Here is a 59833-nt window from a genome sequence, read left to right as displayed (position 1 = left end):
GGGGCAGAGAACTTCACCCAGGAGTTGCAGAAGCTGGTCAGTTAGACCAGCAAGGACCCACCCATGGGATTCAAGTTTTCCCTGAAAGGATGACAAAGAGTGGGATGACTGTGAGCTGATAGCCTATACTGCCCTCCCACCTCAATTTGGGCTCAGGGCTCTGGTGACAGGCAGCAACAAAGAAGCCATGGGTGTCTTGACTTGTAGGCAGAATCTGAGGATTGATTGAGGAACCGACAGCAGTGAGTTGATCCTAAGGTGGAAAGACGAGCTCACATTTAGTGAATACTTACTTACATGCCAGTGACTGTGCTAAGTGACGTACATGAACTTTTTCACATCCCACACCCATTTTACAGATGGAGAAACGGAGGCTTAGTGACGTTAAATAAGTTGCCCACGGTTACTAAAGCATGGTGGAGTCAGGCTTCAAAGCCTGGCCACCAGACTATTGTGAGCTCAAGCCTTACATTTTTCTGTCTCTCAAGAAGTTGAGTCCAGGAGACGTGTCTGGAGTCCAGCCACAAGCTTGCGCTCACTGAAGCGGAGCCCCAACAAGGGTGCCTGGGGATTTAAAAGATACCAAAACAGGAATTGGGGGCCGGAAGCCAAGCAGCAGCTCTGTTATCAGCACAAGGCGATGCCCTGGCTTCAGCAGTGGCTGCGGAAAGGGCAGGAACTGGTTTGAGATGGAGCGTAAGCAGTTAGGTGATGCCCTCTGTGGGCGTGGAGCTTGAATCCAGACTTGGCCAAGGTGGCACCTTGTATGCCGAGCTGGGATGGAAATTCCTGGGGCTCTCCCTTTTTTTCCTCATAGGGCTAGCTCTGGCCCACGTAAGGATGCACTCCAGGACAGAAATGGATTGTCTCCGGCTTAGCTGGGCTCAAGCGTTGGGAGGCAGGACCTGCTGTTCTTCGCTACTGCATGCTGAGAAGTACCCGGAACAGAGCCTGCCCCTGGTGTGTGCTGGTGAATGAATATAAAACGCCAAGCCTGAGCTCCTCTCTCCCCAACCACCTTGATAAAATCTAGGAGTATTGTCTCAGATACGCTCCCCAGAGCCCAGAAATTCCAAGCTATACCATGTTTAGACACTGCGGACTCTGAAACGCCCATCTTCCTTCAAGTCCAAGGAACAGCTGGGTCATCTCTTTCTCAATGGACAGAAGGTCCCTTGCCAAATATGTAGGAGGAGGTGATCCTGAGCCAATAATGCTACCCCACACTTACTCTCCTGAACAAGAAGAATGCATTTGTATTGACAGATCTATAGTCTCTCCACAAATAGTAACAATAATGATTATGTATTCCTCTGTGCTTTTCAGATTCCGAAGGGCTTTCATATCCATGGTCTCATAGAACTTCATAACCGTGTGTGTGTTGGGAAGGCTTGTAGAGTGGGATTGGCAATGAGGCAAAGGGCAAGGAACAGATAGTTATTTTTTGCAAAGACCGGAAATGAGTACAGAGAGGATTTAGATTTCTTCAAGATCACGTAACTAGTAAGAGGTGGGGCAAGGGCCTGAATCCAAAGGCCTTCTGGCCCTTAGTACAAAGGGGAATGAAGCATGACCTTGAAGGCAAGAGGTTCAGAAAATGGTCACAAACCTGGTTCCTCCAATGTACCATGGTGACAATGAGGGATTGAATAGGAGTAGGGCTTCCCCAGGGGGGTAGATCACGGATGAGAGCATGGGGAAAGGATCTCTATTTTGGTGTCATCCTGGCCATGGTCAGGCAAGAGGCCAGATGACATGATTTTTGCTTCTTAAGTGGGTCTTGGGGAGGATCTACAAGTCATGCATTGAATATCACTCCCCTCTAGCCACTGGGGAGCCTGGCACTTGGGAAAATCACAGAATGGGCACTCAGCGTCCCTCATCTTTGCTTGATTGCTATTTTATAAAAATTATTTAAGAAATTAGTAGAAATTAATTAGTAGTTAAAATTACTTGCCAGACAAGTAGGAAAAAAAAAACAATAGAAGAGATTTTTTTATTGACTGAAGGCCTACAGGGGAATGTAAAGATAACTAACTACAGTCCTTACTTTCAAGGAGCTCATCGTTCAGTAGTGGTGGAAGAGATAAGGAGAATGAACTTCATAATCACAGAACTTCTGCTTCTGACGATGACAGAGTAGTATGGGATTTGCTCTCCCACAGTAAATGAAAAAATGTAGACAAAATATTTAAGGAGCTGCTTTAGACACTGAATGTAGGCAATAGAACTAAAATCACTGAGAGAAGGGAAACACATGAGGTGAGCCTTACACCTGCCCAGATTTCTGCTTGGGGGAACTTTCTGGATGGCACTGCAAGAAAGTGGAGTCTAAGAAGTGCATGCCGATGTCATAGAGCTGAAGAGCACAGCTTCAAGTTGAAGGCTGTTGAGGGCACTGTAATTTGTGGGGAAGGCTATTAGAGTGGAAGGAACAGAAGTCTGCATGGGGTTCCCCAGGGTCTCTGGATGAGAACTGCACAGGCCCATGAAGAGACTCCTTAAGCCTTAGCAGGGAGCAGCTGGGAGCCTAACAGAAAACACTAGAAGTTGCATGTGGCTTAGATAGATGGAGTTTCAGCTCAGTAGAGTGCAGAGACCTCACTGAACAACTCGGGTACTTAGAATCCAGGAAGTCCACACAGCTTAGGAGTAAGGACCATGTTCTAGGGGTGCCTGGGTGGCTCAGTAGGTTAAGCACCTGCCTTGGGCTCAGGTCATGATTCCAGGGTCCTGGGATCGAGCCCCACGTTGGGCTCCCTGCTCAGTGGAGAGAATGCTTCTCTCTCTGCTCTTCCCTCTGCCCATCCCCTTCCTCCCTCTCTGCCTCTTAAAGAAATAAAATCTTTTTTTTTTTTTTGAAAAAGGAGCATGTTCTGCATTAAAAAATAAAAAAGACTAGTCCTGAAAAGGAATAAAACCACAATCGGTTAGATCAAGATCATCTGGCAGTAATTTAAGTGCCTAATGGAACAACACTTCCCTCTCCAAGGGAAGACAACATAAACTCTAAAATGAATAATCTGCAATGTGTACTATGCAATCTAATACTACTATACATGTGAAGAAGCAGGAAATTGGGACCCACGGTTTTAAAAAAAGCAATCAAGATAAACAGTCCCTGAGATGAGTCAGAACGAACAGACAGGCATTTTAAAACCGTGGTTGCAAACACGCTTAAGGACATAAAGGAAAATATACACATAGTAATTGAAGATATGGGGAATATAATGAGAGAAACCGAAACTATAAAGGAGAAGTGAACGAGAATTCTAGAACTTAAAGAAATACAATGTCTGAAAAATTCCCTGGATAGGCTTAGCCCCATATGTAAAATAAAGAACTGTAGATTATTCATTTGAGACTTTAAGAGAGATCAATAGACTAATCTGAAAAACAAAAACAAAAAAAAGGATTAAGAAATGGGGCGCCTGGGTTGCTCAGTCAGTTAAGTGTGTGACTTGGGCTCAGGTCATGATCTTGGGCTCCTGGAATCCAGCCCTTTGACAGGCTCTGTGATCAGTAGGAAGTCTGCTTCTCCCTCTTCTTCTGCCCCTCCCCTCACTCATGTCTGTGTGTGCGCGCGAGCATGCGCGTGCACTCTCAAATAAATAAATGAAATCTTAAAAAAAAAATAGTGTCTCAGTAGTCTGTGGGATAATATCTAACTACTTATAATAGCTTATATAATACACTATATATTATACATACTTGTATAGTACTTATCATAACTTATATAATTATTGTAAGTGTTTAGATAATATCTAAAATATGTGTATTGGAGTTTCAGAAGGTAAGGAGAGAGAGAATGGGCAGAAAAAATATTTGAAGGAATAATGGCTCGAAAGTTCCTATACTTGGTGAAATACAGGCCACTTAGGTATTCAAGACACTCATCAACCCCAAGCAGGATAAATACCAAGAGAAAGCCTCTTTAACTTAGAGTCAAGCTAGTAAAAATAAATAAATAAAATAAAATAAAATAAAATAAAATCCCAAAAACAAAGATAAAGAGAAAACTCAAAAGCAGGTAGAGACAAACCTGAGACAGTTTGAGCAACAGAAAAATGGTAGTATTGCATTGTAGCTCGCGGAATAAAGTAAATATCTGTGAGTTCATACTGATAAAAGTAAATAATTGAAATTTTAAAATGAGAGGGAAGGGGCAGCTCTTCTTTATTGTGCAATGCCAATTAGTAGTGGCAGAAGAAAAAAAGGAAGTTAGAAATCACTATTAATTAACACCATATAACTAATTGCCGTCAAGAACCATTAATAGACAACATATTGTCACCATGTACCGCCCAGGAGCATATCATTACTGTGGTGTTCTGTCTAGAATGCCTCAATTCAATCATGAGAAAACCTCAGGCAAACCCAAACAGGGGACATACTACAAAATAACTGGCCTAAAAATTGACACAAAAGTGTCAAGGCGAGGAGAGAAACAGACTGAGAAAAGTGTCGGAGATTAAGGAGACATGATCACAACACGATAAGGGATCCTCTGATGGGCCACTAAATTCTACAACTGAAACCAATTTTACCATATAGGCTAACTAACTAGAATTTAAATAAAAACTTGAAATAACAACAACAACAACAACAAAATCATTTGCCAAAAAAAAAAAGGACAATAAGGAATCCTCAATTGGATCCTGGACTGGTAAAAGGACACAGGCAGGAAGATTGGCAAAATTCAAATATTGTAACTGGATTAGTTAATAATATTGTATCGATGTTAATTTCCTGTGTCTGATAATTATGACTTGGTGATATAAAATGTTATTCAGGGAAACTGGGTGAAGGATAAAAGAGAAGTCTTCAGTATTTTGCAAGTTCTCTATAAGTGTAAATGATTTTAAAACAAACAAACAAATAAACAAACAAACAACAAAACCAGAAGGAAAAGACAAAGGACCAAGAATGTAAATAATGGCTGACGTATCATCAGAAACAGTGGAGGCCAGACAACAGTGGAGCACCATTTTTAAAGTCTAAGAAGAGCCACCCCCCATTGCTGTCAACATAGAAATCTATATTTAAGAAATATTACCGGGCTCTCTGCTCAGCAGGGAGCCTGCCTCCCTTCTCTCTCTGCCTTCCTCTCTCTCTGCCTGCCTCTCGGCCTACTTGTGATCTCTCTCTGTCAAATAAATAAATAAATAAATAAGAAAGAAATATTACAAACGAGGGGGAAACAAATGGAAGTTGAGCATATTTGCTGCTAGGAGACCTTCCCTGCAAGATTTGCTAATGGAAGTTCTTTAAGCAGAAGGGGCTGGGAAGGTGGATAATAGGTTTGTTGAGCTGGGGTTGGTGCCAGCAGACCTAGGCTGAGCAGATACGTAGGTAACTAGGAAATTGGTTATAATCATGGAATTGAGCAAATATGTGAATATCGAGGCAGAGATGGGACCATGCTGTGTGATCTGGATTTTGTGCCAGGGCAAGGACCAGACTGTGGACACGGCTTCCAACCCAGGGGCCCTTCATCAGCTGGGGGAAGTATGTGGATCTGGAGTCTCAAAGCCGGGGTCAGAAAGCCCAGCTGCCCTTTGTGGGCTGGCTCCTCCTCTGTCCCCTTGCAACCTGCTAGCGACTCTTCCGCTAATGGGTTCTGCTCCTTGGGTGCATCTAGTGTTTAGGGAGTCTGAGAAGGAAGCACCCATCTCTGTAGAAGGTGGGGCAGGAGAAAGGGGCCTTCAGAGAAGTTGACATGGAAGAGATTCCATCTGGGATGTTTGGAAAGGTAAGTGTAATTTTCCAGGTGGAAACTTTAGGACGATCTGTCAGACAAAAAGTCCTGGAGTGTTTGGGAATGCGAAGTACATTCCTGCGCTAGAGTGGGGGACGAGGCTGGAAAGCTGAGTCTGGGCCAGTTTTCAGGCATCTTGGTTGTCTCCAGAGAAGGCTTGGGGAAATCCAGGAGCTGGAGAGACTTCCATGCTCTTTCATCCGTGGAAAGTCTTGTTTTTATGGCCATTTGAGCATCGGGGTACCACGGACGGTCTGACCACTGGTGGTCTCCTGCTCGCAGCCCCAGCATTTTGCCTCTTTGAGCCGCCTGAGACTTCTGGTCTGGAGAAGACCCAGACCCAGAGGAAGGATTGGGGGACAGGCAGAGAGTGGGAGGAAGACCTTGGAGGAAAATACGATAAACCTGCAAAGCCTGTGAGTTTGCGTTTGGAGGCAGTGCCCTGCCTCCTCCTGTCTTACTGACCGTTTCCTGAAACGTTTACCAGTTACTATGGCCCTTTATGGACATCCTTGCTTACACAAGCTTGAGATGTCTCAAGAGGCTTTCCGGAAAACCAAAATAACCCAAAGAATAACTCGGAGAATACTAAAGGACTGAACCCATGCTTTGGCACCAGCTGTAAGCATTCGAATGGTTTTGTCAAATAAACAACGTGTTTCAAACTCAAGGTACAGAGGGAAAGTGCCCTATCGTTCAGGTGAAAGAGAAAGACATCTGGGCGTCTCCAGGAGGTGGCTGTGGGTCAGGAGAGGGGCCCCAGGTTCCCGGTTTCTCTAAGCATACCAAGTGTCCGGGCGCGCCCACGACCCCCCCCCCCCTAGGGTGCCAGCCTCGCCGGGACTGCGGGTCCAGGCGGATCCCGGCGGGCGGAGGTGGGGCGGGAGGCAGGGTTGGGGGGAAGAGGCGCCGCGGCTTCCCACCGCCCCCTCCCAGGCGCGGGGTCCAGAGGAGCGCGGGAGGGCAGGCAGCGCGAGTCGGCGGCCCGCCCCGTGACGTCCCACCCGCGGCGTCCCCTCCCCCCTCCCGCTGCGGGAAAAGTGGCCGCGGGCGCCGCGGCTCACTGTGGGGCGGGCGGGCGCGGCGGCGGCGGACGAGATGCGGGCGCGGCCGCTGTGGGCCGCGGTGCTGGTGCTGGGGGCGCTGGCGGGCGGCGGCGGCGGAGGTGAGTGAGGATCCCGCGCGGCGGGGACGCGGCTCCCCGGAGATCCGCGCCGCGCATCCTGCCGCAGCCCGAGCTGGCGGACTGGGAGCCGGGCAAGCGGCGGGCCGGCCCCGCGCGTCTGCGCTCCGAGTGCGCGGGGCCGGGCGGGGGCCGCCGGAGCCCGGAGCCGAGGACCTTCCCGGCCCCGCGGTGACAGGGGTGAGAGGCCACCTCGGGGCGGGTGCTCCGGTACGCCGAAGCCCTTGGCCGAGTGAGGTGCCCACCCCGGGGCGGCCTGGGGCGTGCGGTGGGGCGGGCACATCTCCCGGGCGGCGCGCCTCGCAGGTGGTCTGGGGCTTGCGGGTCCGGCTGGCCGCGGTGGGCACGGCGAGCTGCGGCTTCCCGGGGCTGGTCCCGCTGTGTCCGCGCGCAGCCGGAGGGACGTGGGTGTAGCTGCTCCGGTGAGAGTGTGCGCGCGCGGGTGTGCCGGCTTCTCGAAATTAGTCTCGCTTTGTGTTACTTTCTCCCAAGTTTTTCTTTTCCTAGTCTTTCTGCGTGGTGGCTCCCCGCGGGAGCGGGTCTGTGCAGGGTGAGGGCTCTGTCTCCTACAGTGTCCCCGGGTGGCAGTGCTGCCTCTGCTTCCGGCACAGACCCCACAACCGAAAAACCTCCAGTGTATGCCACACGGAGGGTCCCTGGAACTGGCTTGGATCCCTCGCTTTGTCTCTCCTGCTGCTGCACGCACTATGCCCTATGCCGAGACTGTTGGCACTCGGCCTCGTTGGTACTGAGGAGCCGGTAGAAGGCAGAGGCGATTACAGCGCAGGGATGCTGCCCGCGGTCCTTCAGAGCCCTGGTGAACTTCCCAGAGAGAACTCTGGCTCCCCTTCCTCTGGGGCGTTCCTCTGCAGAGGACGCACAAGTGTGCACACACATACTTTTAATGAAAAGATTAGTACTCATTGTGAGACAATTTAAATCGTGCAGTAGGTATTAAAAAAGTAAGATATACTGATAAGTCCCTATGCAAGAGAGCTATTCAGAAATACTTTGATGACTGCCTTCAAGATCTTGTGTGTGTGTGTGTGTGTGTGTGTGTGAGTGTGTGTCTAAGAGATTCTACAGGGCAAGGCAACAATGTTTTTAAGATACACTTTAATGAGATATGATTGATAAACCAAAAAAATGTATATTGTTAATGTATATGACTTGATGAGCTTGGGGATACATAAACACCCATGAAACCATTACCACAATCTACGAGTGATTTTTTTTTGGTGGAGTTACAGATCATATATATAGGGGTCTAAGTTGTTTTTGCTGACGCTTTCCATGTGATAGATGCTCAAGCAAGTCAGCAGATGTCTTCAGCCTACAGTGAGCAGCCTGATGGCCAGAGTGCGGAAATGCAGATCTCCAGCACTGAGCCCTAGGAGGAGTTAGAGACGCCTTTCAAAAGCTGCCTGATGGGGGCACCTGGGTGGCTCAGTGGGTTAAGCCGCTGCCTTCGGCTCAGGTCATGATCTCGGGGTCCTGGGATCGAGTCACGAATCGGGCTCTCTGCTCAGCAGGGAGCCTGCTTCCTCCTCTCTCTCTCTCTGCCTGCCTCTATGCCTACTTGTGATCTCTCTCTGTCAAATAAATAAATAAAATCTTAGAAAAAAAAAAAGCTGCCTGATGTCTGTGAGGGCTGTGGAGCTGTCTGCTCCAGATGCCTGCCTCCATGAACTTAAAACTTGTTGCTTTCCTTTTCACCTCTACAGCTTTCTGAATTTCTGAATGATTTCCGAATCTAATCATTGTATTTTCGTATAGTCTTAGAAGAAAACAAAGTAACATAAGCTAGAGCCTAGCTTGGTATATGTTTCAATATTAGTGAAGATGAAGAGTTTTCTTGCTATTTTGGTGTCTCTCCCTCCACTGCTCACTCCTAGTATTTTTTGTGGATCTGACACAGAGTTGTAATATTCCACATAGGATCCCACTGCACTGACATACATTAGTTTGCAATATCCTTTGGGGGATCTGTACACAGATTCATCGTTACGATTGGGATGATTCCAGCTGTAGTGATGGGTTGTACTGAGTTAGTCTCAGACTCCTTCTGAGAATCAGGTGGGACTATTGTTTCAGAGCTTGGGCTCTAGAGTCAACCTCCAGAGTAAGAAGCCCCCAGTAAGAACAGTTTCGATTATATTTGAATCCCCTCCTTCAGGGTTGGTGGCTGGGTTGCAGGTGTTGTCAGATTGCTGGGGAAGCAGGTGGTAGGATGAAAGTAGAGCAGAGGTTATTGGTGCACACAGTGTTGAAGGACACAGAGACAGCTGGTTGCTGGCACAGAGAGGTTGTTGCAGAATAGGAGAGTCTGGGATGGGCAGAAGAGGGGTTGTTTGAGAGTAGAATTGAGTTTTGGAATTTATGTACAAAGACGATCTTTTTAGCTTCACCCAAGAGGTATTGAGGTTTGTGACTTCCACCTGTAAGTCTGTATTCTAACCTGAGACCTAAGGGATAACAAGTTTTGTTTGCTGTCACTGTCTAAGTTGATTAGTTCTGAGCTGAAGGGCTAATTTCTCCTCCTGAAAACTCCAGATGAAGTTTTCTGCCTGGAGAGACATGGCAGGAAGGCCTGTTGACTGGGGAAAGGGATAGTTACAATTTAAAGCCAACCAGCTGTGGGTTTAGTTCTTGATTTTGCCTCTTATTGGCTGTGTGGCCTTAGGCAAGTTATTTAATCTCTTGGGACCTCAGTTTCCTCATCTGTAAAGTGGAGAAAACAATACTTTGATGACTGTGCTAATTAAATAAGATAAAGGCACAAAATAAGTATCCAGTGAGTGACACTTTTTATTGCCATTATTCTTATCCATGGTATCTACCATGTATTGGAGACAAGAGCTATTATTGCTTCACAAGTGAGTACAACCTGGGCTCGCAGAATTTGACCAATGGGGTACCTTTCCCCACACCTACGTGATAATCCCCCACTGGTGGTTTAGCATATCTCTGTCACCTTCACCCTGCAAGAACCCACAGAAGAGACCCAGGAGGAAGAGGCTCATACATTTGCTTTATCAACTAGAAAACCCTAAGTTCTGTCTCCACGGAAAGAGGAAAGTAAAAGACATTTCACAAGATTTCAGGTTCCGTGAGGAGAAGGACATGTCTATTTTGTTCAGTGCTCTAGGCCCAGGGGCTGGGACATTGGCAGACAAAAATAAATACCTAGGGAACGCTATGAGAGGGCATCTAGAGGTGATGTGCCTCACTGTCAGAAACCCAGAACTTGGATATCTGCATTCATTCACAGGGGATCCAGCAAGGGCTCCATCTGGGCATTCTGGAGAATTTTAGAATACAGCTAAGACCATGAATTCTTTGTGCATTTGGATCTCCACACTATGATGCCTTAGACCTCTGTTTTCAGGAGATGTGAATCGTCTGCTTTTTTCTCCCTCTCCTGGGAGAAGACACACAGGAGAGAAATATTCTTTATGCATCTTAAAACAGTGAGTGGTAGAGGTCTCCTGGGGACAGCATCAGATGGGGCCAGGGGCAACAATGAGGAGGGGGAGAATGGATATGGCTCTGGAATTTCCTAATAGAAATTCCTCCTCTGCAACTCCCCACCCCATTCAGGATCTCTGGTTATCATCCCCTCCCAGCCCTACGAATCCTTCTGCCTCTGTTGGCAGAAATAGCCAGGAAGCATGCCCACAGGAACCACAACTCATGAATCAGCAGACAGATAATTAACTGGGGGAGTGACTGAGCAGCTTCAGGGATAAACCATTTGGCCTGACCCAGCCCCCTCTGCTGCCCACAGAGCTGGCCTGCTTCTTCACCCCAAGGCCTCCCCTCCTTTCCCCTGAACTCGACCCTTCCGAAGGTAAAGATCATTGTACCTGAAGGATTTCATTGTCATGAATGGCAATGCAGGTGGGAGCTGAAAAATGATACAAGGCTTCCTTTCCAGTTTTCAGTCACTTTGTCACAAAAAGACTGGTCTCTCCCTAGCATTTCTTAGTTGAGTTGGTGAAGACATTCCAACATTCAAGGAGAGAATGAGGTGAACTTTTTTTTTATATGTATAAGTCAAATGCTGGAGAGTAAAATGGCTGGTTCCCCTTTAATTCTGTTCTCCCATCATGTTCACCGTTAATCAGATGGGATGTTCTATTCAGACTTTTCTCCTTGTATAGATAATAATCCTCATGTATGTCTCTATTCCTTTACCTAAACTTGTGTTGTTGCTGTTATTATTATTTTAACTTAAAAAGCCACTTCCATGCAGGGCAAAAAACCAAACCTCAGGTGTGAAAAGGGCTGCAGGTTGGGAACTGAGAAACGTGTATTCGATGCCCACCTGTGCAGGCTTTTTCATCATTTGGCTGGGTGACTTTGCACAAGCCATCTGCCCCCTGGGCCTTAGGCCCTTGGTGTCTCAGGGGCTGCAAAGTGGAAGAAGATGGCGGGAGAGTCTTGGCTTTGTATCTGCTCCTCTCCACCTCCAAGTGGAGAGAAGTTTTTCTTTTAACTAATTCATAACATGGAACTCCATGTAAGGATTTCTTTGCAGAGGGCAGGCAGAAAGGAGGTCTACAGTTAAAAATAGCCTTGAAAAACTTCACACCAGAAGAGAGTTCCAGAAGTTTGGCAGAAGGCATATCCAATAGCCACTTCAAAAGTCCCTGTAGACGACCATAATCTCTTTGCTAACTGGGATTCTTGGATCGAGAAACCTGGGCCTATGAGATCCACCTGTGGTTTCAAATCCTGGCTTGAGCCACCACACGAGGTCAACTCCTCTAGTTTAAACCTTTTGCTGCCTCAGCCAGTGGTGGCCAGGTTTGGCCAGGTGTTCGGGATGGAGGGGAACATGGTGTCTCGGTTCTCGGACTTCTCTAGCTTGAGAACATACCATCCCATACTCTCACCTGGGTGATTCCTGAAGGGAGTGGGCCCACGTTTATTCTGGAATTCACACCAACCTTTGGATTCAAAGAGTCTACAAGATATTGACGTTTCAGGTGTGCCTTATTGTAGGAAGCCTGGCGTGCTCTTGGGAGCCTGCATTTAGATGAACGCCAGGGCAGAAATTGAGACAGGACCGAGGACATTTAAAATTAACTTTAATTTTCTTTTAGCTTGTAAATGTAATTCATATTGCTGTGCTAAAAAAAATAAAAGTCAAGCAGCGTAGAAATAGAATAATGCAGAAAGTACCAAGTCCCTTGTAGTCTTGTCCTTAAAGATAAATGCTCTTGACCGTTACTCTAGTTTTTTTCCTGTATATATATCTCACCAGAGACATTTACCCTTACTGTTATTTCTCAAGTAGGATCATCCCAACAGGGTCATTGTCACTCAATAATATAGCCTAGCATCTTTTTATGTCGGTTTATATCTTTCCATTATTTATCCTAAGAGTTACAATCCTAGCCAGCAGGCACACGGCTATATGGGTGTAGCAAAACTGACTTACCTGATTCTCTGTTGGCGGACAGTGGGATCATTCCCAACTATTTGCTACTACAAACAAAGCTGAACAGCAGGGGCTGGCCTCATTCATTGTTTGCACCTTTTTTGCTCATGTGTTTCTACAGGCTCGGTTTCTTGCACTGAAGCTGCTGGGTCAAAGGACATGACTATTTTACATTTAAATTTTGATAGGTCTTGCCAAATTATCTTCCAAAATGGTGAGATCAATTTGCCTTCCTACCAAGATGGGGTTGGGGTGGTGGTGACGAGGACCGGTGGCATCACTGTTGCCTGCTGTCCATGCCCACGAGACATCAACTAGAGGAGGAAAAGTAGCCGAACTGGAGTGCTGGATGCCAAGGAGGTCACCAACAGGGCACTGCTGGGCCGGGCCCAAACTGAGCTTGGTACAGGCTTGCTTCTTCTCTCTACTGAGTGAGTCAGATGGGAGGTGGGGCCTGTGCTGATAAAATTTTCCAGAGCCGGAGATGCAGCATTTGAATCAGGTTCTCAGCTAAGCTATTAGGAAGAAATGGATATTCGTGCATTGAGCGGGGAGGGGGGGTGTTTTGGGCCCTGGGATACTGGGCCTCCCAGAGCATTAGTCACCTGTGATAGATTCTGGCTGGAATATATCCTTCCAGGGCGGGCAGCACCATATACATCTTCTAACCCAGCACTGCTGGCTTAACAGAGAAGCAGGAAGGGGGGAACCCTAAGAGATGAAGTGACTTGCCCAAGGTCATATAGCTAGTTTTGGAGCATTGGTAGGATCTAGCCCTGGGGGTTCTTGCCTCCTGGCTTGTGATTTCTTCAGCATATCCTATTATAGGCAGAGTCTGACCCTGAGGCAGGGCTGCAGTGGGGGTGGGGATGCATTCCTAATGCAGAAAGCAGTTAGAGCAAAGGTAAGGAGGATGGAAGCCTGCGTTTATGGTATTTAGGGAGCCATCAATGAAGTTGGTTCTTCCAGGGAAATAATCTCATTTAATCCTAACAACCCATGAGGCAAGGATTATGTGCATTTTGGGGACCATGGGGGAAGGAAGGAGCAGTGTGGGGTTTCCTGTGCTTGGCTGATGTGGCTGTGTTAGGCCTGTTAAATACTAGGGAGCAGTTATGAGTCCTTGAATAGAGAATGAAAGAGTCACTGGACCTCAGGGCTCCAGGGAGATGACAGGACCTGCCCGAGGTTCCGCAGCCAGTGGAAGGGCAGACGAGGCTTTGGATTTGAGATCTCCTGCCTGTGGGTCTGCATGTCTTGTCTACCACGTCCACTGTTAACACAAGAATCATGTTCATGGATTTACCACCACCGCTACCCCTCGGTGTTGCTCAGGGCCTGGGTGTCCATTGTATACACAACCACATGAAAGACAGGACTCTGTCCAAGGCAGGCCTTCTGTGGTGTTCTGCACATGGCTACCGAATTAACCCAGTCGGAGGTGATCACCAGGCGGATTCTGGCTTCATTTACAAGGGCGGAAGAGTCAGGAAAAGGGTATGGCCAGTGATCAAAACATCTGAACTTTGACCAAGGGGATCCACTTGTTGGGGGCCAAGTCCATCCTGTCTTTCTGCCATGCCCCACATGCCATCCATCAGTAAAGTCCTAGAACATAGCTAGGGCCTGACCACACTATTAACCCCACTACGTTCCCACCCCAAATCCGGATGATTGTAATAGCTTCCTAATTGGTCTCTTTTCACCTTGTTCCCCTTATGTCTGCTTTTCGCTGAGTGGCCAGGATGATCCTTGCTCACCTCTGCTCAGACTCCCCTTGTGGCTTTCTATCGCGTGGAGAATGAAAGTCATGCTCCCTACCTTGGTTAAAGCTTCCTAGCGTTCTGGTCCCCAACCAGAACTACTCCAACCCTCCATTCTGCCTCTTTCCTTCTCCCTCTGTCTTCCTGCTATTTTTTTAATGGGCTGAGGTCCATCTAGCACTTGTCATGGATTCTTTCTGGAATGCTCGTCCCCCAGATCTTCCCATGACACACTCCTTCATATCATTTTGAAAGGTCAACTCAGAAAAGCCTTTTTTTCTTAAAAAAAAGTTTTTTTTTAAATTTGAGAATAGTTGACACATACTACATCAGTTTCATGTGTACATACTGATTCAGCCGTCTCTATACATTGTGCTGTGTCCACAAGTGTATCTACCATCTGTCACCATAAGGTGCTATTACAATACCATCGATATTCCCCATGTTCTACCTTTTATGCCCATGACCTACTCATTCCGTAACTGGAAGCCTGTATCTCCCACTCCCCTTGACCCATTTTGCCCATTCACTTACCTCCTTCCCTCTGGCAAACATCAGTTTGTTCTCTATATTTACAAGTCTGATTCTTTTTTTGTTTGTTTGTTCATTAATTTGTTTTGTTTTTTAGGTTCCACATAGAAATGCAATCATATGGTATTTGTCCTTCTTGGTCACTTAGCGTAATCCACTCTACGTCCATCCACATTGTCACAAAAATTGGCAAGATCCCACCCTTGTTTATGGGTGTGCAATATTCCTGTGTGTGTGTGTGTGTGTGTGTGTGTGTTACATCTTTATCCACTTGTCTATTGATGGACACTTAGATTGCTTTCATATCTTGGCTGTTGTAAGTAATGTTGCAATAAACATAGGGGTGCATATATCTTTTGGAATTAGTGTTTTTGCTTTCTTTGGGTAAATACCCAGTAGTGGAATTTTTGGATCATACGGCATCTTTATTTTTTATTTTTTGAAGAACCTCCTTACTGTTTTCCACAGTGGCTGTACCAGTTTACACTCCCAACAACAGTGCACGAGGGTTCCCTTTTCTCCACAACCTCGCCAACGCTTTTTATTCCTCATCTTTTTGATTTTAGCCAATCTGACAGATGTGAGATGATCCTTCATTGTGGTTTTGACTTGCATGTCCCTGATGAGGAGTGACGTTGAGCATCTTTTCATGTGTCCAACGGCCATCTGTATGTCTTGTTTGGAAAAATGTCTATTCAGGTCCAGAGAGGCCTTTCTTGACTGCCTTCTCTAGAAGGGACTCTTTCTTCTCATCGATGCTATTCTTTTTTTTTTTTTTTTCAAAGATTCTATCTATTTATTCGACAGAGAGAAATCACAAATAGGACAAGTAGGCAGAGAGGCAGGCAGAGAGAGAGGAAGGGAAGCAGGCTTCCCGCCGAGCAGAGAGCCCGACGCAGGACCCGATCCCAGAACCCTGAGACCATGACCCGAGCCGAAGGCAGCGGATCAACCCACTGAGCCACCCAGGCGCCCCTCATCGATGCTATTCTTTTGCTCTATTTTCTTTTTCTTTCTTTTTTAAAGATTTTATTTATTTATTTGACAGACAGATCACAAGTAGGAAGAGAGACAGGCGGTTGCGGGGGGGGGCGGGGAGCAGTCTCCCTGCTGAGCAGAGAACCTGACGTGGGGCTCGATCCCAGGACCCTGAGATCATGACTTGAGCCAAAGGCAGAGTTTAACCCACTGAACCACCCAGGTGCCCTCTATTTTCTTTTTAAAAAGCATTTGCCACTGTTTGAAATTGTACTTTGTGGTGTATGTTTTATTTTCATTTTTGCACTAAAATTTAAGCTCCACAACAGTGGGGGGCTTGTTTCATTTCAGCATCATACCTCCAGTGCCTAGGAGAGTGCCAGGAACAGTTAGGTGCTCAATGAATATTTGTTGAGTAAATGAATGAATGAATGAATGCCAACATCACTGTTGTATGTTAATAGAAAAGTATAAGGCCAAAGGACCCACTTTCCCATTATCTGTAGATGGATTAACCATAGCAGTTTTCAATCCTGGATGACTTTTTTTCAATCATGCAAAGTATTTCAGGGCAACATTCCTCCAAATCATGTCATATATGCCATGGGAATGTGTACCCATTTTGGATTAGCTTCTTAGGGCTGCTAGAACTGTGTGGCTTAAAGCAATGAAATTTGTTCTCTCTGGAGGCTAGAAATCTGGTCAGAGTGTCAGCAGGGCCGTGCTTTCTCTGAGACTCTGGAGAGAATCCTTTCTTGCCGCTTCCTGTCTCTTGGTGGCAGCTAATACTCTGGCATTCCTTGCCTTCCAGTAGGGTTACTCCGATCTCTGCCTTTGTCATCACGTGACATTTTCTCTGTGTGTCTGTCGTCACATGGTATTTTCCCCTTCCAAGGGCATCAGTCATATTGGGTTAGGGCCTCTCCTACTGACCTTATCTTGATTACCTCTATAAAGACCTTTTGTTTCCGAATAAGGTCATAGTCATCAGTACAGGGAGTTAGGACTTCAGCATATCTTTTTTGGGGCACAGAATTCAACCCATAACACATTTTAATATTGGTAGAAGCAAATCATACATCGATGTCTTCTGGTGTTACATACTATATCTAACCATGTCGTGCTTAAAGCAATTAAAAAAAAAATCTCTGAAATTAGGGTGCATCCTAACATCCGTTGTCTGAGGTATAGTGAAATGTGGTCATTTGGATTGCCTGCCATTTTGAGTAATGCTTACTGGAGATTTATGCTCAGAGGTGTGTTACCTTGAACTCCACTTCTCCCGTGTCCTTCCCCTTCCTTAGATTACTGAGCTGCTGCTACATATAATGAAGGAACAAAAATAAAATAATTTTTCACAGCAGCCTGCCCTGCAGGAACCACTTGTAAATCCATACGGCAGTGAGCATGAGATGTTTTGTTCCTGGATGACTCACTCAGCCAGGTGACTGCAGTGGAAGATCAGGCACGTTCTGAGTCACCCGGTGTCCCTGTGGACCTAATTGGGAAGTGACCAGTTAAAGGTCAGCGGGAGGGCTGGGGACCCAGGCCAGAACGGCTCTCTGGCAAAGAGGAAGGTAGTCCGTAGTATAAGCAGTATGCCTCAACCTCCCCTCCCACTAAACACCTCTTCACTTGACTTAACGCGCTGTTGAAATTCCATGGCCTCACTCGGGTGGCCTGTTCCTGCTTTCTGACATCCTGTCTCATTGGACAGCCCGTCCTCAAAATAGCTCTCATTGACGCATTATGACTTCCACTTGTTCCAACTCCCTTCCTTGTTCCCCCTTTTTTTCCCCTCCATTTGTCCCATCCTTTGTCTTTCTTCTGGTTCTGTGAATTGGCCTGATGGGCCAAACCACAGCCTTTCCTTCTGCTGTCCAGGCAAACTTGTTTGCGGTCTCGTCTAGCTTTTCTAATGGGCCTCCTCTTCCCGGCCCATCCTCCTAGGTTGGATTTTGGAACTCTGATCTTCCTGACTCCATTTAAAAGGTAGATCTGGGGAGGTGCCTGGGTGGCTCAGTGGGTTAAAGCCTCTGCCTCGGGCTCAGGTCATGATCCCAGGGTCCTGGGATCGGCCCGCATCGGCTCTCTGCTCAGCAGGGAGCCTATTTCCCCTCTCTCTCTAACTACCTCTCTGCCTACTTGTGATTTCTGCCTGTCAAATAAATAAATAAAATCTTAAAAAAAAAAAAGGTAGATATGACAGCTGATCATTTCACCGTCATCTGGGGCTTTCCAGCTCCGGCTCCCACCGCGGCCCTGTTCAGCGCATGCTCAGCCGTGTGTATCATGACCAGCACAATGGGGTGGCTTCAGAGAAAAATGGAGAAGAAAGGAAAACATTCACCTGCCTCCAACAGCAAGCGGGGGACTCAGGATAAAAAGAGGGAGGGCAAACAGAGTAGCAACGAGAGCTTCTGGAGAAGCATTAGCCACCTGAAGTGAGCCCTTCCTGTGTGCCCGCCCTTTGTGCCTGGAGTTTTGACAGGGGTCTGTTCATTGGATCCCTCCAGCCACCCTGTAAGGACCAGGGCCAATCCACTTGGTTTCCTGGCTCTGGCTAGCCTGTCAGAGGAAATGGGTTGTGGGGGTTGCTAATGGTTTTCAGGGACAAAAGTTCTGATGATGGGTGGTTCAGTTGGTTAAGCAGCTGCCTTCGGCTCAGGTCATGATCCCAGCGTGCTGGGATCGAGTCCCACATCAGGCTCCTTGCTCGGCGGGGAGCCTGCTTCTCCCTCTGCCTCTGCTGCCACTCGGCCTGCCTGTGCTAGCGCTCTCTCTCTCTCCTCTCTCTCTCTGGCAAATAAATAAATAAAATCTTAAAAAAAAAAAAGTTCTGATGAGGATCGTCCCTTCTCCAGCATGGCTGAGTCTGGGCCCCTGAGGCTGAGCAGGAACACAATCTTATGAATGACTGGAAACAGAGGCCCAAACTCCTTCCACATGTTCAGCAGGGAGGGGTGGCCTCCGAGCCCCAGCTCATTGAATCGGCATGGCCCAGGCGTGGAGACTTCTGATGAGTCAGTCCCTTTTAGCCACTGTAATCCAGGGAACCTGCCCTTGGAAGCAGGTCTTGGTAGGGGGTATCTTGGTTGGAGCGGGAGGGATGGCTGGTTCTCACGAAATCAACCTGTGATTCACTGAGAGAGGAGGTGAAGGGAACTGGCTGGCATGACTCCCCAGACATGACTCCCTAAAGAACATATCCCAGCAGCCTGTCTCATCCTCTGGGATCAGGGGCTGCCCATTCACTGAGCGGGGGCCGGCTGTTATTTATTTCCCATCTGGCAAGCTTTTCTATTGTGGCTACGAGTCAAGAACTCATAGGCAAATAGATGCTGATTTGAGAATGAATGGATGGAAAAATGGAGAGCCTGGGAACAAGTTTGCAGAGATAATTCGATGTGTCCATACCTCCCATGGTCCTCTCTTCTAACTCTGCCTTACCTCTCCTTCTGCTTCTTCAACACCCCCCACCCCACTTGCCTGCCACTGCCCCAGTGAAAATGGATCAGGCATTTCTGTCCAGAATTACCCCCCTGGGTGCCAATTCCCATGAAGACTTCAAGGAGGGAGGTAGAGACCTAGAATAGTTCAGGCTCTGCTCCTCTCAGAGCTCTTTCAGTAAGGCAGTCAGGGGTTGCTGTGCTCACATCTGGCTGGGAAAAGAGCCACTGGGAGCGGAGACATGGCCAGGCTGCCCTTGCAGGGGGGACCTCCTGGGTGCGTTGTGGGCTCTGAACCCTGAGGGCTTCTGAAGCCAGCATCTCTCGGAAGACTGGCTGCCTTTCTTCCATGTTAGATAGACAGTGCCTGGCTGAGGGCTGCCCCAACTCAGAGGTGGCCATAGAACCTTAGAGCCAGGCGGAAGACCGCTGCCATAATTCCCACCTCACAGTCCGCACACCCACTGGGTGAGGGTGTAGTCACGTCAGAGACTGGGGCTCAGGGGTTACTCATGGGCTGGTAGCAGCACCCCACTGGCAGAACTGTGGAGTTGGGAAGGGCCTTTGAAATGAGACAGACTCAAGCTCGGAGGAAGCCTAGGGCTTCCAGGATTCCACATATGATTCTGGTGTTTTTAGGAGAACAATGAAAGTTTAAATTGTCAGAGGAACTGTTTCAACCCATTTATTTGCATGTTTTATATTGGAATTCCATGGATAATATGGAGACATGAGCTTGGTTGCTTAAAAAAGCAAAACAAAACTGATCTAGTCCAATGCCTTTTCATTTGCTCCAATGTATATTCATGGAGCATCTACTTTGAGCAAGGACTTGGGGTGGCCCAGGCTGGGCAGGGTAGGGCAGGCTTCAAGGGGCTTAAAATCTATTGGGTGGCAGTGTTGTTACGACAGATAGACGAATGATTATAATATGTTAGGAAGAGTCAAGCAAAGAAACAGGCTGAGGGGAGTGAAATGGCTCGCCTAAGGCCACATTGGTAAGGGTGACTCAATGAGGACCACGGTCTATTGATTGGCTGCCTACGCTGTCTGTTAGATCCCTCTGTCCTCTAATGAGGCCCTGAGATGGACAGCATTAAAATCTAATGTTTAAAGAGTGAAAAGTATGATTATCATACAAATGTAACATGAATTTGTGTCAAAGTATTTATTCAACTTAATTAATGAGGGAAGCAGTAAGATGTTAAGATTAGTTTCATAGAAAATTCAGGGAAGGAAGGGGACCCTGGCTGGCTCAGTCAGTAGAGAGTGTGACTCTTGATCTTGGGGTTGGGAGCTCAAGCCCCACACTGGGTGGAGAGATTACTTAAAAAAAAATCTTTAGAAAATTCAGGGAAGGGAAATTTATAGTTGTTCAGTCAAAGGAATGTTGAAATCAATTATCTGACAGTTTTGAAATTGGTTAATGTTCTACAAAGCAATGAACCCTAACCTTCAGAAGGTTACCTTTGCTATCAAATTATTTGCATTGTGGTTGGACTAGAATCGTATACACTGTTCTCATCAAGAATCATTTCCATTGTTACTGGTTTTCTACAAGTTAACCTCTACCCTTATAGAGTTATAAAATACGCTAATCAGTAGAAGTCAAACAAAGATATACACCCCTAGAAAATCAGGTACTTCAAGAGTATGGTGGGTCTACTTGTCAATATCCTGCATTATATTGAAAGGACACGGGTATTTCCTTTGCCCATTTCCAAATTTTTGATACTTTTTCTTGACAATAGTGTGTGTGTGTATACACACACATTTTCTGGGTGTGTTTTGTCTAGATGTTGGGAGGGAGTTCAGTCACGCTATAGTAAAATAGACTGAGACATTCAACTTGATGAGAAGTTTTTGGGGCACTGGAAAAACACCCCATTGATTAGGCTGATTTGTTGGTCTTACCAGCTGGGGGACAAAGGGACCACTTTAGAAAATTGGATGAATGGCCTGGATCATGAAGGGGAATGTTTCTTCCTCAGTCTGTTCCTTATATTGAAAAAGACCTTTCTGGGGTCATGGCAGAAAGAGGAGGTTTACCTGCCTGAACCCAGGAAGCCTGAGAGCTTCTGTCCAAGCAAGTGCCCAGGGTTTGCTTCTTGGGTAAGCTTCTCTTAGGGTTATTTTGGTGTCCGCCTTTGTCTCTACTCCTGTCCCCCAGCCTTTTCTCCATCCTTTGAAGACTGTTCACATTTGAATGGCATCTAGCAGTGCACCAAGGGCACAAGTCCTATGAGGTCAATATTACCCTTTCACAAAGGTTAATCGAGTTGCTCAAGGTCATGACGCAGCTAGTAAAAAGAGGACTCAGAATTCAAATACTGGCTTTTTTTTTTTTTAAATATGGGCCTTTCAACTCCAATCCATGTTCTTCCGGTTTATCTCACTCAGCCTTTTATGACATTTCTGGAGTTCTCCCTGGACCATTCTACATCTTGACCCAAAGATAAATGTATTGGGAATCTTGAGCAGGTTTCAGAAGATTTGCCTTGTCCTTGCCGGCCATTGGAACATTCCTCGCCCCTACCCGCCACCATATTTAGGCTGTGTGTTCATGTTAGTACATCAGGGCTTTGGATCCCTATGTAGGGGCTGTGAAGCGATCACTAGAATAGTTGGAAAGAGGGCACTTTGCATTGTCCTGGGCTTCAGATTTTCTTAGGCATGACGTAGGTGTCAAACCAGTAATTAATTAAAGCCATTCCATCAGTTATGACCTGACACATGGGGTCCAGGGCTCAGTCCTGCCCCAGCACTTGTTATCACAGGGACCTCATCAGTGAGGGTGGTGATGAGTTTCTTCTGACCTTTCTCATTCTTTCTTCCTTACCATACAGCCTATGGTTGGTGAATGTCTGTGTATGGTTAGACCTGCTGTGTGCATCTGAGGCTATAAATCTGGGTGTTTGGGGAAGTTGGGAAGGATCGAGCAGGCCAGTTATCCTGTCAGGCCAAGCTGGGTGCTAATGTCTTTGTCTCTGTTGCAGTGTCCAACATCTGTACCACACGAGGCGTCCGCTCCTGCCAGCAGTGCCTGGCTGTGAGTCCTGTGTGTGCCTGGTGCTCAGATGAGGTAAGGAGAATACATTTAATTTCTCCCCCAGGCTCAGCTGCTTTTGTGCAGAAATGGACCCAGAGGGGCATTTCTTGTCTCTTGTCCCTTCTGAGCAAAGATAGGGTGAAGCCTTCCCATTGATGGATTTCAAAGGGAGCTGTTATGGGGTTGTTGCTGGGAATGCTGTCCAGATTCTTCTGTGTGGCCCCCTAACATGAGCCAATTTGGTTATGTTCTTGGTCTCACCGTAGCCATTGTCTCTCTGTACCACACTTCACTTACTTTTTGTTGGGGTGGAGCAACCCAGGGAAGCAGGGCTTAAGGTATCAAAAAGAGAGTTAGCAGAGGGTTCTTGGTATAGAAGGGATGCTGGCTTACAAACATCCCTGAACTGTTATTTTTTTTTAAAAAGATTTTATTTATTTATTTGACAGAGATCACAAGCAGGCAGAGAGGCAGGCAGAGAGTGAGGGGAAAGCAGGCTCCCCGCCAAGCAGAGAGCCCGATGTGGGACTCGATCCCAGGACCCTGGGATCATGACCTGAACCGAAGGCAGAGGCTTTAACCCACTGAGCCACCCAGGCACCCCCATCCCTGAACTTTTAAAAGGCAAATAAAAGAGAAATCTTGCATTTCGCGGGTGGGGTGCGGGGGTGCAATGTTCAGTCAGAGGATCTCTTCCCTTTTCTTCTGTGAAGTTTAGGTCCCCACAACTTTACCTCTTCCTCTCTCTTTCTTTTATTTTCCTCCTTCCTTCCCTCTCTTAGGTGTCAGTGAGAGAAGGTGCTGGACCAATTTGGTGAGGGTAGAAGGGTGACCGGAAGGGGTTAGATGTGTCTAGGCAGAAAGTTTGTTGTGTCTGGGGCCCTGGGGAATGAGTGTGTCTGAGGGAATGGCTGTTTGTGGCTGAGTTGGGAATTTGGAGCTGTGGTGAGGGCCCCTGGGGGCGGGGGCAGTGAGTGTGGCTGGAGAGATTCCAGTGATTACAGAGTCTGAGGCTGAGTCATTGGCCGGGCCCCCAGCAGGTGATTACCTGAACTCCTGTCCCAGGCTGCTCCTGGGCTACCTGAGGTGTCCTCTGGGCCACAACAGCAAGATTCTGTCCTCTGCAGTTTTAGGACTGCTCCAATCCAGCCTCCTCATTCTCTTTGCTTCTCTTCCCAATCTGCTGAGTTTCCTAAAAAGGCAACCACCCTGGCAGGCTGGTGGGGGTGTTGGTGGGGGGGGGTAGGGAGTGGGAGCTGGGAGGCTGTGTTTATCCCTAGGCAGGAGGATTGCCAGAACTGCGGAGGCCAGCCCAACACACTACATTGCCTCTATACAGTTCAGCACGGGAACTCCTTCCAGAGGCAGCTGCCCAACATCTGGGCCACACTGACTTCATTTAGCAAATGAAACGTTCCCTGGGGCTAGGAGTGAGGGGTGGGGAGGGGGTGGGTGAATCTTTCCCCTCCACCCCCAAATGTTCTCCACCCCTCTGGGCTGAGCTGGTGGCTCAAGTGTGAAGCGGCCTCCTCCCTTCTCAGTTGCCATATCCTCCTTCCCTTGGTTGCCATCATAATATTGTTAAGCTGCTTTTGTAAGGAAGTTGGAATTCTGTAACTGCATCCTCGAAGGAGGGAGAATATCTTGGATGGGATGGCCTGAAGCTGGCTGGAGCAGATGGGTAACCAGGAAGGAAGCCCTAATGTCACTCCAAGGATGCTGTCTGTTCCTTTTCTCTCCTTTTCAACCCAGAGAGAGAGAAAAGTCAGGCGAGTGTGGCTGAGAGGAGTTTGGGGAAAAAGAAAACATACTCTTGGAGTGTCTGTCACCCCTTTTGATCAGCACAGGGACCAGCCCTGTAGCTGAGGTGTGTGGAGGCCCAACCACACAAAGCCCATTGTTCATCTGACCAGATTTGGGAAAGACAAGTGTAGAATATTTATGGATGACCAAGGCAAATTCTGTCCCCTGGGGCAGACCAGGGGAGGACAGGAAGAGAAGGTGCAGGGTAGCATCAGAGCACAAGGTAGGACCTGCCTGGGAATGGTGGGGAGGGGGTCGGGTGAATCAGGGAGGAAATGAGTACACCATGGACCAAAGAAAACTGATGACTAGAAGTAGAAGTAGAAGGTCCAATATGTCTGGGAGTATGGAGTATAAACAGGAAAGTGGGGGAAGCCAAGGGTTTAGTGAAGGACTACAACTATCTCTGGGAAAGGAGGAGGAGGGAAGGAGAGATAGTGGAGGAGCCTATGGGGGCAAAGTGTGTCAGCCAGCCTCCTCTGGGGAGGAGTGGGAAGTGGGAATCCCGGGCTGCAAACTGAACATGACCGCTTTGTGTGTGTGTGTGTGTGTGTGTGTGTATGTTTTCCTGAGGGCTTCCCCTGCACAGGCCAAGTTTAACTGCTGAAAGTGTCTTGGCCGTTGACTTAAAAAACCAGAAGTGAACCGGCTGGGCCATTTTGAATGTGACTTGTTGAATAACTGACCCTAGAGGGCTCTCTGCTTTTGCCTTCCCTACGGTGGCGGTGGCGGTGCAGGCAGGGTTGGCAGTGCCTGGAAAAACAACTGGTTGGGCTCAGCTTTCCCTTGGTCCTAGAGGACAGCAGCTCTGGGTGTGTATAGCAAGGGCTTGGCCCGGTAAGAGGAAAACATAGCCAAAGTGGATGAGTGCAGTTTTGGGCCCATCTGCATAGGGTGTGTTCTTGGGGGAGGGGGGTTGCATAGTGATATGGGTGGGGGTGGTGTGCTGCCTCTGGGCTGGGAAAGTAGCAAAGAGGCCAAGATCACACAGAAGATTCAACTCATGGTCTCACTGGCCCCCATGTTGGAATCGAGAACCCTCCAAACTTGCCTGGTTCTAAGAACCACCTGGGGTGCTGGTTAAATAGACCTTCTGCGTTGGAATGGGTTGTTATGATAGTAAATTTGGCAAACACCGCTGATCAAAAGGGCTAATCATGGGGTCATGGTGGAAGTGAGGTTAAGGCAGCCAGATGAAACACATGACACCCAGTTAAATTTGAATTAAACAAGTAATTTTTGATATAAGTATGTCCCAAATGTTTACTAAATTCAGTGCCTCTAATATGAAGGGAAATGCTGGGAATTCTTACATAGTCCTGAGAACACATCAGAAGGCGGGCCAGCTCACACTCAGCCTGACAGCCAACGATAAGCGAAGAAAGGGGTTTGGGTCTAGCCAAGTAGTAGACTCCAATATGAGTCACTTATTTCTTCTCTGCATCTGTGGGGGATAGGTGTGAGGCCATTATTTAGTTACTTCTTTAGGCAACATAATTTTGTTCTCACTTCTTTGCTGCTTTTTCTTTCTATTTTTCTTATCCAGAGTTTAAATGTTCATCTTGAGAGTTTTGCTCAACTTGTTATTGTAAAAATAAAAATATATCATTGAAAGTGCCCCCCTCCCCATAAACAAGGGGGTATGGATACCAATAACCATAAATCGAACTGCTTTTCTTTTCCTTTCCTTCTCTTTGTCCCTTCCACACTTCTCTGTATGCTCTAGTGATTTCTATCCTCACTGGCTGTCCCATCAAGAAAAAAATGTTAATTGATTTTGGTTGGAGGCATTTGATAGCTCTCTGGGTGGAAAAACTAAGTAGCCAGCCCTATTCTGCCTTGTCCTCTGAGAAAAGAGAAATGGAATAATAGTGATTCTAATGGTCATAGTAGAAAAGAGGCATCTTTTATATGCATTTATTTGTTTATATCCTATCAAAAGGATTTGAGTGTATTTGACTTGTATCCAGATTTTTCATATTTTGAAAGCATTTCATGTTCACAGTCTTCTTTGACCCCCCGACCAAACCTGTGAAATAGGTAGGGTAATGAATTTTTCATGCTTTACTTTCCCAGTATCCAAAATGGGATGAATGGAGAATGGGACTAATAGCATGCATCATTCTCCCAGGAGAGGCAGGGGATTCAGCTCACACCATGCGTGGGCTGGACCTCCTCCGTACTCAGGAGCCTCCCTGGATCTTGGTTATTTCTGCCCTTTCTTGTGTCACATCCGGTTTTACTGGGAACTGGGACTTGAACATTCCTCCTCCCTCCTTCCCGTTGTTTCTCTGAGTAACCTAGAGACAGTTCTTTACCTTCCCAGTCTGGGTTATTAAGGAAGGGAATGTTGCCTAAGTGTGCTGAGGTCACTGCCTTGGTATCCTTCTGGGACAGAAGGCTCTCAGGGAGAGCGTGACTGCAGAGCAGGCCTGTTATGTTCCTGACCTCTGATGTCAGTGGCCATAGAGGAGGGAGGGAAACAATTTTGTTTGTTAGTATTTATATTTCTGAGAAATTCATAACAAACCATAAGGACTGTCAGCAGGGCTTAGCACTTCAAACTTTTTTGTAATAAGTACTGTCATGTTGGAAAGCAGGGAGTCAGGAAACCCCCTCGGAACATTTTCTCCCTTGGCGGAGGCAGCTTAAAAGATACACAATGGCCTTGCTGCTCTCATTCAGCTTCCTGGCCTCCCCTTCCCTCTCTCCTTCAGCCTCTGTCTTAGTCCTGGAAAGGATCGGCTCCTCTGTGTTTCTTGGTCTATCCAATCATTGCCTTTTTTGGGAGGTTTTCTCCCTGGGGCTTTGTGGGCAGCTGGAATTAGAGATAAGGTAGGGAGTGCTGTGAGCGGGACACTGCTTCCTGAGGCAGAAGGGTTGGGAGAGCCATGCAGGTCAGCAAGAGGAGTTCTGGTGCAGAAACTCTTGAGGACCCACAAGTTCTCCCCCTGCCTTTCTTTGGCCAGGGCTGGGAGCAGAGAGGGCATTTTCATCTCTCTTGGAGACACGGAAATCGGTGATATCCCCACTAGACTCTTTTGAACTGAGAAGTTTAACCCTTAGGCACTGTTTCCCACGGCTGACGCCGTTTATCCACATCCCACTCATGAAGCTGAGTGGGAAAGAAGGAAACTGCTGGCTTCCAGAAACTTCTTTCCCCAGGGCAAGGAGAGTCCTCATCCTGTTTGTCTTAGTCTATTCGGGCTGCTATAACAAAAATATCATAGACTGGGTGGTTTGAGGACAAATGTTCATTTTCCACAGTTCTAGAGGCTGAGCAGTCCAAGATCAAGGAAGCAGCAAATTTGGTGTCATAGTGGTGGTCTTTTTGCTATGACGTGGCAGAAGGGACTGAGGAGCTCTCTGGGATTCTGGGATCTCTTTTCTTTTCTTTCTTTCTTTCTATCTTTCTTCCTTTCTTTTTTTAGATTTTATTTATTTATTTGACAGAGAGACACATCACAAGTAGGCAGAGAGGCAGGCAGAGAAAGGGGGAAAGCAGGCTCCCTGATGAGCAGAGAGCTTGATGCGGGGCTGGATCTAGGACCAGAGATCCTGACCCAAGCTGAAGGCAGAGGCTTAACCCACTGAGCCACCCAGGCGCCCCTGGGATCTCTTTTCTAAGGGCACCAATCCCATCATGAGGGCTCCACCTCAAGACCTAATCACCTCCCAATGTCCTACCTCCTACTCTCTGGGGGGTTGGGGTTTAACAGTCTATAGCACTGTTGGTCTTCCTGTTCCCACCCCCCTGGGGAAGACTTTCAGCCCATTAGACAAGGGCTGAGCGCGAGAGGGAGAGCGAATTTGAGTATCAGGAGGGTTTTAAGGCTAAGAGTCCTGAGTTTATGAGCATAGGTGGTTCCTTGTGGCCACATCCCACCCCTGGAAATATGGCTACCAGGCACCTGCAGGGGCTAAGGTGGCAGAACATGACCTGTCCTTCCCACACCTTCCACAGCCCTATCTTGCCTTCTCTTCCCTACCTGGGCATTCTCAGGTGTGGTCTTTCTGGGACCATCGCTTGCATACTTCTGCTTCTCTGCCTCCATTCTCACTCTACGCAGCATGTAATACAAACTGTCATTTTGCGAAGATCATTTCAGTCCCACAATCCAGTTAACCCCTCCCTTCTGCCATTCTTAGCGCTGGAACTTTGGGCAGGTGACTTAACTTCTCCAAGCCTTAGATTTCTTTCTTGTAAGATGGGCTTGCTCATTTGTGAAGCCTCCAAGCCTCAAGTTCTTCTGCTTGTAAAATCGGAATAATCGTAGTTCCAGCGTGAGAAAACCATTAGTGGGAGGTTTGCCGGATCCTCCCCAAAGTGCTTTCCACAGAGGCTGACATGCAGTGAGTTCTCAGTAAATGTTAACACCAGTTTGGGGGCATCTGCTTGGCTCAGCTCATGATCCTGGGGTCCTGGAATCAAATCCTTCATCGGGCTCCTTGCTCAGCAGGGAGCTGCTTCTCCCTCTGTCTGCTTCTCCCTCTGCTCGCTGCTCCCCCTGCCCACTCCTCCCCCTGCTCGCTGCTCCCCCTGCTCGCGCTGTCTCTCAATCATATTCTCATTCTTTGATAAATAATATCTTAAAAAAAAAACCCACCAGTTTTCCTGGGATATGGGTATGGGTTTTTTGACTGACTTCTGGAAACGGTTGTGAAAGGGAGTGAGTAGGGGTGGAGGTGACGAGTGAGAGCCTGAAGGCCCAAATATTGTGAAAGAAGCCCAGGGAAGAGTTTTCCAGCTTTCTGGCCAGTCCCCCCAACCTGGCAAGGAAGGAGCCTCATGGACTAGCGCCCACACAGAGCTGGCTCAAGGTGTTGGACATCAGAGTGGGGAGGGGCTGAAAATGTCATGTCGCCTAACCCCCTTACCCAACAGGTGAGAGAGCCTTCAGAGGGCTGAAGTAACAAGTCTGAAGGCACAAGGCTAGCTAGTGGTAGACCCAGGGTGGAGCCTGTTTCCGGATTTTTTTCAGTGCAGTGTGGCCCCCCTCCCACCCCCCGACTCAGGACTCAGGTGTGGACACACACAGAGCTCCAGAGAGCCGTGGAATATACACCAGTGTGTCCAGAAGTGTGCTCCATTTGCCCTGTGTCCACAGCGAGAGAGGAAGCTTAAAGCGGAGAGATGGGCTAGGCTCTGGTCAGTGCGTGGCATCATGGGATTTGCCCAAGCTTGTGGGGTTTATTCATAACTAACTTATCAAGAAGCTATTTCTAGAGTGTCTCCTAACAACAGCTTTTATTTATTGAGCACTTATCCTGCAGCAGGCACTATAATATGGGCTTTATGTACGTTGTCTTGGGGTGCCTGGGTGGCATTGCCGGCTGAGTGGCCGACTCTTGATTTTGGCTCAGGTCATGGTCTCAGGGTCCTGGGATGGAGCCCTGAGCTGCCCTCGGTGGGGAATCTGCGGGAGGCTCTTTCCCTCTGCTCCCCCCCATGCACTCTCTCTCAAATAATAAATTGATAGATATGCATTGTCTTATTTAGTCCTTTGAGTGGGGGCTTTTATTGTCTTCCCGTTAGAACTGAGGAAGTGAGGCATGGAGAGCTTCGGTGACGTGACAGAGATGTAGTCTCTGCCAGTCTTCTCCTGTGCTCTTAGCCCCATCTCTGCTGCCCCTGTCCTTGTTTCCCCCTCCCACCTTTGTGGTGTCTCCTGGGGTGGGGGCTGGGAAAAGAGAAGGGACAGCCCCTACCCTTGGGGATCTCACACCCTGGCCAGTGTCTTAACACAGTGGCTTCCAATCTATTTGACCCTGACCTAGGGAAAGAAATGCATTTATATCATTGTGTATTATACCCAACTGCCAATATATAAACATTTACGAAATAATATTCACTTTTACTATTTATATGTGTTGATACTTTCTATTCTATTCAATTGCATCTTATTGAATAAATTGGTGGCTGAGATCCTCTACACTGATTTTGGGGACCCACATGTGGGTTGCCTTTCAGTTTGAGAACTGCTGATCTAATAGGTAGCTTGCAATACTGGCCCTCTTCCTAGCTACCAATCCACAAACAGGTATTTGCCCAACCTTTCTGGTGCCTCAATTTCTCCCTTCTGTACGATGGGTTATCTTAGGATGGATCACCTGAGTTCATTTCTGCCGGTTTAGCTCCAGAGGGCTGGGTAAGCTCGAGGCTATTGGGAGTCAGCCAAGCCTGCAGGAAGGAGGAAGAGAGCCCATAGTTTGGACCACAGGGCTTTATGTCGGGCTCCTATCTTACAGGCCCTGCCTCTGGGCACTCCCCGCTGTAACCTGAAGGAGAATCTGCTGAAAGATAACTGTGCCCTGGAGTCCATCGAGTTCCCCATCAGTGAGGTCCACATCCTGGAGGCCAGGCCGCTCAGTGACAAGGGCTCTGGAGACAGCTCCCAGATTACTCAAGTCAGCCCTCAGAGGATTGCTCTCCGGCTACGGCCAGGTAGGGAGAGGGCTCTTTTCAGGGAGAGACCTTGGGCAGATGGGCACAGGGCACAAGGTGGAGGCTTGAACTTTGGGGACGTAGCTTGCAATGGAAATGGTATGGGAAGAGAAGGATGGGTGTTGGGTGTGGTGTGAGCCAGAGAATGTAGAAAAATGGAAGGTGTTGGAACCCCAAATCAGAAGATCTGAGTTTGAATTTTAACTATCCCATAGATTAGCCATTTGACCTTGGTCAAGCTACTTAATCCTTCTAACATAGTAGGAACTCAATAAAATGTTTATTTCTTCTTTCCCCCAATGGCTGTTTTACCTAATTGATAGCTTTGTGTTGAGGACTGAATGAGATAGAAGATGAGAAAGTAATATGATGTTGTAAACCTCCTTTCTGGGTGGGATTGGGGCAGAGGCACTGGGGCAGAGAATACAGGGACAGGAGACTGTCAGGGGAGGAAGGATTAGGCTATGAGACAAGCATTTTAAAGCACTGATTTTAGACTTTTCTATTGTTTCAAGAAGATTTAACCAAGTCCCTTCTTTCTGCAAGGGCTCTGTTGGGAGCTCTGGGATTCAGAGAAGGCTGGACAGAGTTCCTGCCTTTTACAGCATCTGAAGTGTAATCACTATGAGCCTTGATACCTGGAGGGTTAGACAGATGGGCATTTAGAAAGGGTAGAGAATTGTAGAACAGAAAAATAAAAGAGAGAGAGATTAAAAAAATCAGAGGATCAAGTGATTGGAAGAGGAGCAGAATTGCAAAGGGTGAGAAGAAGGGTCAAGGGCTTTCAAGTTTGATTTGATCAAGAAGCTACTTAATCTCAGCTATATCCAAACCCACGTATGAAGTCTTAGAGGGAGAAAAAGGAGAAAAACTAACATCCCCTTGGCTTCCAGATGATTCAAAGAATTTCTCCATCCAAGTCCGGCAAGTGGAGGATTACCCTGTGGACATCTACTACTTGATGGACCTGTCTTTCTCCATGAAGGATGATCTGTCAAGCATCCAGAACCTAGGCACCAAGCTGGCCTCCCAGATGCACAAGCTCACCAGTAACTTGCGGATTGGCTTTGGGGCTTTCGTGGACAAGCCCGTGTCACCATACATGTTCATCTCTCCACCAGAGGCTCTCAAAAACCCCTGCTATGAGTAAGTTCCTCCTGTAGAAGCTGGGCCAGCATCGCTCTGCTTTGTCCCAGGCTGGTCCAAGTCCTGCTTCCTGTTTCTAGCTCTAGGATCACTTTGTTGCTGCCATCTGGCCAAATCATATCTCCTTCCTACCTTGGGCTTCCTGTCTGGCAAGTGAGCTGACCTGTGGGTCTGGAGTGCTGTGTCAATAGAATCCAAGACAGTTTGGAGTGTTAGAAACTACCAAAACCTCTGTGACCCTTGGTACCCCCAGGATTAGGCAGATGGGCATTTAGAAAGGGTGTAGAATTTCCAGAAAGAAAACTAGTCACCTTCTTGTCTTGGTCACAAAGAAGTAGGAGATAAGAGAGAATGGGAGGGAAGTGATATAAAAAGTAGAAATATATGGAAAAGTAAATAAAGGAATTATGAGTTCAGAAGGATTGAGTCCCTTGTCCTCCTCATTATCAAGAGTGTGAGTCTTACAGAGTTAAAATGAGAGGAATTATGTCCGGGGGGAGGGAAATAAAAAAGAGTAGAAATGTTATTTATTGACCCTTCTAATAGATTCAGAAGTTGTTAAGTGTGCCTCTGTTGACACTTTGGCTTATGAGTGAATGAATGGCTTATTATTTAATTGGTGGGGACTATAAAAATCCACAGAGTATAATAACTTAAAATGATGGCTATTGAGCCTGACAATATAAAATTTACTTTTTAGTTTTCAGAATTATATGATGTACCCTTTTAACCCATCTGGGTTGTAAATTTTCCCCAGTACAGCTGTCAGCCATCAATTACACAAGCTACTGGGCTGGGGACAGAAAGGCTCCCGTCCGGCACAGATCTATCAATTTGTTGATGGTTCATGGACATTAAGTTCTTGATGAACTTACGGTTGTGTTAATATTATTTTAGAGAAGTGTTAAGCCCAAGGTGACAGCAACGACTAGAGCCTCACTATGGTATAAGGGCTTTACATAAATTAGCTCCTTTAAGCCTCACACAGCTCTTAGGAGATAGGATTAATCATGTCATCATTTTTATAGAGAAGCTTGTCTACAGTCCCATGACTAGGAACTGGGACTTGAACCCAGATAGTCTGGTTCCACAACTCAATGTCTTACCTTCTAGGCTAGCTGGAGGGAAAGCCAATGTGATGGCTCAGTTGGTGGGAGGGGCTTGGGGTCTGAACTGTCTGGTTAATTGCGGTTGTATAGGATTGGCCTGGGCAGTGTGCTCGCCGTGTTTGCCTCCCCCTCTGTCCCTCTCCCTCCCCATGTGACCTTTTCCATCAGGATATCTGCTTAAGTTATCTTCCTTCTTCCCCAGCATGAAGACCACCTGTTTGCCTATGTTTGGCTACAAACATGTGTTGACGCTAACTGACCAGGTGACCCGCTTCAATGAGGAGGTGAAGAAGCAGAGTGTGTCGCGGAACCGAGATGCCCCAGAGGGTGGCTTTGATGCCATCATGCAGGCTACAGTCTGTGATGTGAGTTTGGAGGGCACAGAGCACCTGGTGTGGTTGGCACAGATTAAAATGGGGGAAGGAAGTGGTTCAACTGTGGGGATATGGATGTGAAAGAAGAAGAACCAAGCTGAGTTTTGTACAGCATGCGCAAGAAGTTTCTCCTGATAGGCAACCTTTGTTTGTATCAACCCCTGGCCAGAGCTGACATGTTTTTGAACCTCAGTGATGCCGGATGTTTTCTGGGGAGAGCATCATCCTGCCTTCTCTAGGAGTGTATCAGAGTCAAGGCTGGGTGGACTTAACCTGAGCAAAGTGGGCAGATGTTCACATGGGAGTTTGTTAGCCCTGCCCAGCTCTGCCGGTGCAGGTGGGTTTCTAGACAGGCCATGTGGTTATCATTGGAAAAGTTATATTTGGAGTTGAAGTAGGCATCTTTCAGCTGCTTGAACTAATCAGCTGAGTCTTCTTTCCTAAGAGAACAGAAACCCTCAAACTGGAAAAGCTCCATCTTGTGTTCCTGGGGGACTTGTGTTCTAGATGACTTACTCAGCCCTTCAGGAGTGGAAGTCCTTGGGTGTTTGCCATCTACCAATGACATGGCTAAAGTTGCTTTCTCTCTTTTGCTTTTTTTTTTTTAACAGGAGAAGATTGGCTGGAGGAATGATGCATCCCACTTGCTGGTGTTTACCACTGATGCCAAGACCCATATAGCGTTGGATGGAAGGCTGGCAGGCATTGTCCAGCCCAACGATGGGGAGTGTCACATTGGCGGTGACAACCACTACTCTGCCTCCACTACCATGGTGAGATTCTTGGTACCACCTGTGGTCCCAATTCACTGTGGTCAGGTCTGCCCTAACCCAGGCAGAGCCTTTGTGTGACTATGAAAATGGCAGCCCTTCCCCGGGGCAGGGCGTGGGCCTTGTTTCAGGCTATCCTCCCACTGCCTCCCACAGCAACTGGACATCCTCATCCAGGGGACAGATGGCACAGCCATTGTAAGTGGTCCTGCCTGGGGTCACTGCTGCCACCACCTCCACTGCCTCCAGCACCACCAGCAGCATCATGGCATCCAGAATGGACCTGAAGGCAGGCCTTCCTATCTTCTGTGTCCAGATCATCCTTTTCTTGGAATGCTATGCTCACTTGGGGTTGTTGGCAGAAGACTGAGGAAAAAGGGACACAGATCATCAAAAGAATGGAGATCTTTTCCCGTGGGGAAAGGTTGAGGGGGTCTGAGTCACCTAGCTTGAAACAAAGAAGTTTAGCTGATACCTGAGAAGGCTTCTGAAAGGTTATTTTCTATGGCCTTAGAGGGTCAAATAAGAGGAAGGGAGTTTAATTGCTCTAAACCATCAAGAAATGTAAGACCTTCAGAGTACTGATACCCTGGGTATCTGGGGGTAGGTGTGAACTCTTCATCTCTTAAAGACAATACAGCAGCTCCTTGTCTAGGTGGCTTCATGATACACCTGTATCATGGGTATCATGGGTATCAAAGGGAGGGGTCTGAGCTGGATGATCCTGCAAGGCCTAGGGATCCCAGAGACATGGTCACGATTCACCAGTATCCCATTGTGACTTGAGTTCCTTGGTGTCAGCCATGTCCAAGTCGGGCACTGCCAGGCATTGGATGAGTCCGTAGTAAGCATTGACACCTACTCTAGGCATGGCAGCTTCCCAGGGGCTGAAGGAGATAAAGGGACAATGGAAGGTCCCCCCCCCTTTTTGGTTTAGTTGAGGAGATGTGCTACCAAGAATACAAGACGCGTGATTAGTGCTAAAGGAGTAGCACCATCTATAAGGGCTTTAGAGATTCAGAGGAGGAAAGCTCATCGTGACCTGGGATGGCCAAGGAAGGCCTCCCAGAGAAGGCGGGACCTGAGCTGGGTCCTAAGGAAGGAGAAGGACTACCAAAAAGAAGACCACTCCATGGGGAACAAAGAGTGGGCTGCCTCAGTGGTAAGTACAAGAGGGAGAGACGTGAGTGCTGATTGGCAAGGAAGGCTGAGACCACCACGAGGAAGCACACGCCAGGCCGAGGCATTTGAAGTGGCTACAGAACGAGGAAACTTCACAATGAAGCCTGACACATGTAGGACGGAGAGCAAGGGGTAGGAAGACTCCAAGTTCCGCTTTGCTGCTCCCTCCTTACTTCCTGCCCCTCACCCACCCCTCTCCTCTGGTCCCCAGCATCACCTTGCGATGCCACGCTTTGGATCTTGGCTTTGTTTTGTAGTTGTATGTACCTGTCGTCCTCACCAGACCAGGAGCTCCCTGGCGGCAGAGACTATAATATATCTGTCATTCAATAAACGGTTTTTTTTTTTTTTTTTAAGATTTTATTTATTTATTTGACAGAGAGAAATCACAAGTAGATGGAGAGGCAGGCAGAGAGAGAGAAGCAGGCTTCCTGCTGAGCAGAGAGCCCGATGCGGGCCTCGATCCCAGGACCCTGAGATCATGACCTGAGCCGAAGGCAGCGGCTTAACCCACTGAGCCACCCAGGCGCCCCAATAAACGTTTGTTAAATGAGTTGATGGAAAACAAAATGGGGCCTGACAATACCTGGCTCATGGAACCTGCTTCTTGGTGTGAACACACTGAAGTCTAGCGGCAAGAAAGAGATTCTTGGTTTTGACATCACCAGCCTCTGCCTCTTCATCTGTCCCTGGGGTTCACAGCTGGGTTTGTGTTGCTCCTTGCTCCCTTGGCTCAAAATGATCTTGGGGTGGAAATGTGTAAGCACCACCACTGTGTGGGCCACGGCCCAAATCAGCCAAGGTCTAAGGTGTAGGATCCAGGGATGTATGTGAATAGAGGTGAATTCTTAACCGACCTCCATGTCCTCCCTTCTTCCAGGATTATCCCTCTCTGGGGCTGATGACCGAGAAGCTATCCCAGAAAAACATCAATTTGATCTTTGCAGTAACTGCCAATGTAGTCAATCTCTACCAGGTGACTATGCCCCCAGGGCTGCCCAGAGCGTGGATTGTGATGATGGGTAGAGCTGTGTTGGGGACCCAGCATGCCCTACCATGAGCCCTTGTCCCCAGCCTGGAAAGACCCTCCTCCAGCTTATTCCCAGGAGCTAGTGATTCCTTCTTATTGCTTCTCTCCCCCAACTTTGGAACCTAGCAGAACAGGTGTGCTGGTGTTTGCAAAACCAGAGGGGAGTCATTTAGTGGGGGTGAGGGGTATGAGAAGTTCCTTGTTTTTTTCTTATTTATTAAAATTAATTAATTAATTAATTTATAAAATTTTATATATTTTATTTTATTTTATTCAGGGCTGAAAAACTGCTAGATTTATTACTGGCAGTAACAAGTAAAATAACCCTTTGTTCCCTCAATCTTCATTTCAAGACCCTCAGTCTGATTTGGGGAGGCCTTTGGAAACCACCCTCTTCATTCAGTCAGCCTTGCACACCCTTTGTCTTCCTAGAACTACAGCGAGCTCATCCCAGGGACCACAGTGGGGATTCTGTCTACCGACTCCAGCAATGTCCTTCAGCTCATTGTTGATGCTTATGGCGTAAGTGTCTTGCACTGGGAATAGGCCTGCTAGGAGTCTACCTTCCCAGGAGGGTTCAGATTTGGGAGTCCTGGATGCTAGCCCACCATGCAGCCTTCCTGGCCTTCCTCTTATTTTTCTTTCTTTCTTTTTTTTTTTTTTTAAATATTTTATTTATTTATTTGACAGAGAGAGAGAGAGAGAGAGAGATCGAGATCACAAGTAGGCAGAGAGGCAGGCAGAGAGAGGAAGGGAAACAGGCTCCCTGATGAGCAGAGAACCCGATGTGGGGCTCGATCCCAGAACCCTGGGATCATGACCTGAGCCCAAGGCAGAGGCTTTAACCCACTGAGCCACCCAGGAGCCCCATTCACCTTATTTTTCTAGAGGCTCACAGCTGGCCGGCCCTGGGAGGAATGCGGCCTTCTGAGAGAGAAATGGCTCCGAAAGAAATGCCAAGAAGTGTTAGGGGTGATGCGTGAAGAGCTTAGAGGAAGTGGAAGGGAAGGGGAGGGTGAGGCGGGTGGTGAGGCAGGAGCAGAGTCCTGAAATCAGAGGAAGGCCAGGGTGAGGGACAGGACTCCAACAGCAAGGAGGAGAGGAAGCTGAGCCCTGGGGAAGGTGAGGTTGGTTAAAAATTTGGTAAAAATGGCCACTCTCCAAGGGGACCAGTACTGGCACTCCCTTTTAGCACATCCTTGAGGCTTGCAGGAGGGTGGAACTGATTTAGATTTTACCGAGAGTCACCCAGGTACCCGTGCAGAGAGAGAGAGAGGGAGAGAGAGAGAGAGAAGCAGGTCTTGGGCAGGAAATGTAGTAAGAAACACGCTCCTAGGGATGCTCTCCTCTGGCAGCTTCTAGGCGGGCCTCAGCATCTGGTACTGCCGGGGTGAGTCCGGGGCCCCCGAGAGAATTTGTTTGGGATGGAAATAGTTCCTCTCAGCTCATCTCCTTACCTTCTTTTGCTCCTTCCTGCTTAGAAAATCCGCTCTAAAGTAGAGTTGGAAGTGCGTGACCTCCCTGAGGAGTTGTCTCTGTCCTTCAACGCCACCTGTCTCAACAACGAGGTCATCCCAGGCCTCAAGTCTTGTGTCGGACTCAAGATTGGAGACACGGTGAGGTGGGCTGAGCTGGGCAAGGCCTGTACCCCCTGAGCGTCTGTGGGCACCCCTCCCCTTCCTTCCTGGCACCTTCTTCCTGAAGGTCATGAAAGGTTAGATATTGTGGAACGGCCAGCCTTTTCCTTTGAGGCTCCTCTTGTCTAAACTTCTCTGTTAGGTAACCTTCGCCATCAGGATTTTTTAAAAATGTGCATTTACATGACCTCTGTTTGCATATGCATAGTTGTTTGCAAATGACAATATTTCTTGCATTCAGCCCCAACCAGTCTCCAACCTCCCGAAGGTAATGTCTTTCTTCCCTCTACAATGTGAGATGGCAGAGTCATCTATAAGTATTTACTGTGCACTGACTTCATGCCAGGCATCATTCTAGCTGCTGGAGATTCAACAGCAAACGGAACCGGCAAAAAAGACCAAACACCCGCTCTCATAGGCTTACAGAATGCAAATGTTCTTTCTGCTCCTCCAGTCCCTCTGTGGCCTCTGGGGCTTTCTTTCCTAAGTGGTTGGTTCTCTTCTGCTTCTGCCTAAAGGGGAGGGGCTGGTGAAGAGGGGGGGAAGCGGAAAAGGGGGGTTAGCTATTATATCTAGACCATTTATATCTACAGCATGTATATACCGATCTCTATCCACCTGTCCATATGTCTGTCTATCTATATTCTAGAACAGGTGCACATACCCTATGCAAGAAATATTGGCCAGAGAGGTATATGATGGAACAAGTGGTGAAATGTTCTATGGAAATTAAATCTGTGGTTGGTCACTGTGTGGTATTGTGTGGTGCAAAATATGCTTTGTGTGTCTTGCTACAAAGACATATGACATTGTGTACTCAGTTCAGCTGGCTTAGTTGGCCAGAGCAGAAGGTTTATAAGATCACACGTTCTGTTCTGCACGAGCTGGCTTATTTCTTTTTCTTTTTTTTTTTTTTTAAAGATTTTATTTATTTATTTGAGAGAGAGACAGTGAGAGAGAACATGAGTGAGGAGAAGGCCAGAGGGAGAAGCAGACTCCCCATGGAGCTGGGAGCCCGATGTGGGACTTGATGTGGGACTCGATCCCGGGACTCCAGGATCATGACCCAAGCCGAAGGCAGTCGTCCAACCAACTGAGCCACCCAGGCGCCGGAGCTGGCTTATTTCATATGTGGAATTAAAAAACCCCAGCATAGCCCATGCCTATAAATTACGTCTGTGCACCCAGCCAGATATAACTGGACCACTGTCCCCAGGCTCTCCTTTTTGCTTTGCAGATCTGGGTCGTGGGGAGGCTGAAGAACTCCAAGTTGCTGGGGACTAGCGCCCCCCCCCCCCCGCAAGTTTGGTATTCCCGGGGTAGGGCAGGACAGCACCGGGCCCAGCTTCTTTCCCTCTGGGACTGGAGTGTTAACAGGGTCCACCCGAGTCTGACTGCGGTCCTACTGTCCTCCCAGGTGAGCTTCAGCATTGAGGCCAAGGTGCGCGGCTGCCCCCAGGAGAAGGAGAAGTCCTTCACCATCAAGCCTGTGGGCTTCAAAGACAGCCTCACGGTCCAGGTCACCTTTGACTGTGACTGTGCATGCCAGGCCCACGCCGAGCCTTCCAGCCCCCGCTGCAACAATGGCAACGGGACCTTTGAGTGCGGGGTGTGCCTCTGCGGGCCCGGCTGGCTGGGGTCCCAGTGCGAGTGCTCGGAGGAGGACTACCGGCCCTCCCAGCAGGACGAGTGCAGCCCCCAGGAGGGCCAGCCCGCCTGCAGCCAGCGCGGCGAATGCCTGTGTGGCCAGTGCGTCTGCCACAGCAGTGACTTCGGCAAGATCACGGGCAAGTACTGCGAGTGTGATGACTTCTCCTGCGTCCGCTACAAGGGGGAGATGTGCTCAGGTGAGTAGAACTACCCGCGATCCCGTCCCCATCCACACTCGCTCGTCTGTGGCCTCTGGAGACTTTAGCCCCAAGGCCCGGCAGGCAGAGCTGAGTGGATGGTGTGGATGGTGTCCCACTCCCACGGCGGAAAACAGAAGGAGGTTCTCTTTAATCCCTCTCAGCCCCCCAAGTCCTTGCTCCTGGGGTGCACACAGAGGCAGAAGTGAGCTTGGGCTCCGAGGGACTTCCCTCCTAGCATGGCACGGGGCAGGGTGGGGAAGCTCGAAGGTGAAGACAGTTTTCTTCTTTTCTTTCATCTGCCCTTCTGCTAATACTTTAAGTCACGGGTTCCTCTTAATCATTTCAAGTTAGGGACCAACCCCTTTTTCAGGTAAAAAAAAAAAAAAATCACCGACTGATGGTAATTAGATTTTTAGTAGCTACAGGTTTGGAAAATATATATCAGAATATCTAGTAAATTTAGGAATATTTCTTTTATGTGAATTTGTCTTTTCATTATAAGATTTGGAAAATAGTAAAAAAAAAAAAAAAAAAAAAAAAGCAAGGCAATGGAGCCCCTTTAAGGAGCCCATACACTTGGAACAGTGGCGGGAAAATTGTAAGCTCTGTTGGTATGTTGGCACTATTTTGTTATCGCTCTTGGTACTTTGTCCCAGATCTGTGCTGTCAAATATAATAGCCACATATGGCTATTTAAATTTAAATTCGCCAAGTGGAATTATAATGTAAGCAAAAGTTAAATAAATTTAAATTAAGAGAAAATATGGAAACGTCGGATCCTCTTTTGCTCAGGAACCATGTGCGGCTAGTGGCCGGCACGCTGGGCAGGAAATAAATGGATAAAAGCACCTGCCATTGAGAGGTCCAGCCTGCCGATGGAGAATTATGATGCTGAGTCCTCTTCCCTGAAGGATTCTGAGGTTTTGTCCTTCTCATGACAAAAATTCAGTAAAATTTGGAGCCCCATTGGAAATCTCAAGCTGTTTTTTCCTTGCCCCAAAGACCACTCCGAGGATGCTTTCCCAGCTGGAAGAAATCCAACTAATATGATTAAGTATTTATCTGCAGACATGTTGACTCTTAGCAGCAGACGGGCAGACAGGCAGCTCTGAGTAGGGGTAGATTTTTGCTGGGCTCTGATGGCTGAGGCTTGATCCCTCTTGTGACAGAAAGATGGGAGACATTTGCAAACTGGTTGGGATTGGTTTTTGGGTGTATGGTGTGGCCAATCCACAGAGATTGTAATTGGCTTCTATGGTGATCTAAGCTATGACTCAGATCGGCTTCCTTTGCATTGGGGCTTAACGAGCTGAGCTCATCCACTCAAATATTCACTCTAACAGTCTTTTAAAAAGTTTGATCAGAAAGGTGAATCTGTCATTCTAAAGCATGCCCATGTAACAGAAAAATGGCTTATTTTTTTTTTATCTGCAACATTATTTCCTTTGCTCACGCCAACAAAATCTGAGAGAGAGAGAGAGATTGGAGAAATGAATCAAGGAGATTAGGAGAGAGAGTGAGAAATCAGGTATACACAGACACATACACACCAACAGCAGTTTGAATTAGGGGGTGAGGCAGGAATTTCGGCTCATTTTAATGTTTAATAGTACTTCCATCGTATTCAGAGTGCCAAGGGGAATGGGCAAGTTTGATGTGGGAGACTACAGACCGCCCCTTGGGGGGGTATCAGGGACAGGAGGTCTATACCTCCTCCGTGCCACCTCCTCATGGATTCTGGTCTGTTGTGACACCATGTGGGAGGGATCCCGTCCAGAGTGCATTTCCGTCGACTGCTGGCCACCCTGAAGCCATAAAACAAAGCTGCCCAGGTCAGCAGCCTGCTTCCTGCCTCCTACCGGTGCAAGAACAACTTGTCCCCGGTGTGCTACCGCCTAATTCATGGGGAAACCCCAGGCAGCTACCGTAGTCTCCGAAATGACTCCCTCCCCGGCTTTCAGTCAGAGTGTTGTATGCCCACTGGTTTTGGGTCTAGACGCCGTGGTGCCATTGTTACACTCTCCAGTGACAGATACTCAGGGACACACACTTATTGAATACCTGTTCTGTGCCAGGCACTGAGTCCAAATGGGTGAACAGGGGTCATGCATGATTCCTGACCTCTCAGCTTGTACACTGGTTCACCATTGTCTCTCCCCAGAGCTGCTGGCCTGTGGTCTGTTCTTTGCTGTGGGGATGGCGTGCCGTGACTTAGCTTTTTCCCCAGTCTCTGACCTCCCCCCTCCCCACCGGGCTATGACCCTTATGCTTACGTGTTATCAACACCCTGCCTCAGACAATAGGGAGTGCATCCTTGTCCTCACGGGACTCTCCACCTGCCACGTCCATGAGCATAGATTGATGGGGCGCCCCCGAGCCGGGCTCTGGGCTGTAGTGTTGTGGGATCGAGAGGCATGGATAAGACAGTTTTGCCCTGAATTAACTTACCTACGGACAGCTCACAGTATGAGGCAGAACCTGCCAGAAGTGAGGTGTCCTGGGGGAATAGTTAGTTATAGGAGTCCACTGCAGAGAGACTCACTGTAGGCAGTGGAAGCCTGGGTGGCTTCATGGAGGAAGGAGAATGTCAAACAAAGTGTTGGCTCATAAAGCAGGGGAGTGGAGCTAGGCATCCGCCCAGAAGGTCCAGCTGTTTAGGGAAAGTGGGCGTGTTCCCCAGGACCTGAAATGCCTGTGCCTCCCTGTCCCCTCCCCTGCTGCTTTCTTTCCTATTTCCCTCCTCTTTCTTATACTTTCTCTTCACTCCTCACCCCCCTCCTCTGACTTCTCTGTGAACCCAGGCTCAGCCACCCTTTCGCTGGCGGGGTGCCCGTCCTGTGACATTACCACACTGTGGCTTCCTTCTAAGGGCTGACCCTGCCAGAGCTTGGGATCGGCCTGCTGGCTCTAGCCTGCAGCTTGATGCCCAGCCTCATGCCCCTCTGGCCTGGCAGTCCGAGTCTCAAAGACCACTTTGTTTGGCCGGACAAAGGAAACACTATGGAGTTTCTGAGGCAGCCGAGGCCTCTGAGTGCTGCCAGTCCCCTGTAGTGTCGGCCTTTCCTTGTCCAGGAGCTGTCACTGAAAGCTGGGTGTAGGGGACAGTGTGGGGGCTCCCTGCTTGCCCGTCTGTCACTGGGGGGGGGGCAGAAGGCACCAGCGAGCAGGCTGTTTGAGCCTGCCTAGGCACCTCCCTCTCCTCTACCACCTTGGGGCTCTTTCGCTCCTATCAGTGGCATGGTTTTCAGACCAAGGGAGGTTACTTCCCCCTTGCTCCCTGCCTTTCCTCTGATTAACAATCAGATTTTTATTATTCATCCCCTTCTTCCTGATTCAGAATCCTTGAGAATGAGTCATCTTTTCTTCCGAGTTTGGGAGCCAAGTTTTCAAGCCTTGTTAAGTGATTAGGGGGGTGTAGCTCTGAGAGGTAACACCTGCATTTAGCCAACCTACCCCCCACCCCACAGCCCTTGCTCCCATTCCCGCACTCCTGCAATACGGTGAGCGCATCTTTTCCACACTACGATAACACAGTACAAGGCACACGCTGGTGAATGTTATGTCTGTTTCCCAGGAATTCAACTGGGACATAAGCTCCAGGGTCATAGGGACCTTGCCTGTCCTGTTCACTGACAAACCTCCAGTGCCCAGCCGGAGCTCAAGAAATACTTGTTGAGTAAATAAAACATTAACTGCCTGCCTCCTCTGTTTTAGATGTCATGCTAATCTCTCCTGAGGGACAAACGGATATGTCCTGTCCTATCGTGGAGCTCACAGTCTAGAAAGAAAAACGGATAGGCAAGCAAATGGGCTCATCATAAGGGTTAAAATAAAGGTCCATGTAAGTGCCAGGAGAACACAGGGCAGGCAGTTGATTTAGCCTGGGGAGGATCAAAGGAAAACCTAGAAGGCCCTGAGTCCTCCTCAATACCCATCACGGGCACGTGTGTGATGAGCAGCTAATGGATTACCGAGCACTAATGATCTGCTCTATGTTGGCTAACTGAACATAAAAATGAAAATAAAAATAAAAATGAAAAAATAAAAAGGAAGGCGGTGAACCATTCAGTGTGGTGCTCACGATCGTAGCAGGAGGAGAGGGGATGGTGGGGATCCTCACCTACTGTCCCCCTGCTCCCCCCCGCCCCCATTGTGTGCTTCCAGGCCACGGCCAGTGCAGCTGTGGGGACTGCCTGTGTGACTCGGACTGGACCGGCTACTACTGCAACTGCACCACGCGCACAGATACCTGCATGTCCAGCAACGGGCTGCTGTGCAGCGGCCGGGGCAAGTGTGAGTGCGGCAGCTGCGTGTGCATCCAGCCAGGCTCCTACGGGGACACCTGCGAGAAGTGCCCCACCTGCCCTGACGCCTGCACCTTTAAGAAGTGAGTGGGCCTCGGAAGTGAGTTGGAGAGAGCTGGGGGCTGGAAGGAGCAGGAGGGTCCCCCAGGCTAGAATCCACCCCCACCAGCCAACTCCAGGGTCTGTCTCTTACTCACCAAAGCTTTAGAAGAGGAATCTGCTGCAGCTAAGAGGCTTGCTTTCCTCTTTCCACTGGAAAGTTTGGGCAATGTTGGAGGGAGAGCCAACTGGGCAGGGGTCAAAGTAATATCCTCAGGGACTCCAGGCAGAGAAACCTGCTCTCTGGGGTGGCATCCTGAAGCCCTGAGTAGGGAGGAAGGCTAAACCAGGGAGTTTCCAGGGAATGTCCCAGCGCTGATGTTCTGATGCTGTGGGAGATGTGGGCCTGCAGTTACGAAGGACAAAGATGGGAGAAGGTCACGGGTACGCACATCACTCATCTGGGGGTCAGGGGATGCTTCTGCCATTTCTCTTGCCACTTTAAGCAGGCCTGGACTCGTGGGTGTGCAACCTGTGCATCTGTACTCGTGCTTAGAAGGGCCCCACACTTGGTTTACTGCTTTGCTGGCCCTGTGTTGTAAGTCTTAGTCATTTTTGAACAAGGGACCTAATATTTTCCTTTGCGCTGGCCTCCCAGATTACATGAGCTATTCTGTTTTTAAGGCTCCCCAAACTGGATAGGCTTCACTTCCTATCGTACTCTCAGATGGACCATGAAGGATTTAATGAGGGTGCTAGGGCCCTCTGCCTGCCAGGCCTCCCACCCCGAACTCCAGACTTGACCCGCTGGGCCCCCGGGATTGTAGTACAGGTGTTTGTTTTCTGAGGTGGAACAGCTTTCTAGTGTATGGAGGTCTAAGTCAGACTGAAACCTTGCAGTTTGTTCCTCCCTTGTCTTAATCTCTGTGTCCTCTCTTTTAGGGAGTGTGTGGAGTGTAAGAAGTTTGACCGAGGAACCCTCCATGAGGACAACACCTGCAGCCGGTACTGTCGTGATGAGATCGAGTCTGTGAAGGAGCTTAGTAAGTTCAGCATGTCTCAGAGTTGTACACACACACACACACACAGAGCTTCTAAAATTGTGAGTTAATCCCCAAATCTGTCCAACTCTCATCAGTAACATGGGAGAGTAATTCCCACCTCAAAGGCATGTTGTGTGGGTCTGATGCATGCTAGGCACTCCATAAAAACTGTCTTCCCTGAGTTCTCCTCCACTCTACTAGTTGGTTCCACAGTCCCTCCCTGATCTGCTTTCCAGCACCCACAGACTCAGTAAGATCCTACAAGTAACCTTTGAAAGTATGGCTGATTTCAGGCAGCCCTCACTTTGCTTTGCATCTCATTTTACAGATGAAGAAACTGAGGCCAGAGTGACAGGCATCATTTTAGGAAGCTTATAAGCATTTATAGAGTTTACTTAACTAAGAGTGTTAAACAGTGGCCAAGCATACCACTTTGCTGTTTTGGAGGGAAACCTTCACCTTTATGGATTTGTAGCTAAACTCACTATGCTAGAGCCTTTCCTGGAATAAGGCAGATAAAAAATTCAGTGGGGAGCAAAACTTTTGCTTGTAATTATTCTGGTTTTTACTTTACCTTGACTTAAAAGGCGATCATCTTTGTTGCTGTCAGCGCGTCTGATATGATTATCTGGGTCAGCTAGGCATTGGCTGGTAGCAGGGAAATGGTAATCTCTTGAGATAGCCATCTCCCACAAAGGCAGGAAACATGTTTTTTAGTGAGAGCCCCAGTAAGATACAACCAGTCACTCAGCTTCTGGCTGGGGGTGTTATATAGAAAAGGGTCAGATCTCTGGACCCTTTGGCTAATATCAGAGGTGGGGCTGGGAGTGAGGGTAGTAATTTGGGGATTGAGTTTGAAGAGTCGGCTTTTCCTCTGGAGGAGATTGGGTCTATACTATAATTAACCTGGGAGTTGGGGAGACTGCTGAGAGAGATGTGAGGGCTTTTTATTACCTAGACCAGATGGGTATCATAGGGTAGCTGATAAGTATTTCTCTTGCCCCCTCCCTCCATGGCATGATAATCATAACAATGAAGGCTTGTTTATGTGGAATTGTATAACTTACAAAAGTTATGAAAGTGTCCTTCCATTCCCATCATCTTATCCTTTTCTCTATAACCCAGTAAAGAACAATTGTAGGACTGTTGCTATCCTCATTTGGCGGATGAGGAAATGGAATCTCAGGAAAGTTACATAACCTGCCTGAACAAGTTACGCTTAGAACTAAATCCGGAAATCCTCACCCTTTCCACTGTACTCTTATACCACTGGTTTTCGGAAGGCTTGTTGAGTTCAGGCTGTAGGATATGCTCTGAGACTCAAGTTCTAGTTCTGCTCCATCATACACTTGTGGTGTAACCTTGGGACATTTGCTTAACCTCATCACGTGTCAGTTTTACCTATCTGGCTTCATCACTGGAGGATATAGTGGAGCTGATGGAGGGATACCTATAGTTTCCCTGTCAGAATAAGAGGGTTCAGAATCAGAAGGGATGAAATCTACAAATTGTGAGGGAAATCAGAGAAGAGGGGATGGCTCTGGAGAGGAACAATAGATCAGAAGTAGAAATGGAAGAAATATAAGGGCTGAGTCAATTAATTGTTAAGAATCATCAGTCAAGCAGAGAGAGTCAATTATCATATGGTTTCACTTATTTGTGGAGCATAACAAATAGCATGGAGGACATGGGGAGTTAGAGAGGAGAAGGGAGTTGGGAAAAATTGGAAGGGGAGGTGAACCATGAGAGACTATGGACTCTGAAAAACAATCAGGGTTTTGAAGGGGAGGGGAGGTTGGGGTACAAGGTGGTGGGTATTATAGAGGGCACGGATTGCATGGAGCACTGTGTGTGGTACAAAAACAATGAATACTGTTATGCTGAAAATAAAAAATAAATTAAAAAAAATTCCACAAGATAATTTAAAAAAAAAAAAAAGAATCATTGGGCAAGCAGAGAAGGGAAAGGGAGGGACGGGAACACCCACTGTGTGTTCAGTACTGTTCACTTTATGCCATTGGGTTCTCTACCAGCCTTGGCAAGGTGGAGTATCATTTTCCTTTTATAGATGAAGGAAGAGAGAGCCAAGGAGTTCAAGTAATTTCCCCAACATTATATAGCTAGCAGGTGGGAGAGCAAGGCTTTGAATCAGACCACGTAATATGTTATGTCATGTCTGTTCCAGAATAATGAATAAGAACCAAAAAGAGCTCATAAGGGACAAAATATAGAAGTGAGGAACAAAAATACAGAAGTGAGGAACAAAATATAGAAGTGAGGGTCATCTGGAGGTAACTGCCAGGCCATCTCAAATCTAGACATCTTGCCTAATATAAGGCATAGGGTTTCCTATTGCATACTTTCTCAGAAATCCCATAACTGCAGCTTGGGGATGGCCCCGTCTTCCACGAATTGAGTCGTTTTTCATTCTCCCATCTTTTTCTCTTTCTCAGAGGATACTGGCAAGGATGCAGTGAATTGTACATACAAGAATGAGGATGACTGTGTCGTCAGATTCCAGTACTATGAAGACTCAAGTGGAAAATCCATTCTCTATGTGGTAGAAGAGCCAGGTGAGTGAACCCTCAGGGCCATGGTAGGCAATAATTTCTACCCATCACTCTTCTTACACAGAACAACCAGGTTAAGACTGACCTTACAAGTGGTAAGTTAGGGCCTGTCGTTGGGATATGGGTGATATTTAAATACATATATTAGTGAGAAAGTGACTTTGCTAATTGAGGAGATAGAAAAGTAAAAATGTGGGTAAGGACAGGAAGAAGGTAGGGGGTGCCTGGGTAGCTCAGTTGGCTAAACGTTGGACTTAATTTTGGCTCAGGTCACGACCTCAGGGTCATGGGATTGAGCCCGCACCGGCTTCTATGCTCAGCGGGGAGTCTGTTTGAGATTCTCTCTCTCCCTCATCCTCTGCCCTTCCACCCACTCATGCTCTCTCTCTCTCTCTCTCTAAAATAAATAAATAAAACCTTTTGGAAAAAAGAGGTAGATATGGACCCCATGAAGGGACAAAATATATCATGGCAGTTTTTGAGGTGACAATGTTAAGAAGTAAGGAATTTATTTTTTTTCTTTATTTACTTGACACAGAGAGAGATCACAAGTAGGCAGAGAGACAGGCAGAGAGAGAGGGGGAAGCAGGGCTCCCTGCTGAGCAGAGAGCCTGATGCGGGGCTCGATCCCAGAACCCTGAGATCATGACCTGAGCTGAAGGCAGAGGCTTAACCCACTGAGCCACCCAGCACCCCAGAAGTATGGAATTTAAAGTCTAGGACTGTTCAGCACCTGCTCTACTAAAAGCTCGGTGGCTTCCCAGGGCAAGCAGCTTGGTGCTTCAAGGGAAGGCCTGATATTTAAAGTATTGACCGTGAGACATGGTGCTGTGTTTGAGGCAACAACCCAAGGTGTCCTGAAGACTGAAAAGCTAGTGCTTCCTCTCAAGGCCCTCTGGAAGCAGGAGGAACTCATCTGTCATACGCACAGACCAACCACAGGCTTGTCCCCATCCAGTCACAGTAGATTTGTTGCTTCCCCTCACCTCCTCTGTCTCCTTCCTTTCGCTTAACAGACTAAGCTGTGAATCATTAGAAAGTATTTTCGAGTACTTATTATATATCAGGCAGTGGACTTGGTGCTGGGCATATCACAATAAGCAGATGTGGCACTCACAGGCTGGGGGAGAGGGACACATAAATCGATACAGACCCTGTTGAGGGACAAGGGCTATGGTATGGCAGAGGGTAGACAGGAACTTATGGGAATGAAGGAACAATGTCTGAAGGCAGAGACTAAATCAGTCAGTTGCTTGACATTCTTAACAGCGGGTGCAATTTCTTCAGATCTTCCTTCAGACCAGGGTGCAGCAAACTCTGCAAAGGACCAGATGTTAAATATCTCAGGCTTTGCAGACCATGGGGTCTCTGCCACGACTACTCTGCCATTGTAAAAGCAGCATATATTTATGCACAAGCCCAAGCGTATTTACAGAAACAGATGGCAAGCCACATTTTGCTCCCAAACCATAGTTTGCTGGTCCCTGCTTTAAAAAAGTGGGTCTCAAACTTTTGTATGTTCTCCCTTGTTAAAAAAAACAAAACAAACAAACAAAAAAAAAACCTGAGTCCTGAGCCCTGTCCTACTTCCATGAGCCTCTGTGTTCCTGATTAGTGTTCCCAGCAATTGTGATACACCCCAGTATTTGAGTGCCTCTGTCTTGGACACATCACTTCTCCTAATGAGCCTTCAGGCCTCCTGCAGCACCTGTGTTGCTGCTTCGGTTGGGTGCTTCATCACAGCATTAACTTGCTTTCTTTTGTCCCCCATCTCCCTCTGTAGATCAAAAGCTACATAAGCACAGGGACTGTCTATCTCATCTATTGTTATATCCATACTGGGCTCAGTCATCTACAGAAACTGTAGATGATAGCAAGTAACCAGTATCAAGATGATATCAAGTATTGAGATACTTGATAAGTGGTTTTTGAATAAATTCATAGGACTGAATATGCCCAGGAGACAGGCAGGCTTATATGCATCTTGATACCTGCTAGGAGGATTTTGGTGGCTTAGAGAAGGAAGGGCCTGAAAGTGGGAAGAAGCACTGCTACATCTGTATAAGGCAGCGTGTTGCTGGTCCCATGGGCAGAGGAAAGCATGGTGCCCCCCACCTGTGATACTGTTCACCAGCCTTTCCAGGGCTTTCACTTTTAGAAGGGAGAAGGAAGGTAAAGAAACGGTCTGGCCTTCGTTTTGTTTACTGACTCAAGGGAAAGCTGACATGGGAAGGGGAAAGGGAAGAGTATGGGTGTGTATCTGGGGGAGCGGATGTGGGTTATTTGGCCATGCGCCCCCCCCACACTTTCCCATCCACTTGTGTTAACACTTTTCATGGATTGTTCTATACCCACCCTATCTGCACCTTTGTCCTTCCTCATTTCAGAAGGGTGGTGTGTTCTTGCTTTGGGGTTTAACATTACTTTCCTACAAAAGTCTTTGCTGATGCTTCCGCTGTATCACTTACCAAAATCTTTTGGATTGGTGTTCTCAGACCTGAACCCATTACCTGGAGTTGTGGGGAACAAAGATGGTGATAACCTGAGCTGGTACAAGTAACCCCTGAGGGGGTAACTTTTCTGATGGAGACCCCTTCAGAAATGGGATCCCAGACCTACATTTCCTATCTTGTTGCCACGGAATTCCAAGTTATGCCTCTCATCTCACCTTCCACCTCTGATGATTTTCAGGGGCTCTGCCTTCAAGCAGAATGTAGCACTTGAGGTCCTGGAGTACAGAAGGAGATTCTTCTCATTCTCTCTCTAACTCATGCCCTTGGAGATGCTCTCCCTGAAGGGCTGGGCACTTCAGGGCAGTAGAGACAGCACTGCCAAAGGGGTTGGCATTGGCTGGGTGGGGTTCAGCCTGCATGGAGTGGGATCCCCTGAGCTGAGTCCTCATCACTCCCAGATAGGGTTGCCTGGCAAATACAGTATATCCCATGCAATATGTAGTGCATACTCAGGCTGAGAAGCTATTCATTGTTTATCTGAAATTCACATTTAACTGGACTTCCTATACGTCTGTGAAATCTGTTAGTCCTGCCCAGTCTTTCTTGACCTCAGGTCCCCACATGGTTCCTCATCACTGTGGCTAAGGGAGCTGTCTAGAGATCATTTGATCTTGGCTTCTGTGGCTAGGAAACTCGCCATCCACCCCTTTCAGGATAAATGCTTTACAGATGTTTTTCCCTGAAGATCTCTCTCTCTCCCTCTCTCTCTTTTTAAAAAAGATTTTATTTATTTATTTATTTGATGGACAGAGATCACATGTAGGCAGAGAGGCAGGCGGGGGGCGGGGGGAGGGGTGGTGGTGGCAGGAAGTAGGCTCCCCACTGAGCAAGAGCCTGATGCAGGGCTCAATTCCAGGGCTCTGAGATCATGACCTGAGCTGAAGGCAGAGGCTTAACCCACTGAGCCACCTAGGCGCCCCTCCCTGAAGGTCTCTTCACATTCTACCTGTCCTGCCCGTACTGACATGCAGAATTGAAGAGATTTTACTTGGAGGTTTGAGGGTCAGCCCTGTCTTCCAGAGAATTCACAATTGTTTTTCCCAGAAGAACTGGGACCCTTCATTCCTCGGAATTCAGACACTGGGACCTCAGAGCCTCTCTCCAGATGTTCTTTAATTATAGACAGGTTATAATTTGGTGGCTTGGGAAATAGCCAGCTTGGGTTTGTGTTGGTGGTTGTTTTCGGGTCGTGTGTGGTGAGCACAGTGTATATGTTTAGAGAAGAAGGTGGGAGACAGTGTGGAAAGTGGGTGTGACATCCTCTCCAGACCCATCAATACTCTCATATCCAAACACCTAATTACATAACACCTGAGAAGTCACTGGAGTGAGGTCACCCATCAGACACCTGTGGTTTATGGGAAACAGAGCTCTGTGGAGCATATTCAACTTGGCCCTCAGAAGGGTGACGCACCTCTGTCCTTGTTGGTTGTTGACTGGGTTTAAACAGGAAGTCAGCTCTCAATAGGGTTAGGATTTTAGACGATGAAATAATTTGGGAAGGAGCCCAAAATATTCTCTTGGTTGGCAGGCTTCCTGGTCTTTAAGTGTTCTAACAAGGTCATTAGGTTCCCAGCCCTCAGGAATGTATGTATCTGAATCAGGGTAACACAGATGTCTACAGGAGCTAGGTAAATAACTTAGTGAAAACAATCAGATATAACAAGAAGGCCAGTAATAACGGTAGCTGGTATTTATTGAGCACGAGTCTGTGCCAGGAAGTCTTCTGAGTTCTTGAAATATATTTAACATAATTATTCTTCATAAGTTTTAGAGTTCAGTGCTATTACTTTTTCCATTTTAAACATGGAGAAATAGGAAACAGACACCCAGAAAGGTTAAATAATTTATCAAAGGTCACATAGCAAAGTAAGTGGTAAGCCAGGATTCGAACCCAGGCAGTCTAGCTCCAGAGTGCAAGGTAGCATGGCCTCAATGACAAGTTACATGTTGCTTCTCTTTAGTGGAGAAAAGAGGATGGTAAGAATTCTGGCAAACTATAAAATGTGTCCCATCTACAGGGGACAGCTTCTCCTCACATCTCACCAGGGATGCCCTGTGGGTTCAGAGTTTTCAGACCTTTTTATTAGTGATTTTACTTATTTTTATTACAGAGAGACATAGTGAGAGAGGGAACACAAGCACGGGGAGAAGGAGTGGGAGAAACAGGCTTCCAGCTGAGCAGGGAGCCAGATGCAGGGCTCGATCCCATGACCCTGGGATACGACCTGAGCCAAAGGCAGACATCTAACAACGGAGCCACTCAAGGGCCCCGAGTTTGTTTTTTTTTTAAAGAGAAGAAGAATTTGAAATTTCAGGGGAAGAATCTCCTGATTATTGCCAATAAAAATAAATAAAATAAAAATAAAAATTTTTTATTAAGTTTTTATTTTAATGCCTGTGTAGTGAACATAAAATCAGATTTTTAATAAACACTTAGGTCAAATTCTGCCATGGGTGACCTGCTTATGGCCTCTAACTTAAACCACTCAGGACAGATTATTGCTGTCTTAAAGATCCGCACCTCTTCCTTTAAAAAAATTAGTTGATGTGTTTTGTAAGTCTTGTTTCCTTTAGAGAACTTTCTAGTAATTTCTTACTTGGTCAAGAAGATCTATTCCTAGCCAGTTCAAGTGATTCCTGCTACATTCATAACCTCTTTACTCTGTGCTCTCTCCTGACAGAGTGTCCCAAGGGTCCTGACATCCTGGTGGTCCTGCTTTCAGTGATGGGGGCCATTTTGCTCATCGGCCTTGCTACTCTGCTCATCTGGAAGCTTCTCATCACCATCCATGACCGGAAGGAGTTTGCTAAATTTGAGGAAGAGCGAGCCAGAGCAAAATGGGACACAGTAAGAGCCTGGGCTGGGCATGTTCTCAAGTCATGGGTTTGAGAGACTCGGGTGGAAGCTGTAGGTGCATAAGGGGGCCAGGTTCAGCTAGCCTGTGATTTCCCAGTTAGCCTCTGTTCTGGAAATTGGGAGATGGTCCCCTTATCCTTATTCTTCCTGGAAACCACCAATTCTCTCCCTACCCATGCATGACAACGGGCCGCATCAATGAGTACTGACTGAACACAGGTAGGGCCCAGCTCTGCTCTGGTCACTGATGCAATGAAAACAAGACTACTTCTCCAATTGAGGAGGAGAGGACACACTTGAGAATCCTACACTGAGAACATGTAATACATGATATACTGATGAAGTCCAAAGCATGAAACACAAACAGTGGGAAAAAAAAAAAAAAAGAACCTGCTAACTTTTGCTGAGGATTCACCATATGCCAGGAACTGTTCTAAATGACTTTTAGGTGTTAACTTCTTCCATACCTACAATAGCCCTAGATAGGAGGCAGCATTGTTATTCTCATTTTATAGGTAAGGAAACTAAGCACAGAAAGCTTAAGCAGCTTGCCCAATTCGGGGAAGGAATTCAGTTATGATGGGAATTACTTTTTGGACCAACCCCTTAAAAAATATCCTTGGGGCATCTGGGTGGCTTAGTCAGTTAGGCACCTGCCTTTGGCTCAGGTCATGATCCCAGGGTCCTGGGGTCGAGTCCCTCGCCTGACTCCCTGCTCAGGAGTCAGGGACTCCTGTTCCCTCTCCCTCTGCTACTCCCTCTACTTGTGCATGCTCTCTCTCTCTCTGTCAAATAAATAAATAAATAAATAAATAAAATCTTTAAAAAATTTTCTCCCTGCAGTTTATCCTGATAGAATTAAATGATACAAGCATCTACTGAAAACTTTCTGTATGCCTAATTTTACTGTGTTCTTCTTTGGCTCATCTTTCATATTTTAACTTTTTTCTGGACCTCTCAAATGGCTGTTTGACTCCATGTATGTCCAGGGGGAAGCTGAAAGCTTGGTCTCATTTGCTGGTGATTTCAGGCCTTTGTACCCAAGGGTCCCAAGAAACTTCTGATGTTTCTGGTAGTATAGTACAGAAATCTGGAAGCTCTGAGGCATGTGAGAATGTGTTGTAGTTCTTTTTTTTTTTTTTTAAAGATTTTATTTATTTATTTGACAGAGAGAGATCACAAGTAGGCAGAGAGGCAGGCAGAGAGAGAGGAGGAAGCAGGCTCCCTGCTGAGCAGAGAGCCCGATGCGGGACTCGATCCCAGGACCCTGAGATCATGACCTGAGCTGAAGGCAGAGGCTTAACCCACTGAGCCACCCAGGCGCCCTGTGTTGTAGTTCTTGAAATGACTCGGAAAGACCACCAGATCTAATGGGATTTGTCACTTTTTGTTAGAAAAAATTTTGGTGGGGGAGGTGCCTGAGTGGCTCAGTAGGTTAGGCCTGTGACTCTTGGTTTGGCTGGAGTCATGATCTCAGGGTTGTGGGATCGAGCCCTATACTGGGCTCTGTGCTCAACACAGTGTCTGCTTGAGACTCTCTCCCTCTGCCCCTGCCCCCCAACCCAAATAAGTGAATAAATATTAAAAAAAAAAAAAAAAGAAAAGAAAAGACCTTGGGAAATCCAGAGAGGGTTTATTTTTTCCTGCTAACATGACAATTTGTGGGTAAGGCTTGGAGGGAGGAGATGAGAACAAATTAAAATTTTTTTGAGCCAAAGCTGTCCTCTCAGTTTAAGCTACCACCTGTTACATTTCCCATCTCTGCTCACGTCCCCCAGCACGGTCACAAGGAAGGAAAAGTGGGGAGAAGGGCAAAAGAGAGAGTTCAGGAGAGAGGCAAGAAATGATACTGACAAAAAGTGATCCTGAAATGTTTGCTGATCCCCAAAAAGTAATGGGCTAGATTCAGCCCCTTAGAAATAGCAGGAGGATGACGTTCTACCTTCCCTCTACTCTTATTTTTTTTTCTTAAAGATTTTATTTATTTATTTGACAGACAGAGATCACAAGTAGGCAGAGAAGCAGGCAGAGAGAGAGGGAGGAAGCAGGCTCCCTGCTGAGAAGAGAGCCCGATGCGGGACTCGATCCTAGGACCCTGAGATCATGACCTGAGCCGAAGGCAGAGGCTTTAACCCACTGAGCCACCCAGGCGCCCCAACCTTCTCTCTACTCTTATTTCCTCTCCACTCCCATCTTAAGAGCGAATATGAGGTACAAGGAGCATTAAGTGGTTTGTTTATGGTATATCCCAGCGAAGGGTGTCTTGGGTAAACTTTCCAGACGAAACGTAATCCTTGTGGGTAGGGGAGAGCTGAGGAATTCACTGCTGCTCTGTTCTCTCCGCAGGCCAACAACCCACTGTACAAAGAGGCCACATCCACCTTCACCAACATCACCTACCGGGGCACTTAATGACAAGGAGTCATCCTCAGATCACTATCAGGCTGTCCCAGAACTGTGGACATCTCTGCCATCATGTTTACAGGGAACAATATCTTTGGGGCGGGATGAAGGACTGGGCGTGGGGTGGGTCAGAAGAACGTCAGTCAGTGGAGGTGTGGGTCTCTGTGCATGTGTTACGTGTGAGTGTGCTGTGTGTGGGGGAGTGTGTAATTTAATACTTGTGGTGTGTCCCAGGTAAGCAGAGCGCCTCAGCCTTCATCCACAGAATGCCTCCTTCAGGGATTCTTCCTGCTTAATCTGAGGGTGACTGACACAGCTGAGCAGGTGTTCTACATGACCTCAGTGAGAAGCCAGCTTTCCCCTTCAGGCCATTTTTTCCTGAGGAGGAGGGCAGAGCTGAACCTCTCATTCCAGAGGAAGGGGCCTTGACTCCACTCTGAGTTCATGGTTCCTGGGCCTGACGCTCAGTGGCTCTGACAGCAACTGCTTGGCTTGGAAGCCTTGTTGTGTCATCTGGACCTTTATCTCCTTTCCCTTCCCTCAGGCTGAAGGAGAAATCGAGGGCAAGCTGAACCCTCAGAGTTGCCTTTGCTTTTTGCCATCACCTCAATCCAGTATGGTTCTCTCATGAGGGGAGTTCTTGCCAGCAGTTCTATGGGGAGTGAGGATGGTAGGGCCACTCAGGGGTCATGCATGGCCTGGATGAATGTGCCAGGGTCCCCCAGTTCATCATCATCACCCTTCAGATGGGTCTCGTAGGCAGCTCCGCCCTGGAAGTTCCTTTAGAAGAAGTGTGTCACCCTTAGAACAGCATCACTTCTCTACCTTCGACTTCCACACACTCTCACTGCTGTAGACATTTGTTACTTACTGGGGATTTCTTTCAAGACCAAACACTTTTCCTTGGGAGGGGGGGCAGTGCTGGGATTAGAGCCAGAGATCTGGCCCCACCCTTCAGGCCCTCTGTCCCTCCTCCAAGACGCCTCTACACAACCGACCTGGTGCTTCTGTGTGCTACGTCCATCCATGTGGCTGATTGCATTTATCTACCTCTTGGCTGTCCTTGGGGGAAGGAATTGTTCCCATGGGTCTCTGAGTCTGCTGAGCACAAGTTCCACGTTTGAAATGCTGGGCCAGTTGTATCAGCATGTGTGGCCTGTCCTCCTGTGGGCGGGGCAACCTCATTTTAGCTCAGCCTTTAATCTGAGAGGCCACAAGTGCAATTTTATTTTATTTTTCTCATTGGGTCACCTGAAATCATGATGAGGCTTGCTTAATCTAAAGGAATACGTATAGAACCACACTTGCATTGTATCTGTAATTTTATTCGGTGGTGAGGAAGGAGAGTGTTTAAAAAAAAAAAAAAACCAACCTACACAGACTTGGCCTGGATACAGGCCCCCCCACTTGGCATCTTTCATAGGAAGTTGCTGCCCTGTTGCTGGGTCTGTAAGGGCTCTCTCTCCTGGAAGCTTGTGGGGTTGGGCCCGTGGGCATGCTGGGCCTTCTCTGAGGAGGTGGGATACAGGCTCTTCTTTTTTTCCTCACCAAAGCTGTTGCTCCACTGGTGTTCACCTTAGTCTAACATTAACAACCACCCTTACCCCCATTCATCAAGAAAAAGGGAAGGACCTATAGAGAGTGGTCTGATGATCAGAAAATCTAAGTCCTAGCCTCAGTGTTGCATCTAAGGAATCTTTAACCTTAATTAAGGCAAGCCTCTTTCTTCTCCCTGGGGCTCAGTTTTCTAGTTGGAAAAATGATAGGCCCAAACCAGCCACTCTAGAAGGTCTCTTTCAGTATTGATATTTGAAGCTGCTGGGACTTCCTGTGGCATTAAGCATACAGTCAAGATTCTGTGAGATGTTGTTACTGTGTGTTGTTTTAGTTGGGAGATCTGAGAGACCTGGCTTTGGCAAGAGCAGATGTCATTCCACAACACCTTTCTTAATGAAAGAGCCTCATTCTAGCCTCTTTTAGAACCCCTTCCCCAACATTTGTTAGCAGTTCCATCTCCTGATGTGGCACTTAAGCTCCACTCAGGTCACTTTGCACACGTTTGCATCCACATATGGAGAAGAGGCATCCATAAGAAGTAGTTGAAATGTATCCGTGGGTTAACACTGAGAATAAACTTTTGGAATTAGGAATGTGGCAAATGACTGAGCCTTGTCTCACCGGTGAATCACCCTTTACTGAAGGAGATGGTAGCGCAGTAGAGAGTTGAATCCAAGAAGTTTCAAACCTAACTATACCTTTTGGCTATTGAGACAAGTGTCCATTGGAGTAGTAGTTGGTATGAAGAAGTTATATCAAAGGAGGAAGAACCCATATTTAAAAGGTAATAACAACAACAACAACTGGTAGGTCTCTTGTCTGAGCTCCTGGAACAAGGTTTCTGGGCCTTTGTATGTGGGGAGAACCTGTCCATGAGATAGCAAAGTGCAGTGAGTTCTGGCCTCATGTGGGGTGAACACCTAAATAGTATTTTGACATCAGCACAGCTCCAAAAGGTTATTTGTGCTCAGCTCCTCTAGAGGTAATTGTTTAATCTCAGGGTTCGTGGACAATAACGGGAAGCTTTGAACATTCCTGACAAGTTGTCACATAAAGAGTCAGTTCTTTACCTCTCAGATTTTCTTAGGCCATCCACAACTTCAAGATTCTTCTCTTTCTTAAGCATTCTTGGTTGAAATGACTTAAGTGCCTTCCTGACTTCCCAACCACCCCCTCTGCTTGAGTTGTGCAACAGTGAATTAAATGTGCTTTCCAAAATGAATGGACCTAAGCCTGCCCAGTTCTTCCTGTGTTGTTCTTTCTGTTTTCTTTGGGTTGAAAAGAGTAAGTGTCATCGCCCCAAAAATGATTATTTTAGAACAAGCATGTTTCTAAATGTAACCGAAAGATGATTGCTACAGGAACTGAAGTTCACTCCAGAAACCAGAGTTTTTCTTTAAACTTTAATAACATTTTCAAAGCAAGTAGGTTTTCACTATTCTAAGAGTTAGAGTTGTTTTGCTTTTTTATTGGGGATTTTTTGGAACATGTACTTCAGTAGAACAGACTGTCAGTTTAGCCCAGGTTTTGTTTGCAGGAGGCATACATTAGTACAAGAAAAGCCTAATGGCAATTACTTATAGGATCATTTAAATGCTCAAATTTATTTCAGGATTTGGAACTCAGAGTGTGGTCTAGGACCAGTGGCCTTCTGTATCATGTGGAAGTTGTTAGTAATGAAAATGCACAGGCCACACCTCAGAACCACTAACTCAGAAAATGGGTTATTTTCTGAGTGGGGCTCAGCATTCTTTTTCAGTAAGTCTTCCTGGTGTTCCTATTGCATTCTCTAGTTTAAGAACTACTGACATAAAGAATCACATACCTATCCTTCTGGCTTAATACGTTTGCAGTAAATCAGCTCAGTTACTAAAAATTATGAACATAGTTTAGCTGGTAGGTTAAGAAAACCTGATATTTACCCACACATAGCTTTGATCCATTTTCCAAGTTAAGTGATCAAAGGCTTCTTAGGTTCACTCTCAGCCACTAATGTCCATGAAAAACTAAAAGAAGTAATAGCTCAAAAATCACAGGGGGAAAAATCCAACTAATAAGATCCTTGGCAGGCATCTAAGAAGACCTTTTGTTCACAGGGGATGGGATCAATATCTTCATTATTTGCATTATCATTCTATAGGATAAGACTTTAGAATTTGTAACTTCACTTTGTTTTTTAAAATGTATTGCGCCTCCACAGTGTGGGATTGAATTACTCTACAGAGCACTCTTAATCTTTGCCTTTGAGTCTTACATTCCTTACATAATGTACATTTTTAAAAACACATTACACTGCGTGACATCATCAAAAGATTACGTGAACATAGACTGAGTCCTTTTATGGTGAAATTTTGTAAGATTGACTATGTTTTATTTATGTCATGGAAACTGATGACTGAATGTCTGGATGAAAATGGAGGACTTTGTGTGAAAATGAAATGAAAAGCTCTATGTCAAATCAATTAGTAATCCCCCAACTCTTGGTCTCTGTAGTCTGAACTCTATAGTAGCAGCCATCTAATGACCACTGGGACCAATTACAAGCAGATCGCCTTAGAAATTACAGTACACTCATTTTTCACACTGGTGTAAGGAAACAATAACACATGCTTTGCAAGGAAGCCATTTAATACTTGTTGAAAATAATTTCTATTTGGTTTTGTAATATATTTCTGGAAATATATGTTTTTAATTTTTTGTAGTTTGGCTAAAGCATACAAGGAGGTAGTGTTACATGCTTGTAATTGGGGTTAACTATATTGTTTGGTTTCCATTTATTTTTTATTTATTTATTTTTAAAGATTTTATTTATTTATTTGACAGAGAGAGATCACAAGTAGGCAGAGAGGCAGGCAGAGAGAGAGAGAGAGAGAGAGAGGAGGAAGCAGGCTCCCTGTTGAGCAGAGAGCCCGATGCGGGACTCGATCCCAGGACCCTGAGATCATGACGTGAGCCGAAGGCAGCGGCTTAATCCACTGAGCCACCCAGGTGCCCTGGTTTCCATTTAAAAGTCTTATTTTATGTTTTAATTTGAATTCGAT

General features: G+C 47.2%; 1 protein-coding gene across 1 annotated transcript; it reads left to right on the top strand.

Annotated features, from left to right (window-relative positions):
- Positions 1-6879: 6879 nt before the first annotated feature.
- ITGB3 (integrin subunit beta 3) lies at positions 6880-58014 on the top strand. Its single transcript, XM_044247687.1, has 15 exons — positions 6880-6923; positions 22105-22190; positions 30210-30405; positions 31299-31551; positions 32863-33025; positions 33646-33807; positions 35867-35962; positions 36449-36538; positions 37498-37632; positions 39071-39500; positions 43668-43890; positions 44789-44889; positions 47343-47462; positions 52657-52823; positions 55179-58014. Exons 4-15 carry the CDS (start codon positions 31367-31369, stop codon positions 55242-55244), a joined length of 1938 nt encoding a protein of 645 aa, XP_044103622.1. The 5' UTR covers positions 6880-6923; positions 22105-22190; positions 30210-30405; positions 31299-31366; the 3' UTR covers positions 55245-58014.
- The last annotated feature ends 1819 nt before the right edge of the window (positions 58015-59833 follow it).

This window comes from Neovison vison, chromosome 5 (genome assembly GCF_020171115.1).
Source record: "Neovison vison isolate M4711 chromosome 5, ASM_NN_V1, whole genome shotgun sequence".
In the NCBI taxonomy this organism is placed as follows: Eukaryota; Metazoa; Chordata; class Mammalia; order Carnivora; family Mustelidae; genus Neogale; species Neogale vison.
Note: the sequence above shows the minus strand (reverse complement) of the source record. Positions and strands in the feature narration are given on the sequence as shown.

Excerpts from the sequence above, each read along its gene's own strand:
- ITGB3 (XM_044247687.1), top strand. The coding sequence starts at position 31,367 with ATGGACCTGTCTTTCTCCATGAAGGATGATCTGTCAAGCATCCAGAAC. Across the intron at positions 33,026-33,645 it reads TGCAGGCTACAGTCTGTGAT|GAGAAGATTGGCTGGAGGAA; the intron begins GTGAGTTTGGAG and ends TTTTTTTAACAG. Across the intron at positions 36,539-37,497 it reads TCATTGTTGATGCTTATGGC|AAAATCCGCTCTAAAGTAGA; the intron begins GTAAGTGTCTTG and ends CTTCCTGCTTAG.